Here is a 71,166-nt window from a genome sequence, read left to right as displayed (position 1 = left end):
TGCTACGATAGGTCTGGGTGGATACTAATATGACCTCCCTTTTAGAGGAGAGAAAAGATAGGATCAGAAAGGTTGAGCCACTTGTCCACAGTCACACAGCTAATAAGTGGTAAAGGGAGGGTTTGCACAGTGGTTTCTGACTCCTGGGACCCTGGAATCTTATCCCTGAGGGCCTATGGGGATAATTGCAAAAACAAGGCAGGAAAAAGGCTGCCCTTGACTTGAAAGTCCAGCCCAAACCTGATGAGGGGTACTTGTTACATAAATGCATAGGTTCCCTCTGTGAGTGCATCAGCCCCACCTGGCCCTTCCACCGATGGCTTTATGAGCTTAATTTATTCTTTTTAATATAAAATCTCATTACCTGAACATGATACCACCACTTCTACTTTATCTTTGATATAAGAACAGAGAGAAACCTAAATCAAACCTTTAAATAAAGTCTATAATCATGCTACACTTTCACTTGCTTTTCAAATTTCTAAACAAAATTAAGTGGAAATACCTTTGAGGAGAGTCGTGTGGAAGGAGAAGGGGGTGTATGAGGAGAGATGGCAGGGGGGACCCCTGAATGTGGCTTCCTGGGCAGACACGGGGGATGCGATTACTCAGAGTAGCAGAAAATCTCCTGCCTGATCCTTGGCTCCTGCTATTTTCTGGCTCCCTGACCCAGGTTTGGAGAGGGAATCAAATGAAGTCCGCCCCAAACCTGTGTGTGCTTGGAATTGATCTCAAAAAGCCATTTGCCTCACCTTGATGTATTTTTCAAGGCATTTCCTATCCAGCCTTAATTTTCATAAAGGGGAAATTGATGATCAGTTTAAAGAAACACAGTTAAGGGTTTGGAGTCCCCAGGAGCCTGAGGTGGGCAGCTCAAGGTCTAGGGGGTTCTTGGCAAGCAGAGGGTGGCAGGGGGCTTGTGGGAGAAGTGGTCCCTTCCTCGCCTTGGGTCATGGGTCTGTATGGGCAAAGATGGGGCTTGTTGCCCAACTGGGGAAGGTAATTCCTAAAAGAGCCATGGTCTAAGTTTCTGACAGTTGTGGAAGGAAAGGGGCAGTGAGTCCCACAGAGTTTATGAAAGCCACTTGGACAGACAAGGAGGATATTTGGGGATTATCTGGTCCTTGGAAGAGGAGGGGCTTTCTCTTCAGGAGACCACTTCGTCCAATAGACTCACTGTAGTGGGAAGTGAACTGAGCCCCCAAAACTTCAGCCGCTTACTTGTTTGAGGTTGCAGAAATTTCACCAGTGTTGGTCAGAAGAGTGGAAAAATGCCACAGAGAAGAATGCGGTGTGAATCAGGGCTTGCCTGAATGTCAACAGGCAGAGGTTGGAATTTCAGCTCTGCTCCTCACCAGTCAGGTAACCTTGGGCAAGGCATGTCAGTGCTTTGGGGCTCCCTCAGTTTCCCCATCTATGCAATGGGGATAAACACTCTCCACTTCACAGCGCCATACACAGAAAATTAAACTATGGGAAAGTGCCCAGCCCTATGCCTACTCACAGGGTAAATAATGAGTGTATCAAAGCTGCACACAAAGAGCTGGGTCCATCCTTTCCTTTCTTCAGCACATCACTTATTTCAGGAATTAGCTGGTCTCTCCTCTTCCAGGAAGCCTTCTGTGATTGTTGGTAATGGATCTGAAACATCCATGGTTTCACTCTCTTTAGCCCTTAGGTAAAAAGCACCATAGCATCATCACAGTGTGAATGGGGCAAGCAGATTATGGTGGCAGCCGGCCTGCGTCCAAGCCGTGACTCTGTATGTCCTCATGTATGACCTTGGAAAAGTCACGTAACCTCTGTTGCCCCGGCTGGTCTCATACTCCTGGCCTCAAGTGATCCTCCCACTTCAGCCTCCCAAAATGAGATTCCAGACATGAGCCACTGCACCTGGCAATATTTTCGGTATTACTACCACCACCTCTCAAAGCACCTATGATGTCTTTGGCTGTGTGTGTGTGCATGCGTGTATATGTGCTAGTTTTTTTTTATGGCAGATGTTTGCATTCAGGTACAACATACAGACAAAAATGGGAACATAGCAGAAACATACAGCTCCAAGAATTTTCACAAAGAGAACACACCTGTGTACCTACCTTCCAGACCAAGACATGGAGCACCTCAACCCCTCAGTAGATCCCCTTGTTCCCTTTGCCAGGAAGCAGCAGTTTCCTGCAGGACAAAACCAGAATAAATGGAACCCTGGAAGATACCAATAGGATGGCCAATGTTACAACAAATACTTGAGCACACGGGGTAGATGGCAAAGGCTGTGTGGGCTATAACGAAAGCCTTCACTGATATTCTATCGGGAACAGACCCCGCAGACCTAGGCTCTGTCATTAACTGGCTGTGAGGCTACAGATAAATCCCTTCTCCTCTCCGGGCCTCAGTTTCCACTTCTGCACAAAGAAGAAGTTGATGGGCTAAACTCACATAGCTCTAAGGATATATTTGCTTAAATATTTGTTGAACGCCTGCTATATGGTTGGTGCTATTCTAGACATTTGCAGTAAACAAAACAGGTACTCATCCTTGTCCTTGTGAATTCTATATTCCACCACGAGGCAATGGACAATAAATAGTAGGCATAATGAATAAGTAAATTACATCTGATTTCATGATTCTTGGGGAGTGTCCCAGCTAGAAGATGAATTGCAGCCACCTGACACAGTTGCCTTCCCTCTCCCGTCCCCCTTGGTCTGTGTCATGCCAGGCAACGTATGGCTTCAAAATTGATTTTCCTGAACCCCGTTCCTAGGAGTGTGAGTGTCAGAGTCTCTCCCTAAGGGGATGAAGGTGCCGGGAGAGATTTTCCCATCTACATCATTTTTTCCAATTTGTCCAAATGAGGATGAAATATTTCAGACACAAAAGGAAGAGTAATAGAAATGAACAATTCCTGGCTTATAAGATAGAGTTGAAGCTCTTTGTGCCCCTTCCTGACTGCATGGAGGGATGATTTCTCCTGATAAGGAGCTCTCCCCACTCCACTCCCTGTGCTGTGTGGATGTGGAAAACCAATTCCCCTATCCCCACACACCTGCCATTTCTCTGAAAATGAGCACTTTGCCTTAGGGGTCCCCAGCTTTCTGCCCAGAGAAAGATCTCATCAAATGCACAGAGGCCTCAGAGAACAATCTCTCCTACAGAATGAAAATCCCACCTCCTACTTCTCCCACAGGTAAGAGGCAGTGAAAACAGGCTGAGCTGGGCAGATGTGGGCCCTTGCTCTGGCCCAGTCTGCAGAAAAAAGCAGGTAAGTGGCTGGTGGGGTGGCGGAGGTGAGCTGGGGAGACTAGAGAAAGGCTGATCTTAAATACCTTAGAAAGGAGCCAGCTGAGGGAAAATGGTCCTTGAGTGATAGGATCGGAGTGATATTCCCAATATGTAGTGAGTGCTTTGCACAGGCCCCAGCAGGCTTTCTGGAGCGTGATCTGCGTGGCCCATGTTGGGTCAGACCTTCCCCGTTTCATGCTCAATTGTGGAAAATCTGAGGGTTCTAAAGAGAGCCTGGGGCCTCAGGATGGGAAAGTACTCAAGGGGGTCCAGATAGCAGCTATTTGCCAAGTGGTTGAATATATTTTAATACTTTAACAACCAATGGGACCTGGGTTAGGATGGCAGAACGAGACATGAGCCATAATGGCAAAGGGTTAACAATGCCTTTGGAGAAAAAACTTCAATGCAGGACACATACCTGAGTACAGAAACGTTTATCCATTCCTGAGTTTTGAGGATCCAGCTTTATTCAGAGAACAGGGAAAAGGCAATTTTCCGTGTATCAGAAGCCATTTCAGGTATGGAGAGAGCACTGGTTATACAAGGTCTGTCAGTGGGCTGCCTACAATCCACACAAACAGATTTGCTGGAGACATGGAATGTTTTCTTTTTAAAACTGTCAGTTAGTTGCAATATTTCCAAATGGGGAAATTTTACATAAAAAACCTGAACTCCCAGTTTCTCTTAGAAAATCAGCCAGGTCAAGTGGCTTACACCTGCAACCCCAGCGCTTGAGGAGGTCGAGGTGAAAGATTGCTTGAGGCTAGGAGTTCGAGACCAGCTTGAGCAACATAGCGAGACCCTGTGTCTACAAAAAAAATTGCTGGGTGTGGGGATGCGTGCCTGTAATCCTAGGTACTAACAAGGCTGGGGCAGGAGGATCACTTGAGCCCAGGAGTTCAAGGATGCAGTGAGCCATGATCATGCTACTGCACTCCAGCCTGGGCAACAGAGCAAGACCCTGCCTCTAAAAAAAAAAAGAAAATCAGAAGATAAGGCTCAGAGTGGGCCCTGCACCATGGATGGAGCATTGTGGGGGCTGCTTCCTCCAACAGTGTGTGCCCCCAGTCTCCCTCCACAGCCCGTGTCACTTGTTTGTGTTTCCTGCCCAGCCCTGAGCTCACTACCCCCCAAGAAAATGGCAAGAACAGAAGATCTGAATCCAGAAGACCTGGGTCAGTGACTTAATCCTGCTCTTTCCAAGCTCATATAACTTCTTGGAATTTCAGTTACTCCATCTGTAAAATGCCGGTCATCATAATGTCTTTTTTAAGAGTAGTTGTGGCCAGGCGTGGTGGCTCATGCCTGTAATCCCAGGACTTTGGGAGGCCAAGGCAGGCAGATCATTTGAGGTCAGGAGTTCGAGATCAGCCTGACCAACATGATGAAGCCCCGTCTCTACTAAAACCACATAAAATTAGCCAGGTGTGCTGGTGCACACCTATAGTCTCAGCTACTAGAGAAGCTGAGCCAGGAGAATCACTTGAACCCGGGAGGTGAAGGCTGCAGTGAGCCAAGATTGTACTACTGCACTCCAGCCTGGGTGACAAAGCGAGGCTTCATCTCAAAAAAAAAAAAAAAAAAAGTTGTGAGGATCAAGTAAAATTGTACAAATCAGCCAGGCATGGTGGCTTATGCTGTAATCCCAGCACTTTTGGAGGCCGAGACAGGAGAATTGCCTGAGGTCAGGAGTTCGAGACCAGCCTGGCCAACATGGTGAAACCCTGTGTCTACTAAAAATACAAAAAATTAGCCAGGCATGGTGGCGTGCACCTGTAATCCCAGCTACTCGAGAGACTGAGGCAGGAAAATTGCTTGAACCCAGGAGGCAGAGGCTTCAGTGAGCTGAGATCACACCACTGCACTTCAGCCTGGGTGACAGAGTGAGACTCCATCTCAAAAAAAATGTACAAATTATTGAACAGCAGGATCAAAAAGAACAGGATCATCAGAATCAGTTGCTTCTAAATCTAAATCTTGGATTTGCCACTGTCAGACTGCATGGCTTTGGATAAATCCCTTAACCTTGCCATGCCTCATTTTTCTCATCTGTAAAATGGGTGTGATAGAAAATCAACCAATAGGCTGTCCTGGGGAAAATGTGGGTTAACGCCTGTGAAGTGCTTACTGTGGTGCCATATTGTAGGTGCTCAATAAAGGTGCACTATTATTATTATTACTATTATTATTATATTACTGGCTCTTTTGTGCAGCCGAAGTTTATTCCCTAGAACTGAGCAGGAAATCTAGCTGCAGAATATCACAGTAACAATTTCTTTCTTTTTACCTAGAATATTATCCTGAAGGAGAATAAATCTTAAATTGGAAAAGTATGATGAAAAATAATTTTGGTGTCAGTGAAATAAAAGCCAGTCAATTAATGATAATTATCACATTCAATGAGACTCTCTGGGAGTACTCCTTATACAATTCCCAGAAATGCCTCAGGACTCAGAAAACCCACTGGTGTGTATCACTGGTGTAATCACTCTTCAGTCATCCATTAAGCATCTTTCTGGGACTCCTGCTATGAGCAGACTAGATTATGGAGCAATGATATTGAAGACAAAAACAAAGGAAGGTTAAATCATAAACCTTAGAAATCTTTAGCAAGTGCTAGAGTTGTGCTGGAAAGTTGCTTAGACTGTGCTTGGAACTGCTCTCTTATTTTGAACCAGGAACCTGAGGATGCTCCTCGAATTCTGCAACAAAAGCTGACTCTCTCCTGCCCAGAAGCAATCTGGGGCGCTTAATGGCTCACCTTGGATAGGAATAAAATGAACAGGATGACAAATGCAGGTCAGGCAGCCTTGGAACTTGCCAGGCACTGAAACCAATCAAATGCTTTACTCTGTGAAGAAAATTTCACTCCCTTGTGTACGATGCCTCCTCCCGCACTCGCGCCTGTGCACCCCATGGGCAGGACCCATGGTGGGTGCCTCTGAAGTCCAGCCAGTGGGCTCTCGGTCTTCACTTGTTTAGCACTCATTGCAAAAACCTGCCAGCCCGAGCAGCATGAAACATTATCATTTTTTGCCCTGGGAGAGAAAAGCACAGATTTGAAACAGCTCTAGGAGATCCAAATAGAGAGTATTTAAAATACCAAAGGAACGAGACATGGGGTCTGGGGCATCTGTTTAATTTGCCTTGTTGGTGGCAGCAACAGAAAGAATCTTCTGAGTGCTCTGGGCAGAAAAACCAGGAAGCAGAGGGTGGTTCAGGCAGCAACAGTGCCGTGGCATGAGGCAGGATTGAGAAGGTGGTAAAGAACGGTCAGCTCAGAGCTTTCTGAGGGAACCACATCCTAAGCCAAGTAGGTTCACAAACTCCGAAGTGCATGCACTCGGATTCTTGTTAAAAGGCATATTCTTGGCCAGGCACGGTGGTTCATGCCTGTAATCCCAACACTTTGGGAGGCTGAGACAGGCGGATCACTTGAAGCCAGGAATTCGAGACCAGCCTGGCCAACATGGCAAGACCCCATCTCTATAAAAAAATACAAAAAAATTAGCCAGATATGGTGGCATATGTCTGTAATTACAGCTACTCGACAGGCTGAGGCACAAGAATCACTTGAACACAGGAAGCGGAGGTTGCAGTGAGCTGAGATTACACCACTGCACTCCAGCCTGGACAACAGAGCAAGACCCTGTCTCAAAAAAAAAGAAAAAAGAAAAAGTCAGATTTTGGCTTCGCACAGTGGCTTATTCCAGTAATCCCAGCACTTTGGGAGGCCAAGGAAGGAGGATCACTTCGACTAGGAGTTCAAGACCAGCCTGGGCAACACAGTGAGATCAACACCTCTTTGGATGGTGAACTTCTCTGCTTCCAGGTTTTAATTAGGATGACTCTTCCTCCAGGGAGCCTTCCCTGAGTGTGATGGTTAATATTAAGCATTAATTTGACTGGGTCATCGAGTGCCCAGATAGTTGATCAATATTGCCATTATTCAGGTATGTCTGTGAAGGTGTTTTTGGATGAGCTTAACATTTGATCTGTTCACTGAATTGAGCAGAGTGCCCTTTCTAATATGGGTGGGCCTCATCCAATCAGTTGAAGGCTTGAATACAACGAAAGGGCCGACCTTCCTGAAAGTGAAAGGAAACTCCTCCTGCCTGACTGCCTTCAAGCTGGAACATTGCTTTTTTTTTCCCCACCTTTGGATTTGAACTGAAACACTGGCTCTCCTGGTTCTCAGGCCTTGGGACTCAGAGTGAAACTACTCCATGGCTCTCCTGGGACCCCAGGTTGCCAATTAAAGACCTTTAGACTTCTCAGCCTCCCTAATTGTGTGGACCAATTCCTTATAATAATATCTTTCTATATACATATATACCCTATTGATTCTGTTTCTCTGGAGACCCTGACTCACCTAAGAAGAGACTCTGACTCACCCAAGAATTTCTTTCTCATTTCTGTTGTTCTTATATTTTATCTTATACAGAGATTTCATCTTATTCCAGCAAAATACCTTATTTTTACTTAATAATGAACTGTCCAATAAGGTAGCTGCTAGCCACGTGTGGCTATTGAGTACCTGAAATAAGGTAAGTCTGGATTGAGATGTATTGTAAGGAGAAATATACATGGCATTTTCAATATTTGGTATAAAACAACGTAAAAAGTCTTTTAATAATGTATTATATTGATTATCTGTTGAAACCATAATAATTCTGAGCTATTTGGTTAAATCAAATACAATATTAAAATTATTGATTAAGATACAGTATTACAATTATTTAGCCAGGCATGATGGTGCGTGCCTGTAGTCCCAGTTACTCAGGAGGCTGAGGCAGGAGAATCACTTGAACCCAGGAGGTGGAGGTTGCACCAGGAGCTGAGATTGGACCACTGCACTCCAGCCTGGGCAACAGAGCAAGACTCCATCTCCAAAAAAATTAAAACAAATAAATTAAATTAAATGAATTTTACCTGTTTCTTTTTTCTTTCTAATGTAATTACTAAAATTATTAAATTATGTATGTGCCTTGCATGTATATTTCTACTAGCCAGTACTGCTCTTGAATAAGGCACATTTACCAAAGAGACTTCGAATCTCCAGAAATTAAATTCCTTCAAGATAGCTTCATAATAAAATATATCTTAGGGCACTAGAGTAGGGGTTGGTGAACTATACAGCCCATGGGCCAAATCCAGCCAGCCACTTGCTTTTGTAAATAAAGTTTTTATTGAAACAAAGCCACGCCTATTCATTAACATGTTGTCTATGGCTGCCTTGGTGCCACAACAGCAGAGACCATGTAGCCTGCAAAGCTTAAAATATTTACCATCGGGTCCTTTATTAAAAAGTTTGTCAATCCTTGGTCTGGGGTGTAAAGGTTAAGACTGCAGCTCTGGGAGGCAGAAAGGCTGGTGCTGGTTCCACGGCTCATGATAAGGTGGCTTTGGTTGGCCATGTTACTGTGGATCTCTGTGTCTCAGTCTCCTCATACGTAAAATGGGGTCATTATAATAATTACTTCATGGAGTTGCTTTAATCATTAAGTGAGATGATGTATTTCAAGTGCCGGTACCCAGCCTAAATGTCCATCAGTCAACGAGTGGATAAAAAAATTGTAATATATAAATACCATAGAATACTACTCAGCCCTAAAAAGGAAGAAAATAATGGCATTTGCAGCAACCTGGATGGAATTAGGGACCATTATTCTAAGTGAAGTAACTCAGGAATGGGAAATAAAACATCATATGTTCTCACTCATAAGTGGGAGCTAACCTATGAGGTTGCAAAGGTGAAAGAATGATATAATGAACTTTAGGGACTAGGGAAAAAGACTGGGAGGGGGATGAGGGATAAAAAAACTTCACATTGGGTATAGCGTACACTGCTCAGGTGATGGGTGCACCAAAATCTCAGAAATAACTCAATATCTCAGAAACCACTAAAGAACTTATTCATGCAACCAAACACCACCTGTGCCCCAAAACCCTATTGAAATTAAAAAAAAAAAAATATTGCAATGGATTTTTTAAAAACTGCCTGGTACCTAAGTAATAACAAATTACTACATGCATTTATTTGTCTGTTTGATGTTTGTTTGTTTTACTGATTCAGGGGCCCTGCCCTTGAGTCTCTGGTGGTCCCTGCAGGGCTCACTTTCTGTAAGGCATTTGTCGGTTTCTCCCACTGTCTCCTCACCAGACCTTGCACTCCCTAAGAGCAGAAGAATCTATGTCTTTTGCCCCGGCGTCTGCAGTGTGCAGCATCAGGGGCAGGCAGTGCCGTCCGGCTCCCTCTGGTCATTCCCTCACTGCTCTAGCTCTGTGGACAGCTGAGAGGGACCTTCTTCAAGGACAGGAGGTGAGAATGTGGGGAACATCAAGGCCACCCCTGCACTGATGTCTCCTCAGTGGTCTCCCCATTCAGATCTGGGGGTTCTGAGGCCCTGAGGAGGTGACAGAGGCAGCCTTTCTATGCAGTGCTTTACTGAACCTGTTGTATTGAGTGGTTTCTACTCCAGCTCCTTGCAGGGCGTCTCTGAGTCAGCGAGAGGCCCAGAGCGGGTGTCCAGATGTAACGGAAACATATTTTTATCCCCTATTGATCTCTCTTGCCCAGAAACCATCATTACGCCGGTGTAAAAAGGCAGCTCCCAATGGCAGGAGCCTCTTGGCCTCTCTGGCCGATGGGTGCCCAGCAAATTGCTCCAAGCCACCAGGCGGAGAAACCAAAATAACTTCACGAGACAGGCGTTCCGGGCCCGACCCTGCTGGGGCTCTTGGAAAAAGGCTAATTTTTACTCTTTCTAACATTATCCACAGCTTTTCTTGTCTTGGCTTTTTTGAAACAAAGATGAAGTTAGTCTCTAATTGATCTCTGTCTGCAGTTCTCGGCTCTGCCTGGCAGAGGGGCAGAGGTGAGGGGCCTTGGCCAAGGTCAGGCCTGGGGATGCTTATCCACATGGAGACGTGGCTGCCCGGGGCTCTGGGCTCACAAAAGAATAACAGGGACAGCCTTGCACCAAAGGAAACTTGGGCCAGGGGAAGGTGAAGTTTTATCCCCATCCAAGTTACAGCCATCCAGCCAAACTCCCTCTCACTTAATAGCCCAGAAATAAATCCCTGTTGTTTGGGGTGGACAGATGAACAAGCTCAACTCCTAAGCACCCAGCACTGTCTGTGCTGTGGAGGGCAGTGGCGAAGATGCCCAGACTCCCTAAGCTATAAGGCAGGGAACACCAGCTTATAACTGGACAGTACGGGTCCAGGCCCTAGTGTGCTGGTCAATGTGTAGCAACCGGCTTTCTGGGGAGAGGGGAGGAAGCTCTTACTGGGGCATTTGCTAATTCCCGTGGTGTAAATATCACCAGTGTGACCTGTTTCAAGGCACCAATGTGATTGCATTCAGAGCTGTGAAAAGATGGGAATGGCTGACCGATCAGCTCTCATCAGCCGTCCAGTGCCACCTCCAGCTCCCCAGTGGCTTCAGCTCTTCCACTTGCTGCTCTGTGACAAGTAACTTAACTTCTCTGTGCAGCAGTTCCTCAAGCATAAAATGGGGAAAATAATAGCACCTACCTCTTAAGATTATCATATGATTTAAGTGATATATACCTAGAAAACACCTAATGCTGTCCCTGGTTCATAACAGGCACTCAGTAAATGTTGAGTTCAGTTATTATTTCTATAATTATTGTTATAATTAAGCTCATAGCTGAGTTGGTAGAGCCACACTCATGTACACATAGGTACATACATACGTTCTCACTTAGAAGACAGTGAATCACTCACTTGTGAAAGGTCCGGCAAGGAGAGGTAAGCATTGAGTAGAGCAGTCCTGGGAGGCTTCCTGGAGGAGGTAGGGTCTGGCTCTGGGGCTTGGATGATGGGGCTGCACAGGCGTGAAGAAAGTGTCATAAAGGAGGAAGAATTAGAGAGCAAGGGCGGAGAGCTAGGAATGGATGTTGAACACTAGCACAGGCTAAGCAGGGCTGAGAGACTTCTTTGGCTTCTCAGATGCAAATGTAGGGGGATTTGGAGGAGGTGATAGAAGGGGAAAAGAAGTGGGCAAAAGGTTGGGGGCCAGGACGCAGATAGAGGGACACATGAAGGCTCAGAGATGGTCAGCAGGGGTTAGGGGATGAGAGTTCTGCACACAGAGCTGCACACAACCACCGTGGCTGTGGCCTTACTAATGCATGGGGCTGGAGAGTTTTGGGCTGAGATGTGGGCCGAGCCTCAATGGGGCTCCCAGCAGCGTATCTTAGAATAGAAGTCCAGGCCATGTGGAGTCCAGCATAGGACGCCCAGGCCTTTTGGGGTTCTTCTGGCCGGTGGCTGGCAGTTTAGTAACATCCTGGAGAATTGGCCCCAGCAGCAAGTACTGTGCCCCTAAAGATGCAGAGTTTTCAGCAGCGCCTCCCTCCACTCCTGCCACCCCAGCCCAGCCGGGCCGCCCTGACTCGGGTAATTGCAAGCAATAATTATTGAGTGTACACAAAGGCCTGGCTTGTTTTCTCGTGCGGGTGGGGGCCGGGGTAGCTTTGTTTGGGCCAGGAATTGTCGTGGGGCCTCTGTTTAGCCAGTGCTGTCTCCTCTTTGTTAACATTCCTCACTAACCGTGGCTCCTCCCGGGCTGGAGAAGAGGAAGAAAAGGCGGTACCCATGCCCACCAGCCATGGCGGCCCCCCTTCCCTCTCTGCAAGCCCCTGGGAACCTTTGGCCCTGCTCCCTTCTCCCCAGATCCACTGGGGACAGAAACATGGGGCAGGCAGCGGACAGGCCCAGAAATAAATAACCCAGCTCACCTGGCAGGTGCAAGACCCGCAGCTCAGGCAACTGCCTTAAACATGGGGCTTTTCCCGTTACCCACGTTGGGCTGAAAACAGTCATTAGGTGTCACCTTCTATGGCAGCCTTCTCTCTTTTTGGGAGCAGAGGGAATAATTACACACCTGGGCTTCTCACTACCTTGCATGGCTCCCAGGACAAATGCTACCTGGGTCCTCTTGGTACTGGGAGCCCATTCCCACCCGCCACTTACACGGCCTACAAATGAATGTTTTCGCCTGTCTTCGGTTCACATAAATAGCCACAAATTCCTATAATTAACTACAGTAAGCTAGGCTGGGATTAAAACAAAGACGGGCTTGTTTACTGGGATGTTCTGAAACAAGCAATTTTGAACATTACAGTGTGAACTGCTGTCTTTGTCTTTGTTAAGCAAGGCAGCAGGAGGGGGTGCGGAATGAATGGTGAGGGGCCTCAGCTGGGAGTTGGGAAGGGGTGGGAGACCGCTTCCAATGTTTCAGCCAAAAACCTTTTGTCTGTGGGTCATCAGGCCTCTTGAAGACCGCAAGATCTACTTAACCTCTCACAGGGGACAGTAAAACCAGGCAGAGCCAAGAAAGCACCCCTTTCTCTTCCCAGGTAAGAGATTTTAGGGCAACGGAAGGCTTCCTCCTTCATTCCCGGCAAAAGTGTCTCCTTCCACCCACTTTGCAAAATTCTGAAATTTCCACCATTAGGTGTTAAAGTGCAATAAGATTTCAGAGATCATTTGACCTTGGCCCTATTTTTTCTAGACAGGGAAACTGAGTCCCAAAGAGGCTAAAGTAGCTAAGCTCAAAGTCACTCAGTGAACTGACCACCAAGAAGGACTCAAATCCAGGTTTTCCGACTAAGACAGGGGTCAGAAAACTGGGGCCCACGGCCAGTCCTGCCTGCCGTCTGTTTATTTATAGCCAGTGGGCTGAGAATGGGTTTCAAATTCCTAAATGATTGGGGAAAAAATTAAAAGAAGAGTAATACTTCTGGCACGTGAAAACCACACGAAATTTAAGTATCCATAAAAAGCGTTTGGTTGGAACACAGCCACTCATATTTTGTCTAAGGTTGCCTTTGTGCCACAACAGCAGGTTGAGTAGTTACCAGAGACCGTCTAGCATGCAAAGCCCAAAATATCCACTGTCTGACCTTTTACAGAAGAGGTTTGCCAATCCCTATTCTAGTAGTATGCTGCTGTATTGCTCTATTTAAAAATAAAATATAAACAGTTTTTTTCCCCACAAGTTTGTTTTTTATTTACTGAGATTCTGTCTTCAAACAAAATCTTGGGGAGACCTTGTGTGTGAAACTCATCAAAGGGAAACTGTTCTACTGATTCAGAGTCAGAGTGGGGTGAGTGAGGACCCCGAGGAGACTGTGGATTCCCCAGATACGAGTGTCTGAAACCCCTGATGAAAGTAGTGTCTCCTGCCAAGGTGGTTCCTCTGCAGACACAGCCTTAAAACCCTGTGTCCCAGAACTTGTGACCCTAGCCAGACCAGTGCAGAAGATCACGGAAATACAGATGCATGTTCCCATTGGCAAGATCAGGAAGCCAAGGATCAAAGGCGTGGAAGGGATTCTAGAATCCAGGTCACTTGACACTCAGAGAAGCCCAGCAGGCCAGGGTGGGCCTTAGAGGCCGCAAGCTGAGGTTGCAGTTCTCACAGCCACAGCGTCCTATGTCTGCAGCCTGGGTCTTGAAGAAAACTCTCCACTGCCCAACCGCTTATACATGTATTTATTAATCTCGAAGATTCGCCTTAATAGCACTACCTTAAAGGCAAGTTGGCACGTGGTGGGGGGACAAAACTCATAAAAAGTCAAGAAGGCATTTAATGGCCACCGAGTGCTGGGTGAGGAGGGCTCCTGGCTGCAGCCTGCCAGCCCAGGCAGGGCCCAGGGTTCCAGCAGGCTGAGCCTGTGTCACAGCTGTGGAGAGGCAGGGAGTGGGAGAAAGAGAGGCCAAGAGGGGTGGGTGCACCGTGAAAGTGGAGGAAATCAGGAGACTCTACTCCAAATGACCCTAGGGGAGTCACTTATCCTCTCTGCACCTCTGTTGCTAGCTCTGAAAAATAAGGATGAGGTGGGATGATCACAGTACAACCAGGAAAAGCAAAGGAGGTGACAGGGGTAATGCACATATGTAGCAACCCTTCCAGAGATGTGGGGGCACTGCTGCTGGTAATGTGAACAGAAGTGGGAGGAGGAAATTCTCATCTGGCTAAGAGAAGGTCCACACAACTAAACTTCAGCGTTCTCCTTAGACAACAGGCTGTTCATGCAGACTTTAAGCAGGGCCTCTGGGGCCAGGCTGCCTAGGTTCAAATCCAAGCTCTCATCTTTAGGGGTCAGGGGATTAGACCAAGTCACTTTATTTCTCAGAGTGTCAGTTTCATCATCAATAAGATGGCAATAGTAACCAGAATTACCTGTTAGTTACATAAATCAAGCCATTAGAAAGTGCTTTGTTCATTGTTATTAAACAGGGACTATCCCTGCTGTCCCAGGCTGTCATGAGGCATGAGGACACAGGGTGGTCTCTGAAGTCGGTAGATAGAGGGGCACATGGGAAGGGCTGTTCTTCCTGGTGTTTGGGGGCTGGTTTGGGGAGCCTTGCGCTGTCAGGGACCTTGTTTCTTTCTTCTCCTTCTCTGCTTCTGGCTTTCCACTGCATGGCAGAAGCCGAGGAGACATTCCTTCCTTATATTGTGGAAAGAAGAGACAGACAGTACCGCAATAAATTAATGTGTTCAAAGGTGATGGATACCATGAAGAAGAATAAGGCAGGTTAGGGGAATAGTGGACTGGGCAGCATCGGGGGCAAAGGGGAGGCTGAGAATGGTGATCAGAAAGGTCATATTTGAATCTAGGTTCAGGACTGGCCAGATCTACTGGGCACTGTGGTTTTCTTCCTCACTGAATTATGTTGAATTTCCTGAGCTCCAGGCATTAGTCTAGGTGCTGAGGACAAGGCTGGGATCAAATAGACCAGCTCCCTGCCTGGCAGGAGAGACAAGAAATAAATGTGCAAACAGAGAAGTAATGTCACATTGAGCAGTGACCAGTGCTATGGAGGAAAAAGAAGCAGGTGACAGGCCAGTTGCCGGACACTGTTTTAGCCAGAGTGGTCAGTGACAGTCTCCCTGAGGAGGTGATGGTGAGCATAGGCTCTGACCCTCAGGCTCCCAATCTGTAGGACCCCTGTAACACTCTCTCTGATCACTCTGTCCACTTGGCCGCTGCCTTGTGGGGGAGTCCAAACTCCAAGGCATCCCTCGCAAGCGCAGGAACCTGGCTCCTCAGAACCAGCACTGCCATCAGCCTCAAGGAGTGCTATTTTTTTTTTAATTCAGGCCAAAGGTACAATTAACAGCCTCCGCCTGGGTCTCACCCAGCCCCAAGGTCTCTGCTCACGCCTGCCTGACTGGCAGGAGGGAAGGGGCCCTCCCAGTACCCCCTCAGTCAACTGCCAGGGCTATTTTGGTGACTGTTATTTGGGCAAGGAGTGGGCTAGTGGCTTGTGGGAGGGAGGGAAGGAGGGAAGATGCTAAAAATACTGAGGCCAGACTGAGGTAACTGGCCTCTACCCTCTCACGGGTCTGGCCTCCTCCGTGGGTAAGCAGAGCCTGTTCCTTGGTCTCTCCTGGGGACTGGCTGCTGAGGGTTCAAACGCACCCAGGAGCCCTTCTGTTCTGGCTAATTTGAGTCATGACCACCATTAGTCGGGAGGCCCCAGGGGCTAAGTGACCTGCACTGGTCACACAGCCATAAGTGGAGCAAAGACCAGCCTGGTCAGAGTGATGTCCTGCTGAGGATACAGCTTGGAAGAAATCAGCGTGATGTTGTCACTTCTCTAGGCCCCCTCCAGCCCTTCCCTTGCTGCAAGGGGACCCCAAGGGCCCTTCTCCACACATCTAAATCCCACAGCCCAAGGCCACCTCTCGCCAGGACTCTGAAGCAAGGACCCCAGTGGGCTGTGTGCTCCCTGCTCTGTTTTCTTATCTGCTAAGTGAGAATCCATGCTGGAGCTTGGCTCAGGGGACCAAGAGCAAGAGGGCTGCTGTGAACCTCAACTCAGTCACACCTTGATCTTGGGTGATCTATGACACATCACCCACTCCCGGGGCCTCAGAACTTTCACCCTGACCACTCTGCGGACAGCTGTCTGGGTGACTCCCTGACTTCTACCAGTGTGAGCTCTGAATGAACAGGATCTGTGGTTCACATGACCTGGAGGTCAAAGTTTACTGCATGAGGGACTCGCCTCTACCCTGGGAGATGGTACACCTTGTGGGAGGGAACCTAAGGGGCCCTTGATATTAAGGCTAAGTAATTCCCTCCATTCATTCATTCATTTGTTCTTTGGTTCATTCATTTCTTATCTCTTGAGTGAGCACCATTTATAAAGGCGTTGTTCTAGGCACTAGGATTACAATGATGTACAAGCCAAAGCCCCATGCCATCGTGGATCTTACATTGTAGAAGGAAGAGACAGACAGTACACCAATAAATTAATCAATATGTTAAAAGATGATGGATGTCATGAAGAAGAATAAGGTAGATTAGGGGAATAGTGGCCGGGGTGGTGGGCTGGGGGGTGGAGGGCGGGACTGAGAATGGTGATCAGAAAGGTCATATTTGAACCTAGGTTCAAAGTCCAGCTGTAATCTTAAGGGGTCAGGGGATTTGACCAAGTCACTTTACAACTAGTCCAAATGAAGAGAGAGTGTGAACCATTTAAATACTTGGGGAAGAGCATTTGGGGAGAGAGTGTGAAGGAGGCAGCAGGAAAGACCTCCCCACCTTTTCCAAATCTTCTCCTGTTTCTGCAGGTCCTGCAGGCAGAGGCAGACCCTGAAACCTCTCTTGCCCATTACAGCACCGCTGATGCCCTTGACTCCACAATGCCTACCCGCTAACTGGAGCTCACCGCACCTGCCCCCGGCTCTGGGGAAGGGGCTTCCTAGCCTCCTTGGGCTGGGCTGCTATTGCCCTGGACCAGTCCTCTCTCCCCTCAGAGCCCCTGGTGACCTTCACCCTACAATTACCATCCTCTGCCCAGGGCTATTTCCTGCAGACTTGTAAATAGAACCTCTTTCAGCTCCACACACATTATGGTTTGTCTAAAACGGTGTTAAAGGAGCCAATTTTCCTGAACGGAGACCATTGACGAGAGGTAAAGTTTACAGAGGATTCCCGCAGGACCTGGGCCTGCAGGAGTCAAAAACAAGGGTCTAGAGGTGACGTAACCGCCCAGAATAGCCAGCTTGAATAGTGGGGCAGGTCCTGGACTTTTCTAGGGGTAGATTTTCTCTGGGACATGGAAATAAATAAGATGGTTGAGCCACAACCTGACTGACCTCATCAGGGAAGGGTCACAGCCCAGGATCAGGAGTCCCAACTTGGGAGTGAGAGGGTCTGGATTTTAGGCCTGGCTCTGCTGTTCTCTGTTCCTCTGTCTGAGTCTGAATCACTCTGTGAGCAAATACTAATGCCACTTGATGTGTGGGCTATGGCAAGTCTCAGCTATCTTGCAGAAGTGAGTGGGGTTTCTTATCAGAGAAAGGAAAGAGGCACAGATGGTAAGATGGTTCTGAGACCTCTGCGCACTTTCCACGCCAACCACTGGTGACAGCCTAGGAGGCTGCGGGCCCATATGATGAGTGTGGCTGGCAAACACACCTCTTGTGGGCAGAAGCAGCCACAGGCATGGGGCCTGGTGGAAAGGGAGGGAGGCTGGACTGTGGCCCCCTGTGTGGTTAGGGTGATGATCTCCCCCTTACAGATGAAGAAACAGAGACCCAAAAAGATGTAGTGACATGGTCCAACATACATTTCATAAGCGGCCAAGGCAGGATTTGAACCCAGGCTGGCCTGACCCCAAAGCCCATGAGTCTTCCACAGTTCCAGACACCTCCACCTCCCCAGCCTGACCCTGCTCCACCTTAGCAAGTCCTGGGCAGATCCCTGTGAGCAGGAAACCTCTGCAGACCATGACCTTCCCATGACCACAGAAGAGCAGCTGTGCCAGCTCTACAGCCCCTGTCCATCTCCAGGGCCCAGCCTGAAATGAACAAGGCAGATACTGCCTGCTTTGGCCTGGGTTCCACCTCACTTATGTGTCTATGAATAAAGGCTCAGAGAGCATTTTAGGAACCAAAACTGCCCAGCAATCTTCACACACATACACACACACACACACACACACACACACCCCAAAACAAAAGCTAGACCAGATGTTCAAGAAACATACTAGCTAGAAAATTATACTCACTTGAGGCTGGGCGTGGTGGGTCACGCCTGTATAATCCCAGCACTTTGGGAGGCCAAGGCAGGCGGATCACTCGAGGTCAGGAGTAAGAGACCAGCCTGACCAACATGGAGAAACCCCATCTCTACTGAAAATACAAAAATTAGTAGGGCATGGTGGTGCCCCTGTAATCCCAGCTACTCGGGAGGCTGAGGCAGGAGAATCATTTGAACCTGGGAGGCAGGGGTTGCATCAAGCTGAGACTGTGACAGTGCATTCCAGCCTAGGTGACAGAGGGAGACTCCATTTCAAAAAAAAAAAAAGATACTCACTTGGATTACCTAAGGATACACCAGGAAACAGTGATTCAGGGACCAGATTCTGGACCCAGATTTATCTCTAAGTCATTTAACTTATCTGAGCCTCAGTTTCATCGTTTTCCAAATGGGAAAAGTATGGATATCTGCTGTGCTAGTATGCCATTTCCTCAAGGAAGAATTGGTTGGGAAACAAGGCACCGTGATTAAGAATGCAGGTTTTAGAATCAAACACACCCGGGTCTGAATTCTCGGTTCCACCATTTCTAACAGTGTTGTGTTTGGTATCTGGCAGTCCCCTCTCTGGGTCTCAGCTTTCTTCACTGCAAAATGGAATTAGCAGTCCTTGCCCTGCCTGTCTTCCAGAATGGGTGTGAGGCTCCTGAGAAGCAGGGAAGTATAATGTTTTATAGGTTTTCTTCCTGCCTCTAGGAATTGTTAGTTGTTAAAGGATTTTTAAGATGCATATAAAGAGTAAAATCATGACTCGCATACAAATATAAAATGAACAGGTGTCAAAGATTTTATTTAACTCATTAATTAATGAGGCAACAATAAGATGTTACAATCTCTTCAAAGGAGAATTCAAAGAACACACACATACAGGCAAATGAGAAAACTGAAATGAAGTTACAAATAGATGCAAAAATAACCTATCCACAGGGCATCAATCAGTTGCATTCTGACCTAACAAAATGTCTTTGCATTCCCATGGACAAGAATTGTTTGCATTTTGTTTTCCTACAATTTTCAGAGTTATAAAATAGCTCAAAGACTAGGAAATGTGGAGATAATCCAGAAAGGTGATCTAAACAGGACACCCAGCAACTTTTTTTTCTGCCCATTTCAAAGCCTTTCACAATGTTTCCTGACAGTTCTGGTGTCCTCTACCCACTCCCCCTGCTCCTCCCCCTCCCTGTGGTAAAACAAACTAGCCAGGAAATGTGTGTTGACTGAGACCATTCAAGTCAAGATGGCAATAAAGTTGGATCTTAGCTGTCAACTTCAGTTCATCTGTAGAGGCTTCCTGGAGCCTACTGAAAGGTTCTAAGGCCGCTCAGGAAGGAAGAGGGGTCTGATCTTAGAGGGAAAGTGCTAGGGGTGCGTATACACCTCCCCAAAACTCCTTCCCTGTGTGATCCTGTATGCTCTTCCCACTTCAGACTGGCTGGACCGGAAATGACCCTAGAGTGACATCAGGAATCAAGCGTTGCCAAGGACAGAGCCACAAGAGAGAAGGTGCCTGAGTCCCTGGACCATGACATACTGGACACTTTTTTTCTTTGTCAAACCACTGAGATTCTGAGGTTTATCTATTGGAACAATTGCTACTGCTCTACCTTATGCAGCATCCACATATTTGGTTTGAAATCTTGCTCCCAGCTTACTTGCTGGGTGATCTTGGAAAAGTTACTTCACTTCTGTGAGCCCTGGATTCCTCAAATGCACAAAATGGGTCTCACGGGATAGAAGGGAGAATAAAGTAAGAAAACATACATGGCAGAATGAACTGGTGTCTATCCCTATCAGGAGGGGTTGTTGACTCCAGCCTCAGGCAGGAGAAGAAAGAGCAGAAATGCTTCTTAGCACGATAAGAGTGGAGAATGGAGGTGGCAGTCGTTTCCCAGTGGGCAGCCGCAAAGCCAAACAAAGAGGAGAAATAGTCCCTCCTCTACATGGGGGTCACTGAGCTGTCTCCAAAGAAGCCAGATGCTCACTGCAGTGGGCTCTGCTGGCTTGGGAGGTGACCTAGTAAGAACTTTGGTGTGTGTCTCTTGAATGGGGAGATGGAAGCGGAATGGAGTGTCCACCTTCACCCTCACTCATGGGACTTGAGTCCATCCCAAGGCCCCTTTGGGGGCTTGCAATGGCTGAGCTGGGAGAGCTGAGGGTCTGGCCAGAGCTGGAGGCTCTATGAGAGACACAGGAAAACAGTTGTGGGTGGAACCCCTTTCTCTTGGCCTGTAGGAATCAGAGTTTCTTGAGGACCTGTTGTAGTCATCATTTTGAAGAGCTTGAAGATGCCTTGTACGGAGAAATGTGAAAAGGTGTAAAAAAGAGAGAGAGAGAATCAGGCAGAGAAAGATCATCCACAGTTTTGTGGGGTGGAAGGAAAAGCAAGGGCCACTCCTGCTAATATCTGAGTCTTCAGAGGCCTTCCTGGAACAAAGGAATGACCAGGCGAGGGATCCTACACAACCCTTATTTCTCCTTTTTTTGACCTTTCTGAGACGTAGCCGGCCCTTCATTAAAGAGCCGCACATGTTCGCCGTTCAGCAGGCCCTCAAATAACGGTCCATTCAATGTCATTTTTTTATAACGTTGATGAGAAAAAAAAATGGATTCCTGGCTGGGGCCTCTGTCTGTGTGGAGTCTGCACGTTCTCCCCGTGTCTGCCTGGGATTTCTCCAGGTACTCCGGTTTCCTCCCACACCCCAAAGCTGCGCATGTTCCATGAACTGGCGTGTCTGTGTGGTCCCAGTGTGAGCGAGTGTGGATGCGTGTAGCAGTCACCCTGGGATGAGATGGCATCCTGTCCGGGGTGGATTCCCACCTGGCACCCTGAGCTGCTGGGATAGGCTCTGGCCACCCTCTACCCTGAACTGAAATAAGAATAAGCGGATAAATTATGATCTCATGTGTTTGTATTAACCTTTCTTAAGTGTGTGTGTAGCTCACATGTATTTCAGCGTATAATGTTGGAATGTTTTGGTCTTTATTTAGAAGTCTGGTGATATTTCTGTGGCCAGAAATGTGCCAGGAACTTCACTCTTGATTACTCCAACTACCTATAATAAAATTGGTTTTGTTATATATGGTTTTGCTTAAAGTTGCAGTTTCCAAGAACCTATGAATGCTAAGTGAGGACTTACCATAGTCCCCAGCCTTTGGTCTGGCAGAGGCTGATAAGGTGGCAAGGCCAGAAGAAGCGGCCCCCACTTCTGCTTCTCTTTTAAGGGGGCTCTAGCACAGATGAGACTGGGTAAGAACCTACCTTTATGAGATGAATATATGTAGTCACTGCTCATTGTCACTCATGCCCCTATAACAAGCAGATAAGACCTTGAAGTGTGAGACCGAATCCCTGATTTCTACCCTGCTGTGGTATAGGGCCTCCCGTGCTCTGGGGTACACAGACATGGGAGTTCCCAGGGTGTAATGAGGATGATGGTGCCTGTTTACAGCTGTGTATGCTAACAGGTTGCCGGGGCCATGAAATTAACAAGGAGCAGGAAATCAGCTACCCTGACCATGAGCACAGGATGTATGTGTAGAAGAAGCATAATGTCTAGTGCAAGGGAGGTGTTAGTCTTGCACTGATCGGACCCCATCCAGGAGGCTGTACCGTCATCATCACCATTGCCACCACCTTTGCCTCATCATCATTACCAGTGGCAGCGGCGGCGGCATCACCGCCACCATTATCAACATTGTTATTCGTGATTACATCCTAACACTGGAATGAGTGGATACTGAACAAATGTTTTGAATGAGTAAGACGCTGCATAAATGACAAAAAGGAAGAGCTGACAGCTCTGGCAGATGCAGAGACAGGTGTTTTCTTCCCAGCGAAGAACTAAAATAACCCTGGTTGCATAGGGTCCTGGGGCCAAATGTACCCTAGACAGACAGAAAGAATCTGTTGGGCTACACAGTTCCAGATCATTGGTGTTTCTGGCTCCATGATGAAGAAAATGAAATGGCAACTCCCTCCGCAGTGAACTACAGAGGAAGTTTATGAGGGAAAGAATAGATGGTGAGAGGAATTTAGGTTCCAGTCCTTACTGCTCTAACTGCATCTCTCTCTCTCTGTCTCAGTTTTCATATCGTGAAATGGAATAGTAATAGTTCCCACTTCACAGGGATGTTCTGTTAGATGGAGGCATGTATGTAAAGCATAGGCCTTAATAAATTCTACCTGCTATCTTTATTATTACTTTTATCAAATGTTATCACTCATCAGAAGAGCCCCAAACTGGAGTTGGAGCTAGGAGTTTGGAGACATCAGAAGTGGAAATCTTCACTTGAGGCCAAGAGTTCGAGATCAGCCTAGGCAATATAGTGAGACCCCATCTCTATAAAAATAAAAATAAATACAAATATAAAATAGCCAGGAGTGCTGGCACACACCTGTAGTCCTAGCTACTCAGGAGGCTGAGGTGGGAGTTTTAAGACTACAGTGAGCTATGATTGCACCACTGCACTCCAGCCTGGGCAACAGAGCGACACCGTTTCTGGGTAGAAAAAAAAAGGAAAGCTGAGCACAGTAGCTCACACCTGTAATCCCAGCATTTTGGGAGGCCAAGGCAGGGGGATCATTTGAGCTCATGAGTTTAAGACCAGCCTGGGCAACATAGCAAGACCTTGTCTTTAGTAAAGAAAAAAAATAAAAATAATTTGATACTTTTTAAAGGAAGTGGAATTTCTTGTATATAGTTGTGGTCCATAAGGCCTTAGCTGGCCTCATTGTTCATATATAAGCCTCTCCCCAATGCACATTTTTAGGATTGATCCTGATATGATGGTTAATTTTACGTGTCAATTTGGCTAAACTGTGGTAACCTAGTCTTTGTATGGTCAAAGACTAGCCTAGATGTTGCTGTAAAGATATTCTTAAGATATGATCAACATTTACAATCAGTTGACTTTAACTAGAGCAGATGACCCTTTCAAATGTGGGTGGGTCTCATGGAATTTGTTGAAGGCCTGAAGAACAAAGCCTGCAATTCCCCCAAAGAAGGAATGCTGCAACATAGAAATCCCACCTGAGTTTCTAGCTGATATGGTTAGGCTTTTTGTCCCCACCCAAATCTCATCTTGAATTGTAATACCCAGATGTTGAGGGAGAGACCTGGTGGGAAGTGATTGGATCACGGGGGTGGTTTTCCCATGATGTTCCCGTGAGAGTGAGTGAGTTCTCATGAGATCTAACGGTTTTATAAGCATCTGGCATTTCTCCTGCTTGCATTTCTCTCTCCTGCTGCCATGTGAAGAGGGTCCTTGCTTCCCCTTCTTCGTCTTATGATTGTAAGTTTCCTGAGGCCTCCCCAGCCATGTGGAACTGTGAGTCAATTAAACCTCTTTCCTTTGCAAATTACCCAGTCTCAGGAAGTTCTTTACAGCAGTGTGAGAACAGACTAATATACTAGCCTTCTGACTCAAGATAGCAACAAAAACTTTTACCTGAATCTGCAGCCTGCCAACTTGCCCTACAGATAATTTGAGTCTTGCCAACCCTAATCTTGTGAGGTGTGAGCCTCACGATATTTCTGAAAGTAAATCTCTCTCTCTCTCTCTATCTCTATCTCTCTCTCTCTCTTTCTCTCTCTCTCCGTATATGTAGAAAACAGAAGCCAGATATATAGATGTAGATCTGGACATTGGTTCTGTTTTTCTGAAGATCTTTGACTAATATACCTGTTCTCAGCCCAGATGGCTTGGCAAGAAGCCTCAAGCTGGAAATGCTCAGGAACCCACAGGAAGCACTTGGTTCTCAAAACATGTGACTAGAATTGAGCTCTAAGTCCCCAATAAATGCTACTTCTCTTGGAGAAAATGTTGGTTAAAATATGCAACCTCTGCCTACTTCCCCCTAATATCATCCTGTGAGGAATGACTGGGAGCATTGCAATCAGCCCTAGTGTTTTCTTGAGCCACCTGTCCTATAAGCCACATTTTCTGCCTCCAGATGAGAGGCTTGTTTCTCAAGTGAAGGTGGGTGGAGCCCTCAAGGCAGAAAGTAGAGTCCTTCTCTCAAAAACTGCATGACCACCCACAGACCCAGGGACACACATCACTCTTGTGAACAGGTTTATGGCCTCAGAGTGCTTCTTGGAACGGAAGCTCAATCACTCCAAATGCATCTATCATCATGTCGACCTCCCCGGCAGTGGAGGGGAATTTGAGAACTATGACTTTTTAAATCCAAAGATTCAGAATGCCCCATTGTTAAAGTTGGGAAGCTCTGTAGTACAAATGTGTTTGGCACTCAAAATGATCGCTTACATTGGTGCCTCGAAATACATGGACTCCAGCCACTAAGACATGCCATGTTTTCTATCAGCCTTGCTGCTGGTTGCTGGAACTCTGTCTTCTCAGCTTTGGGAATTGCTAGGAGAAGCATGGGATTTGGAATGACTTGGACTGGGAATTGGAGTCCTGTATCTGAATTTTTCCAGTTGTCTGACTTTGAGCAAGGTTCTCAAACTCTCTGTGCTTATGAAGAAGTATTTGTTGTATAAAAAGGAGACAACAGCCAATTGTAATCCATGCCTTACTAAGTGTGTCAGTCAGGACAGGATAGGCCATGCCGTGCAACAAATAACTTTAAAAGCCTCAGCGGTTTAATATAAGAAAGATTTATTCACTCACTTATACTACATGTCATCACATGTTGGCAAGGGTTCTGTTCCATGTCATCTTCATTCACTTAGGATAGCAGAGGCACCACCTGGAATATCACTAGCCATCATGACAATGTGAAGGGGAAGTTGAAAATCATGAATTAACTCAGAAATGTTTCCATGCAAAAGTGACACAGTCATTGGTCTGGGCAAGTCACAAAACCACACCTAATGTTGAAGAGAGAAGGAAATGTAATTCTCCTGTGTATATGGAAGGGAAGAAGATCTGGAAATATTGTGAAGCAAGAATGATGTCTACCATTTCAGGAGGAACATATGAGAGAATTTCTTACATTGTAGGATACTTTGGAGACTGTAAAGAATGTTCACATTTATTACTATTTCAGAATATTCTAGGCCACTGGGATGACCACATAACTGAGAACTACCACACTTTCCAATGTCATATCTGCTTTTGTGCCTACAATCATATTGGTATCAAAAAGTACAATTGTCAAGGGCTAAGGAGAAAATAACAGAGATAAACTTAATATGGTAAGAAGTCTTAGTGCCAAATGAAGACCAATTGACAAATGTATTGCATAATATTTCCACAACTCAGAAGAGCATTGATGTAGCAGTCAGCATCATATTCTTATTTCAAGTAGTGATTTGGTTTCAGCAAAACAATGTTGTTCATCTTAAATGTTTTTAATAAGTGAATGTTACTTCTTCTTTAACTAAAATTTATATTTCATTCATCAATATGTTTGCATTTCATAGCATTATAAGGGCTATAAGCTAGTTTTATATTTGTAAGTTGTAGGGAACCCTTGCTGACCTCATGAACTTTGAACTCTCTTCCTCTAAGACTGTGGAATGCCCACCTAATGAATCAGGGTCCACTTCCTAATGGAAAAGCTGGAAATGCCAGGAATATGCTTTCGCATCTTCCCTTGCAGCTAGAAAACAATCACTTGACCTGGGTCCACCAATCAGATGTGCTCTCATCAGACTTTGACTGGAAGCTTGTGATAGAAAAAGGAGAGGCAGGGCTGTCAGTCCATGGAGCACACTTGGAGTTGCACTGTGGACTGTGGCCTTTCTAGGTATGGAGACTTTGATTCCTCAGCCCTGGGTCCCCAGCCCTTTGTTCAAGTATCTCTGGTGGTGGAACAGACCCAAGTGTGAGCTTTGAGGGAGCTAGAGGGCAGAATTGACTCAACATGATGAGGAGGAACATGGACTGATTGGGTAACTAGGGCAAGAGCAATGCCGTGACCCAAGACATAATGAGGAGGAGGGTATGGAGGCTCAGGGCAGAGGAGCCAGAGGAGGGGCAATCAGGAGCTGTCCTGGTAGACAACTGAGCTCCCCATACCCAGACTTGGGCCAAGGAGAGCACTGAGGTGGGAGGTGGAGCTCCAGAGAGGAGCTACCTCTGAGGGATACAACAAATGAGGTGGCCAGCAAAAGCAACACAGGCAGGGGCCAAGGAGGAACCCAGGAATGAGGGACACTGTTCCCTGCACACAGAAAGCAAGCAGGATGAGGACTGAAAACCATCAGAGTTGGCAACCAGGCCTTCAGCAAACTAAGAAAACCAGGCTGGACGTGGTGGCTCACGCCTCTAATCCCAGCACGTTGGGAGGCCAAGGAGGGTGAATCACTGGAGGTCAGGAATTTGAGACCAGCCTGGCCAACATGGTGAAAACACGTTTCTACTAAAAGTACAAAAATTAGCTGGACATGGTGGAAGGCACCTGTAATCCCAGCTACTCAGGAGGCTGAGGCAGGAGAATCACTTGAACCTGGGAGGTGGAGGTTGCAGTGAGCCAAGATCGCACCACTACACTCCAGCCTGGGTGACAGAGCAAGACTCCATCTCAAAAAAATAAAAAGAAAGGGAAGGGAAGGGAAGGGAAGGGAAGGGAAGGGAAGGGAGAAAGAAAAAGAAAAAGGAGGAAGGCTATGTGAAAACCTTTTAGGGAAGGTTGGCTGCCAGGGTAGCTGCTACCCCTAATCCAGCAGCAGTATCTAGGGGGCAGCCTGGGTGGTATCTGTAGAGATAGCGCTGGTATTGACACCAGCTGCAGCCCCACACCAGGCTCTGCAGGACCCATTCTGCCATGTGGTTTGATGTGCTGAAGCCTCCATTCTTTTTCTGTGATCTTCAGGGACCATCAATAATGTACCCTATATGCTTTCATTAATATGTTTTCTGCTTAAATTAGCCACCGTTGCTTTCTGTTGTTTGTGACATACGTATAAATATGGAAGTAACATTAAAATAAAAATAATCTGTGTCAAACCTTGGCATTCACAAGAAAGGCACGCACACACACACACACACACACACACACACACCCTCAAAGAGTTGGAAATATAATCTGAACTTGAAAAACGCTGATCTGCTGGGACTCTTTTATTTTAAAATGAGACTACTGAGGATGTGATAGGGAAGGACCCAGCCAGGGTCCCACAGTGGGTGAGCAGCGAGTTCAGACCAGAATTTGGATTTCTTGCCTTTAGGTCCTAAGTGCCTTCCAACTAAATATCCCGGCCGAGGCAGTGCTGGCTTTCTCTGGGCCTCTGGCAGGTGGACAAGACTTGAGGTATGGATGGGAGCTGATAATGCACCTGGTTAACCATCTGCACCCCAGCGGCTGCTCCCTTGAGCATCCTGGCAATGGGCACCCCAGGATTAAGCACTGAGGTTGATGGCCAGGCTTGGGCCCAACCAGGGGGTGTGGGGAGCAGCCTTTGCCTCCGGAGCCACCAGACAATCACTTTGCAGTCCACAGCCCTCCTGTAAACAAGCTGTTGTGCCTGAGAGAACATGATAATAGCAGGCCCTGCCATCCTGCCCTCTCTCTGTGTCGGGAAGGCCTGCAATTATTGTCTTAACTGACTCAGATATGGCTCGCCAAGGGTATACATTTCCTGAAGCTGTATACAATTTCTACAAACTTTCTCCTCCACTCCCTCTTCAAGCTCTGGGGTCTCGGGTTCCCTCCCCCAACCCCACCCCTCAAACTGCTCCTGGAACTCCAAGCAGCCAACACCTTAGAGGTTCTGCAAGGCCAATGGCACGGCACGCTCAGGAGAGCATAGCTGCAAAGTCTTCCTCATCCACAGCTAAAACCCATGGCTGCCAGCATAGTCAGGCTCGCAGGGTGGGTGCAGAAAGGTCCCTGTGGAATGTAGCTTCCCGCTTAGGCCTTCCCTGTGCCTGGAATTTCTCCATCAAAGAGACAGTCCTTTTGGTAAAGCATGGACTCGCATCTTTGAAGATGAGATGAGTTTATCTCTGAAGATATTAAAAGGACTTTTTTCAGAGCAGCCAGTGGTTCACATGCCTAAAAAAGAGCAGATTAAAAAGTACATCTGCCCAAACATGAGCTGAGTGGCAGGGGCAAGTGGTCTCAACACGCCTGACCTGTGTCTCTGAAAAGCAGCTCCCAGCACCCACTGCTCACTGTGACTCTGCAGGTCCAAAGAGACATCCGGGCTGTGGAGAAATTGACTGACAGGTCCTAATATGACCTAGCTCTAGCCACTTCATGTCTGTGTGCTTTTGTTTCCTCATGTGTAAAATGGGGGTGATGATTCCATCAGTCGGGACAAGCTGGGTTGTGCTGCAATAACAAACAATGCCAAAATCTCAGAGGCTTCCAAAAGCACAGGCTTACTTTTAATTCATGCTACGTCATCATTGTTGGTTAGCTAGGAGCTTCTGCTTACTGTATTCGGGGCAGCCACTGACTCAAATATTTCAACCTGATGAAGCAGAGGAAAAAAGAATGGTAGAGATCTTGAAACATAAATTAAATGCTCTTCCTGTAAATAACACACAGTCCTTCGATTCACAACTCTTTGGCTAGAACCAGCCACCTGGCCAATTTGACCCAAGGAAGCCAAGAAGTACAGACCTACCATGTATCCTGGAGCAGGAGAGCCAGACATATTTAGTAGACAGCATTAACACCTATCACAATAATCACAGAACATACCTCTAGGAATGTTGAGAGGATTAAATGAATTCTATTTCTAATAAGTTCTGTATAAGTATAGGCCATTGGTATTATAATGAAGATGGTGATGTTCATTATTAGTAAGATCATTAAAATGGGACTCATGTAAACTATCCATGAAAGAAAAATCACTGTTGTAATTTTCTGTTGCAATTATATTGGAAAGTCTGATGTGATGTCAAGAAGGGCCAAATCTTGGCCCTGCCACTCATTTGCTGTGTGATCTTGGGAAAGATGCTACCCAACTCGGAACCTCTCATTCTTCTTTTGTACAACAGAGTCTTGGGCTCAATATCTGGGAATGAGGTAGGGTGTGAATGATGGGAGTCAGAGGATGGCTTTAGCTTATCCTAATTAGCTGGGGTGATGTGTACCCCTTGGCCCTGTGCTCGGGAAAATCCTTGACATCGGAGCTGTCTGCATCAGGCTTATGAATCTCAATCCCTAAATTATAGGTGACAGTGGCTTCTTAAAGAGGAAATGAATTGTTGCAACACAATCCAGCCATGTTGTATCGATATGATTAGCTAGTTATCCATGGAGTGCAGTAATTTGCTTTGATTTTTAAGTATCCGTTAGCAGCCAAGTCCTAATGAGGCAGCTCTAAATTGATTAGATACTCCAAGATACAGCACGGTTCACAGATTGTTTCAGAAAACTGTCAGGATCCTGAGACTGGCATTTCATTGGATTTAATGATTGCTGGAGAAGGTGTGCATCCCAGCCAGATACAATCACATTTGTCAGCATGATCCTTTTAAGCACAATTCAATTAAAGTGTTATTCTCTAATTTTATTAGAATCGGAGCCCAGAGCTAATGCAAGCTCCCAATATTGCGTCAGGAAGGGAGTGTGCACAATTTAATTTCCCTAATTGGAATTTAGTGATCTAACATGCTTTTCATATCTTAATTCTTGGGATAATCTCCGGTTTTTGCACCTGCTACAATTCCTTTAATGGAAATGAGCAACCAGATGCAACGGTTACGCCTGGCATGGAATCATTGGGTCACATCTGCCTCATTGAAGGGAATTTGCACATCTGGATCCTTGGCTTTTACCTGATCCTTTCCCCCATTGATCTTGGCCTTGACTTTGACAAGAAGGCCCTCCTGCCTGGATATAATCTGATTTTTCAACCATGCTGGCAGCCTTGGAATTAAGATGGTGGGAAGATCATGGGCTTTTGAGTCAGCCTAGATTTGGATCTCAGCTTCACCATTCATTCATCCATCCATCCATTCATCCATCCATCCATCCATCCATCCATGCCAGCAATGCTTAGTGAGTGTCTACCGTGTGCCAGGCACTGTGTTAGGTTTTGGGAGTACAACCATGAGCAAATCAGGCATGGCCTCCAATGTCATGGCACTTAGAGACTGCTAGAATAGAGGGTCATAAAATAGTAACCACACCAGTAACAAAACAATCACCATTGTCATAAGAGACATAAACAGAAAGAACTATGCACTAGAGACTCCCTGGTTTTCTGGACTTAGACAGGGCCTCTCTGAGGATGCAATATTTCAGCCAAGACCCTAATTAGTTCCCACGGCCTGCAGATCCTGGATGAGAACCAAGGGAAGTGCTACAAAGCCCTGACCCTTGTCCCTCCCTCTGGCTGCAGTGCCCAGTCCCCTTCTCTGGACAAATGCCATCCTTTAGGTCTTGGGCAGAGCCCCAAGGTAAGGAGAAGTTGGAAATGAGTATAGAGTCAAAAGTGGGCCTTTTTGCTTAAATGAAGTAGAAGCTTTAAAGATATCAGGTTAAAGAGGTAGGCAGGGACCAGATTCCATAGGGCCTTACAGGTAGGGCCTTGGATGTCTCTGTTTATGCCTATTGTCTTGATGTAATTATTAGTAGTGACCAATTATATGGCCACCCACTTACAGGTCAAGCAGAGAGGAGTATGTTATTACTAACATTGTATAGAATTGCTGGTGCAGGATGATCATAAAGAAAGGTCAGTTTTTAGTTGGTTTTATTATTGTTTACATTCTCCAGAGAAAATCCCTTATTGCCTGACCCTAGGGCAGGATACTTCCATTGCCCCTACCGCAGTCAAGACACTTTGTATGTTGAATTTTATCCTGTGAGCAACAGGAAGCCAGAGTAGCATGAAGACAACTTGCACTGCTGTATCCCCAGCACCTAGGATAGAGCCTGGTACATACACGGTATGACGTTTCTATTAAAAAAAAAAAAATCAGTCTGTCTTTATTGTAGAAAATGGATTGGAGGGAGGCAGAGTGGAAGCCCAAAGGCCAGTGGGGAGGCTATCGATGTCTTCCAGATGAGAGACAGTGGTGGCTTTGGTTGGGAAGCAGTGAAGGCATAGAGAACAGGAAAGAGTTGAGATCCTGACATGCATTCACTGTGTGACCTTGGATAATCCATTTGACCTCCTAGATTCTTGGTTTTCTCATCTATAAAATGAAGAAATCTATTTCAAAGAGTTGTCAGAAAGTAATTTTGCACCATGCTGGGAACACAGTGTGCTAGAAGTTTGGGTTTTTTGCAGATGGATGGACGCTGGGTTGGCTGATTGAAATATAGTCTAAGCACAATGGGAACCATTATTTGCTCTTAACCAGCTTCTTCTCAGTTGGTTACCAAGGACCTTTATCTTAGCTGACTAGGAGTTGAGGATCCTACCTTGGATGACTTCAAGCCCACAGACGACCCTCAGCCAACCTTGAGCCTCAAGGGCTGAGTGACTTCCCCACAGTACAGGGCAGACTCAGTCCCACCTCTGGGAGTGGTCAGAGTTGAGCCTCGGAATGTCAGAGGGGAAGGTCAAAGAGGGTACTGAGCCCACTTCCCTCATGTTACAGATGAGGATCCCAAGGTTACACTCTAAGCTGGGGGCAGAGACAGCTGTCTCAGACAGTAGTTCTGCTCTAATAGAGCCCTGGACTAAAACAAATGGTACCCAGGATCCCCGCCCTGCCTCCTTCCACAAGAACCCAAACTCCGGAGAGTTCTGCTCCTGATATATTATGATGATGGGAAAAAATAACTAAAATATATTGAGCTCCATGTGCTCAGCTCTTCTGTACATTATCTCACTTAATCATTTCAACAGCCACAGGAGGGCATTGTGAATGTGTCCCTTTTACAGATGGGAAAACTGGGGCTCAAGGAGGTAGGTAACTTGTGCAAGGTCATCAGGTAGTAAGTAGCAGAGTCAGGACCTAACCCCAGCTTAGCCGACCCCTAGCCGCCAGCATGAATTGCCAGACCTCATGACTTTTCTCCCCACCTGAATCCTGAAGCACAGGCACAGCTGAGAGCACAGGTCTCAGAGCTTCATCCAGGCCAAGTGGGATGTCCAGCCTCCCACATTCATGACATAGGCTTACTTCTGGGACCTGGCCTAGCCACATCAGTTGCTTCTGGTCTCTGTAGGGATATAATACCCAAGCAGTGGTCACAGCTAGATGACAGGCAAAGGAGTTCCCCTGGTCAGAGATGGCTTCCCAGGTACTCAGAATCAAACTTCAAGTTCTTTCAATGGCTTACAAAGCTCTGGAAGATCTGGGCCCAGCTATATCTCCATCTTTATCTCCCATCACTCTATCCCTTGTGGATCCAACCACTCTGGTCTTCATTCTGCTCCTCCTTTCACTGTCAGTGTCTTTATACTCACTGATCCTCTATCTAGAATATTGTCTATCTACAATATTCTCTCCTCAGATCTACTTTCAAATCTGAACTCCAATGTCATCCTCAAACAGGCTTTTCCTAACCAGCCACCCTACAGTATCCCTTCACCCTTTGTCCTATTTTTCTGTTTGGTTTTTCTTTATTTTATAGCACTTATCACTCTCTAAAATTACCTGATATATGTATTTGTTTGCTTATTTATTGTCTCTTTCTTCTGACTAGAATGTAGTTCTATGGGGACAGTGCTGATCTGTGTCATTTACTACTTTATACAGCACAGTACAGTGCCTGGTATGGTGCATAGTAGATAATTAATAAATATTTGCTGGATGGATAGATAATGGATGGATGGATGGATGGATGGATGGATGAATGGATGGATGGATAGATGGATGAATGGATGAGTGCATGCATGGATGGATGGATGGGATAGTGGGTTGGACAGATGGGAAAAATGGATCAATGGATAGATGGATGGATAGATAGATAGATGGGATAAATGGATCAATGGATGGATGGATGGATGGATGGATGCTACAGAAAGGACATCTCTAGAACCGTAGACCACCAGGCCTAGAAGCATCATCAGAAAGAAGGCCTGAGCCTTTGGTCTTTTATAAAAATAAGCTGAAGTCCTAATAGATTTATCCAAATCTAGAGATCTAGGTTATAGTCCTGGCTTTGATTCTCAACAAAATAAAAAAGAGTACTGACTAACTAAAGGAAGCCTAAGAAGTAAGATGGAAAGAACACTGGATTAAAAGCCAAGCCATCTTGCCAAATAGACAGGCTTGATCAATGTGGTTTTGTGCCATGAGATCACCCCCTAACCTTAGGTGTTCAGCCAAGGGAGGGCACCCAGTTCAAAGGCAGAGAATCCATTGAATGGTCAGTGACTGACCTAGCATAAGGCATGAGCTGACTAAACCTACTCCCCTCCTTAGGACCTGACCCAAGTACTGAAAGAAGGAAACAGCGGCAAAAGACATTGAGTCACGATAAGGAGCACAGTTGCAAACTGGGACCCATGGACCGGTTGTATTCAGTCTTTGGAATGTTGTTTTAAAGCTTAAATTGGTGTTAACATGCAAAAATGAGGCATTGTATAAAAATCCAGACACTTGGCTTTGCTTGAGAATTAGAAGAGCAGGCCATGCTAGGCCCACGGGCCTGCTACTGATGAGCAATAGCTAGCTGGCACTGAGTAGTGGCTGCCCCTTGAATCTGTCACTCAAAATGCATCCAGGCAAACAAAACCCACTCCAGGAACTCAACAGAGGGAACTGAATTCAGAGAGCTGGCCACAAAGATGTTAGAGGAGCTGAAAAAGCAATGAGGAGGTGAGGCAAACCAGACATTAGTGACTGAGGTCACTAATGGGACAGAGGGTGCAAAGGCCATGGGGACAGATTCTAAGAGAACCAAAGAGGCAAAGAGCAGGGGTCTCAGAAACAACAAAAATAGTTAGCAAGGCAGAGCCACTAGGACCATGGCCTCTGGAGCCAGGTAGGCCTTGGTTCAAATCTTGCTCACTTCTAGCCACGCAACCTTGGGCAACCAATTTAACCTTTCTGGCCTCAGTTTGCTCATCTGTAAATTGGGATTGGGATTGCCCATGCCTAAAGATTGTTGTGGAGATGACCTAAGACAGTACATAACAAGTGCTCAATAATTGGCCACTGTTTTAAGTATCAGCTACTTTAATCTCCTGGTTATACATTTGAGGGAAGAGAACAAGCTTGATTCTCGTTACACAGTAACTGGGGCCAAGGGATTGGGCCTCCTGCATTCCTGCCTACTGTTCTTTTAACACGTCATTCAGGATGGGTGTTTGGGAGGCCCCTGAGTGAGGAAGCCCACTCTCCAGCACACCCACTGTTTCCACATTGATGGCTTGACCCAGCCTCAGCAAAGTTCCCTGTTGGCCCAACAGTCAGGGTAGAACACCCAGCAGGAGATGCTATTGTATGCCACCTTAATCTCTCCCTTTCCCCCCAGAAATATGTCTTCTTCCTAGGCTGAAACCTGGGGGGGTTCTGATCCAGCCCTGTCCCACTGAGAAGGTCCCAGGACCACAGGAAGCAGTTTAGCTCTCCTGAGCCCCAGAGGCTCAGAGCAAGCCCATTTTCATAGTCTGCAGCTAATGCCTTCTCCTCTTCCCCCACTGACCCCATGGCCCCTCTTCCTAAGCCTGCTGCCCCTTCTCCATGTCCTCACTAAAGTTCAACGGCACCCTGCCTCTGAGCCTGGGCAAAGTCAACCATCACAGAGCCATCAACAAACACAATAAAAATTAGAGCGAGAGCGAGAGGGCGAGAGAGAGAAAGATACATAATTTATTATATGTTGGAGTGTGAGTGACAAGCAGCCGCAGGAGGCCTCGGCACCTTATCGATTCTTTCAAAAAACCCAAGAAAGGGCACCGTGCTGAGGGCCAGGGGAGGCATTGAAGGTGCAGGCAGGGGCAAGGCCATTAAGGACGCAGAACGACAGGGCGGCCACCGGGGGGATGCGTGGGGGTCTTGGGCAGGTGGGGCACACACACGCGTGCCTCCGATCGATGACACCATGTCAAAACCTAAAATGCATGCTTTGGCTCTTAAGCCAAATGTGCGTGAGATTTTTTAAAAGCATTGATTCAGGATGGATCAATGAAAATCAAGGCATATATGTATTTTTTACCCCATGCAAAAAGAGGGTAAGAACACTCTACAGAGAGGCGCCTGGCAGGGGTGGCAAGGATAAACGTTCCAGGAGGGTGCCTTCTCTGCTGGCCACCAGAAAGCTCTGGAAGGAGGTCAACATGTTAGCTTCCCTGCCTTTGCTTCCAAAGCAGAGGCACGCATGGGAGCTGTAAAGGTCTCACCCCCAGGGGACAGCTGCAGACCATTCACTCATACTCACCTTGTCATCACCCAAGGATGACACTAACTTTCTCCAGTACCTAAGCAAATCCAGCTCTACCTTCAAAATACATCCAGGATCCCCCAGCCTTACTGTCTCCACTGCTTTCACTCTGTCAGTCTCCCACCCGGATCATTGCATCAGCCTTCCTGCCTCTGTCTTGGCCCCTCTACCCATGGCCACCACAGCTGGAGGGATCATGCCACTCCTCTGCCTTAGCTCCCAACTCACCTGAGGAAAATCTAAAATCATGTCCTGTAGGATCCCATGCCACTCCCCGTCCTCTGTCCTGACCTTTCCTTTTACTGCTTTTCCCCTCATTCACAGACAGCATCAGGGGCACATTTCCTCACTGTCCAACCTAGGATGGACACCCCCACCGCCACTTCTCCAGCCAACACCATGAAACTCCTGCCTCACCCTGTGACACTCCTGCATTTTTTCCTTCATAGCGCTTAACACTATTTAAAGTATTGTTAGTTGTGAGTCTGTAGTTGATTGTTGATTGTCTGTAGTTTCTTTACAGAATGTAAATCACATGAGGCCAGGGACCTTGTCTGCCTACCTTGCTGCTGTACTCCCAGAATGTAGAACAGAGTTTGACATAGAGTAGGTGCTCAGTGAATGTGTGTTGAAGAAAGGCAGGGAGGGAGGGGGGAAGGGAAGGAAGGAAGGAAGGAAAGAAGGAAGGAAGGAAGGAAGGAGAAGGGAGGGAGGGAAGGAAGGAAGGAGAAGGGAGGGAGGGAAGGATGGAAGGAAGGAAGGAAAAAAGGAAAGAAGAAAAGAATGGAAGTAAGAATGGATGGAAAGAAGGATGGAAGGAAGGAGGGAAGAAAGGAAGGAAGGAAAGAAGGATGGAAGGAAGGAGAGAAGAAGGGAAGGAAGGAAGGGAAAGAATGGAAGGTAGAAGAAAAGCAAGGAAGAAAGGAGGGAAAAAAGGGAGGGAGAGAGGGATGAAAGAAGAGAAGAACAAAAGTGTTACACATAAGTAGGAGACAACACCACACTGTGAAGCTACCATCAACACTGGAAAATATAAACAAAAAGAAAACCACCTGTTATGATCTGCAAAGACTTCCACAGAAGCTGTCCATCCTTAGCTAGGAGCTCTTACCAGGAGCTCTGAATGTAGGACTTGGAGTCATCAAGAGAAATGTACCTCTTCTTGGGAGGAACAAGTTTATCTTTCTGCCTGAGTCAAATGAAACACATTCCCCCTCCCAGCTCTTTTGGGGGTGGGGGTGGTATTTTGGGGGTGAGTTTTGCTTTTCCTGGAGTGCAAGAGGGTGGCAGGCTTTTCTGCCCTAAAACCGTGGGGCAGAGGACTGCAGATTTTGCTGGAGTCTCAGGGGAAGCCTGGGCTCCCTGTCATTCTGGGTGCTGGCATCTGGGTTCCACCTGGGTATGGAGGCTGCGGCCTGCTTTATGTCTCCAGTTTTCATTGTCTTGAGCACTTACCTGGCTGGGATAGTCAGACATGACGATGAAATGTATCTTCACTTGTGAAAGAGAGAGAGACAGAAACAGAGAGACAGAGCCACAGAGAAGCAATTCCACCCGCAGGCCTGTGACCTGCTCCCCGCCTCTCCCTCTCTAGCCCCATCTTTGAAAAAAAAAGGAACCAGAATCATTGTATTTGGCCAGTGCTCATGAAGACAATTATTTATTTCCTGAAATCATTTTTCAAGAAGCCACTTCCATTGTATTTGTTATTTGTATGATAACTTAATCGCCAACTTAGAGGCGGGAGGCAAAAGGGTGTGGGGGGTGGGAGATGAAAAAGAGCCTGCTGAAAATTATGCTGTCTTCTTTGACTTTTTTTCTGATTGCTTCAATATGTCTCCCTTCTCTTCCCCTTCTCTCTCAATCTCACTCTCACTCCCTCCCCATCCCATCTCCCCTCCTTTCTGTCTTATTAATAGCCCTCTCCTCTCATCTCCCCACTACCTCTGCCCTGGCTCCCAGACAAACCTGACCCCTAATAATTTCTGACACTGGGATCTCCTCTGTGCAAAGCAAGGGGCCGGCCTTCCCAATCAGCAACATCCTTTATTGGGCATATCCCCTGTGGGCTTCCATTAATGAGAACCCACTGAATTCCCCAGGCTGCCAAGCCTCTGGGGAGCATCTCATTGTCTCATTCTTGGGTTCTCAGCATCTCAGCTGAGGGTGCCTCCCAAACCCTGGTCTGGGCTGCACCAGAGAGCATCAGCTTTTATTCTGGTGCTTTTCAGAGTGGAGGAGGCTGATGTTTCCCTGGATACAACTCTCGCATAACCTAGATGCTATTTTTGCACAGTGTTTCATGTCCCTTAGGCTTAAAATGGGCCTTTGTCTAGCACACAAGGCAGAAAAGAAGAAGAGCTCTGGAGCCAGACTGTACCACCTACCAGCTGTGTGATGCTGGGCAAGCTACTTAACCTCCCCAGACCTCAGTTTCCTCATCTGTATAATGGGGGTAAGTTGTATGTACTTCATAAGGCCCATGTAAGGGTTGCATGTGTGAATACTCACAAAGCACTTAGAACAGTGGCTGACACATTATGCATACACATTCAGTGCTAGCTATGGTCAGCATCTATCATCACTCCTGGGGTATGCACGTGAAGGAGGTGCTGTCTGGCCTGGACTCAAACAGAACAAGGCTGTTAGCTTACCACTTGGGCAAATCACCTTTTCTCTTTGAATCTCTGTTTGACTATCTCTACAACACAGGTACTGATAGTACCCCTATCACAGAAGCATGGGGAAGATGAAATAAACTAATACATGTTAAGAGCAAAGACTCTAAATCCAGGCCTTGTGAGTTCAAATCCCAGCTCCGCCATTTGTTAGCTGTGTGACCTGGCACAAGTTGGTTAACTTCTCTGATATCACATGTTATAATCTTGTCTCTCTCCCATATGGCTATTAAGGGTATGAAATAAGTTAATTCATGTAAAGCCCTTAGCACACAGTGTCTGTCACAGGGTAATACCCTGTCGGGTATCAGTTACTACCATCATCCGAGTAACATAGTCCCTGAAAACTGTTTTCTCACCTGCTTTCTCTCTCTGAGGGATTTCTTTTCCGCTTACTCTCTTCCCATTGGGTGGTTTGGGGCAGAAATTCCTAGTTTTTAACTAAAACCCAAATCATTCTGGCAGATTCTGTCAAGCAAGTCTTACCTCTGGAGGCAGAAAGGGGAAGGTGAGCCATCAGGAGGGGAACTAATGTCAATAAAACCTGGAGAAGGTGACGAGAAACTGAAATTCCTAAAGCCAGGCCTTGGATGCTGGTCCTGGCTAAGCCAGTATCTCACAGTGTGACCTTGGATAAGCCACCGAACTCTTTTTGGCCTCAGTTTTTTCATCTGTCAAATGGGGAGGACTCCTTGCTTCCTCCCCACATGATCACAAAACTCAAATAAGATAACCAGCAAGATGGCCTGAGATGGGGAACAGTACCACAGAATCCAAGCTGCCTCTTCCATTTGGGTTCTATTGGTGGCAAGGCTACTCAGGGACCCCATGGAATGGAGGGCAGGGGACAGGACCTAGAGGAAGAAGGACAGCTGGCCTCAAGAGGGCAGGGATGGGAGGGTGGCTCTGGCCCTAAGGCAGGAGTGTGTGGATTACCTGTCTACATGGGCTTTACCAAGCTCAGGAGTTTGTGGGTGGTGGGGAGCAATCAGCTTCGTCAGCTGCCCCAGGAGTACCTTGTTCCTCTACTTTCACACCTCTTGCTTTCTTAGAGTTTGCTCCCTTAAAACATGAACTTGCATATGGCTTTGCTTGGGTTCTGGGTCCTCTGTCAACATCATGGATCAGAAATGTGCCTGCCCATGGGCCCAGGGAGCTAACACAAATGGGTCCAGTGGGTGTGCGAGAGTGCTATCACTCTCGCTTCCTCTGTCCCTGTCCCCAAGCACCTTCTCAACGTCTTCCCCAGCCACCTCCAATCAGGCCTCTCTTCCTGCACTTTCCCTCCCCCATCCTCAATCAACAGAACCACCATGTCCTCCTCTCTGTTGATATCACAATGGTGGCCAATGGATTGGGATGTTTTTCCACCTAAGTATTACACATTTTTGCAATGAAACAGAAGAAGAGTTGAGCCAGAAGTGCAAGTTAGAATCTCCACCTTGTAGTAAGACCTAGAGCAAATCCTTTTTCTCCATTTTGACCTCTGTTTCCTCATCTGTTAAATGAGTATAAAGTAATATGTGTTTTCCATACCTTATAATGGAGGTAGGGAAGAGGGAGAAATAAGTAACTCTTCAGGATCAAAGTAGATAATGAATTAAGAAATACTAAGCTCTAAAATGTCATATACATGAAACAGATTGATGCAAACATTTGTGCAAACACAAAGAATGTCCTACTCTCAGGGAATGAGACTGAACATTGAAAAGGAAACCAGGCTGGGAGCGGTGGCTCATGCCTGTAATTCCAGCACTTTGGGAGGCCGAGGTGGGCGGATCACAAGGTCAGGAGATCGAGACCATCCTGGCTAACACGGTGAAACCCTGTCTCTACTAAAAATACAAAAAATTAGCCGGGTGTGGTGGCGGGCGCCTGTAGTCCCAGCTACTCAGGAGGCTGAGGCAGGAGAATGGCGTGAACCCGGGAGGCGGAGCTTGCAATGAGCTGAGATCGCGCCACTGCGCTCCAGCCTGGGAGACAGAGTGGGACTCCGTCTCAAAAAAAAAAAAAAAAAAGGGAAACCAAGCAGGCAGTCTAGATTGCAGCTGTAGTGGCCTCTGTCTATTGTTTAGGGTTCCACCAGGGGATGGGGCAGCTCTTTGGATAATCAACAGCTTTATCAGGTTGGGACAATCACAATCTCCTCATCCCCATTCCACTGATGTGAGTAAAGCTTGTTGAAACCAAGGTCTAGAACATGGACACAGCTCCCAAGCCAACTGGAGCTCAGAACTGAGAATGTATGTTCATATCTCCCGGAGAAAAGATGTCATCAGCCTTAAGCCGAGAACCAAGCACAGGGACCCATTCATTCAATATTTACTCCTGTGTCCATTCATTTTATAATAAGTTAACGTCTGTAAAGTACTTAGTACAGTGCCTGGCACATAAAAGGTGCTATGTTAGTACACATCTTCATCATTCATTAACCTATTCACTCACTCACAAGCTCACTTGCTCACTTGGCTGGGTTGTTCAACTGCAGGGATTCCATTCACAGGCATGCAGGGCCCCTGCTCATCCCCTCTTTGCAGTTAGACTCTAGGCCAGGTCCTTTGGGCTTCACGAATGAATAACAGTCCAGTCCTCAAGAATCTCACAGGCCAGTAGAGAAGGTGAGGGTACCTACAAACATCAATAATTCCAACGTAAGCTGGGAGACAAGAAATAATTACCACCCTCCAACACACACACAAAGGAATAGGAGGACCAGACAAAGAAGAAAGAGGAGGTGGAGGAGGAGGAAGAGGAGGAAGCAGGGAGAGGGAGGGGGAGGAGGAGGAGGAAGAGGAGGAGAAGGGGGAGGGGGAGGAAAATTGCCTTCTAGGCCCGGGCAGAAAATCAGTCAATTAGGAAAACATCTGAGGTGAAAAAAATTCAGGAACACCTGCCCCACCTGTAGGGGGCAGCAGTTAGCCATCTCCAGACAACTGTCCAGTTCCCAGATTGCGAGGTCTTCTGACTTTTTTTTTTCTTTTCTTTTCTTTTCTTTTTTTTTTTTTGGAGACAGAGTTTCACTCTTATTGCCCAGGCTGCAGTGCAATTGTACTATCTTGGCTCACTGCAACCTCCGCCTCCTGGGTTCAAGCTATTCTCCTGCCTCAGCCTCCCGAGTAGCTGGGATTACACGCATGAACCACAATGACTGGCTAATTTTGTAATTTTAGTAGAGACGGGGTTTCACCATGTTGATCAGGCTGGTCTCGAACTCTTGACCTCGGGTGATCCAAAGTGCTGGAATTACAGACATGAGCCATCGTGTCCGGCCTGACTTTTTAAAAGAAGTTGCTGTTGGGTGTGGTGGCTCATGCCTATAATCCCAACACTTTGGAAGGCTGAGGTGGGAGGATCACTTGAGGCCAGGAGTTCAAGACCAGCCTGGGCAACATAGCAAGACACAGACTCTACCAAAAAATTAGCCGGTGTGGTGGTGCATGCCAGCTACTCAGGAGGCTGAGGCAGGAGGATCCCTTGAGCCTGGGAGTTTGAAGCTGCAGTGAGCCATGATGGTGCCACTGCACTGAAGCCTGGGGCAACAGAGCAAGCCTGTGTCTCAAAATAATAATAGTAAAATAAAAATAAAAGAAGTTGAAAATAAAAAAAAAATGTAATATTTTCTGCTTTTAAAAAATATAGCACAGGGCCGGGCGTGGTGGCTCATGCCTATAATCCCTGCACTTTGGGAGGCTGAGGTGGATGGATCACCTGAGTTCAGGAGTTCGAGACCAGCCTAGTGAAACCTCATTTCTACTAAAAATACAAAAAAATTAGCTGAGTGTGGTGTTGGGCACCTGTAATCCCAGCCACTTGGGAGGATGAGGCAGGGAGAATTGCATGAACCCAGGAGGTGCAGGTTGCAGTGAATCAAGATTGCACCACTGCACTCCAACCTGGATGACAGAGAAAGACTCCATCTCAAAAAAAAAAAAAAAAAGAAAAAAAAATACAGTACAGGACTAACAAAATGGCACCAATTGACAACTTTGATTTGAGCTGATTTACAAGAAGAAATAAATCCCTTCCCTGGGAAGGTTTTTTGAAGGCTTGGTAAGACTGACAAATGAAGATGAGAAGAAAGAGTCCTAGGCAGAGAGAATGGTGTGGTCAAAGGTATGGGGTGGGGCTTTCCCAAGTCCTAGAAGAGTAGGATTGGTAGGAACCTTAGAGACAATCCAATTCATTGATCTCATCTCACAGAAGAGGAAACTAAAGCCTGGTGGGTTGGTTCTTTTTGGCTAGATAATAGAGGACATGAGGTGGGGCAGAGTTAGGAAGAGTTGATTGGAGATAAACTGCAGAAGACCTTGAATACCAGGCTAAAGAATTTGGGTTTGAATATGCCTGTATGCCTATGAGCTGACACCTCTGAGTACTGACTCTGTGCCAGGCACCATCTCATTTAATCTTCATAGTACAATTACTATCATGCCCATTTTACAGATGAAAAAAATGAGGCTTAGAGAGTTTAAGCAACTTGCCCAAGTTCCCACAGCTCATAAGTGGCAGAGTACGTCCTCAAACGTAGGCCTTTCTAACCCCCGAGTTTGTGCTCTTGGCCACTATGTTGTACTGCAAGAGAAAAATGGAGCAATAGGTCTTAGAAAGATGTTCTATTGCCTGGACATAGTTCTAAATTCTCTAACTCATTGATTCCCAGAGCTCTGTTATGTTTTTATTGACTTGAAGATTAGGTTTCCTGAGAAGTCTCTCCCCTTCCCTTTTTAAACACAGCTGTCTTTAAGGATGGGGAGGAGGAATGTTTTAAACAGGAGTTGTTTAACTAATTGCCAATTATCTCTGAATAGGGTATGGTTTCCAACAGCTGTAAGGGATTTAGGTCCCCCATCTATTGCCTACTGTTGCCAGCGCTTGGAGCGTGTTGGGATATTCTTTCCCTTCTGCTTCAAAGAGGCAAACCAGTGCCTCATCCCTCCTCCGGCCACACAGCCCACCTCAGTCCCTTTGTACTGACTGGCTGGCTTAGGAGGGTACTGACTTTCTGGGTAAAAACTCTCTCCCTTTGACTGCCAGTGCACAGTAGTTAGTGGGGCAGAATTCTCCCATGGGACTTCACACCTATACTGTCATGCCCAGCATGTTTTAACATCTCTTTTGAGTGCAGAGGGTTCTTGCTCAGATATGAGACTAGACTTTGCCTCCTCCATCCCAGATCTAGCAGAAAGCTCAAAAGAAAATCTTCTGAGATGCCAGAAGACCCCAGTGTGGATGGGCGATGTTAATTGTCCCTCCTGGCTCTGTCTGCTGGATTCCTGGGACTAGGCCGAGGGGCAAACCTTTGTAAATGTTAATCTCCTTATGCTTAAGATACCACACTGTCTTTGATGTTCCCAAACATGTTGACTCCTATCTTGGTTGAGGGTGTGCGGCCCAGACAGGCCGAATGCTTGTTTTGTCTGTTGCCTTCCTCCAGAAGACAGCAATGATAATATGTTCACCCCAGGCTGAAGCATGAATGAGGCCTCCTTTAATGCCAGGTTGGGAAGGGGGCAGAGGGTCAAGAGGCAGTGACACTGGGACACTGAGGGCCACTACACTCCCATCCCTAGAAACCAAACCTAATTTGAGTCATTTTCTCATCTAAGACCTGCTGGATTCAAGTGGATAACCCTGTCCATTATGAACTCCTCCTGTTACTATGGAAGGGAAAAAGGAAAAATGTTTTAAAGTCCATTCATATTTGTATCAGTTAAGGTAATGCTAATTGCTATAACAAAACAAAAAATATATAATGACTTAAAGACAATGAAAGTTTATTTATCAAGTCCAAAATGAGCACTACGCATTGGAGTTGGCTTTCCTCCAAATGACATATTTGGAGGAAAATACATCAGGAACCTGGAGGTATTCCATCTTGTGGTCCTTTCATCTTCAACACATGGCTTCCAAGGTCGCTGGGTTCCTCTGCAGCAAGCTGTGGGAGGGGAAAGAGAGGGTGGAGAAGACGCACCCATTTCTTAATTGCTGTTGCCTGGAAACAACACATATCACTTCCTGTCATGTTCCATTCATTGGCAAGAACTTGTCACATGACTTGATCTAGAAGAGAGGCTGCAGAAAAAAATAAAAAATAAAAGAAAACAATAAAAAATAAAACAAGAAGAGAGGCTGGAAATTGCAGTCCCTAGCTCATAGCCACTTCCCACTCACCACGTGTGCTATGGAAATGGAAGCATGAATCTTTGGTGTACTATCAGTCTCTCCATTACATATTCAGCCATGAGGAGACAGCTATGATAGAGGAGGAAGAGAAAGCAGTTGACGTGGAGCCAAATGGTGTAGGTTCAAGTTTCAGAACCTGGCTATGTCCATCTGGGGGAGTCACTGCACCTTCCTGAGCCTTGGTTTCCTAATCTGTAGAATGGACACAATGTAGAATGGCAAGACATAATAAGGGTGACCATGTGTTATACACTATCAAACATTCTACCCGTGGTCACCAACGAAGTTTGAACTTTACAGTATTTTAGAAAAAAATCTGGTTAACAAGCAGATGGATTTCAAGTCTCCTGAAGAAAAAAAAAAAAAGAAAGAACTAGCAACATTGGGCCTACATTCCTACATGGGGACAATCAGCCAGAGCTGAATGTAGAAGAAGTATCCCTGTGAAGGTCCCCACGATCCCCACCACTCCCACTAGCCTGCTCTAATAACTGCCATGGTCTGTCTGGCTCCTATTAGCAGATGCATCTGAGACTCCTGAGCTATACAGTGTCTCATATGTTAATGATAATGATCGCACTCAAGCTTCAGGAATGATTTACTTCTACTTTTTCATTCAACAGAACTTAGTCATTCCCAAATATCCACCCCAGATGCAGAATCTTGTGCATTGGCTTAATTAGCTGATCAGCCCTAAAAATTGCTTATTAACAACTAAAGCTGATGCATATAATTTTTTTAATTGTACATTTTGTTGTTGTTGCTGTTGTTTGAGACAGAGTTTTACTCTGTCGCCCAGGCTGGAGTGCAGTGGTAAACTCACAGCTCACTGTAGCCTCAACTATAAAGGTCCAAGTGATCCTCCTACCTCAGCCTCCCAAGTAGCTGGGACTACAGATGTGCACCACCATGCCCAACTAATTTTTAAATTTTATGTAGAGATGAGGTTTCCCTGTGTTGCCCAGGCTGGTCTTGAAGTCCTGGGCTCAGTCGGTCCTCCCACCTTGGCCTCCCAAAGAACGGGGATTACAGGCGTGAGCCACTGTGCCTGCCTGTCCATTTTTTATCTTGGCAGAGCACTATGTTATGAATACCATGCCACAAACTTCAGAATCTTTTTAATTGTCATAAGATAATGAATGGAAATTTCTGGAGAAAGTTTTATTCTAGAACTCAGAGCCGTGTGTGTCCAACAATATGATCAGGAAGTTGGCCCCTACTGAGACCAGTACTAGGAAGAATGAATGACTGACAGCTGTAATTGATTGGCACCAGTGGGGATACCACCAGCATGACTTTGTTGAGGTAGACTGATTATCTCCTGCCAGTGTCCACTTGGATGTCACTGGGAAGGCTGGAGAAGAGCAATCATGGAACCCTTTTAATGGTCTGTTGACAGAAGGTAAGTAAAGAAATAGAGTTACAAGACTGCTGGCCAGAGCAAGGCTGCAAGAAGAAAGAGATGGAGTAAGGGAGGAGAGAGGAAGAGAAGAGGAAAAAGAGGAGGAGGAAGAGAAGAAGGAGAAGAACAGAAGGAGTAGGAAGTAAAGAAGAATTATTCATTTATCATTCAGGGTAGGCTAAGGTATGCTACTCTAGCAACTGATCCAATATTTCAATGGCTTAAAATAAAAAGAGTTTATTTCTTGCTCACAGTACAAATCCATCAAGGGTCAGCAGAGATCTGTGCTCCTCGTTGTCTTCAATCTGGGACCCAGGCTGATGGAGCTTCCAACATCTGGAACATTATTATGGGAAAGAAAGAGAGGAGTGAATCATGCGCTGACTTTAAAGAGCCCACCTGGAAGTGACACATATCACGTCTACTCACATTTTGTTGACAAAGAAAGTCATACACCATAGTCATATGTCATGCCCCACTCAGAATGAGTGAGGAAGTGCAATCCTACCATGTGCTCAGAAGAAGAAAAAGTGGAAAGTTGGTGAACAGCCCCAAAATCTACCTCCCTGAGGATCCTGGGATTCTGGACCTGGAAGGAATCCATACTAGTTGGGACTCTAGGTTGCAAATAATAGAAGGTGAAACTCCAGCTACTTAAATTAAAAAATAAAAAAATTGACTCACAAAACCAAAGGTCCAGTGGCAGATCTGTCTGTCTTCAGGCAAATCTTAATCCAATGGCTTAACACCTCTGAGATCTGGTCTCTTTCCATCTTTCAGCTCTGTTTACTTCCATGTAGACTTTATTTTCAGGTTTCATAGTCCCAGAGTTCAAGTTTAATAGGGAAAAAAAATTCCACCTCTCTTCAATTTTAATAAAAATCCTATATCTAATCTCACTGGGCTAAATTGGGTCACGTGCACATTCCTGAACCAATCACTGAGTCCAGTGGGATGAAATGTTGGGCATGCCAAAATCATATGCCTAGCCCTGGAACCGAATTGAATTAACTTCATCAAAAGCATATGGACCTGGGGAAATGGAATGGTGGTTCTCAGGGAGAAATTCAGGGTGCAGGAATGGAATCTGGTTGTCCCAAAAATTAAATAAGACAACACATATCCACTACAGAATACAGATATTCTCCAACCCAGAGGATTTCCAAGTATTGTTTTGCAGATATCTACAGGGACTGCCCAGAAAGGCTGGGAGAGGACTCCTGCAGTCTCCAATCTCCATTTCAATTACAGCAATCGTGCTTTGTTTGTTATATATTAGGATTCCAGGTAAGATTTCTTTGGAACAAAAAAAAGAGGATCTTCTGCTTTAAAAAGAAAAAAAAAAAGCCTGGGCACGGTAGCTCACACCTGTAATCTCAGCGTTTTGGGAGGCCGAAGTGGGTGGATCACTTGAGGTCAGGAGTTTGAGATGAGCCTGGCCAACATGGTGAAACCTCGTCTTTACTAAAAATACAAAAATTAGCTGAGCATGGTGGTGCATGCCTGTAATCCCAGCTACTCAGGAGGCTGAGGTGGGAGAATCACTTGAACCTGGGAGGCGGAGGTTGCAGTGAGCCAAGATCGTGCCATTGCACTCCAGCCTGGGCAACAGAGCAAGACTGCATCTCAAAAAAAAAAGAAAGAAAGAAAAGAAAAAAAGAAAAGGGGAGATTAAACATCACTGCACTTTGATTTTATAAAATAAGAGGCTGAGATTCAGAAAGGTTAGTACATTTTTTTAATCTCATTGGCCAGAATTGGTCACATGACCACCTAGCTGCAAGGAAGGCTGGAAAAGACAGCATCATGCAAAAGGGAAATGGAATTCTTACAACAGAATATAATCGGTTCCTCCCCTAGGGCAGGGCACATTGCCTCCCCAAACAAGACTGGGGTTCCCTTGGGGAACAAAAAGAAAAAATGATTCTCAAGAAGTTGTTAACCATTGTGCTGTGAGTCCGATCTCAATGAAAGCTCCTTTGGGTAGGTTTGAGCCTTATGCATCTGTTTAGAAAGTTTTCCTGCAACAATCCACAGGCCTAGAAAGATTGCCTGCAGCAATCTCCTTTAATTCTCACAACAATCCTACAAACCAGGAAAGCAGACACTGACTTTTAAAGTGTCTGCCTGAAATGGACTCCTAACATTATGATTGTGTCCCATTTTAACAGATGGAGAAACTGAATCTCAGAGGTGAATTAAGTATCCAAGAGCACGCAACTAGTCAAGGGTAGAAGTGAGGTTTTAACTCATGCTTATCCTTTATTTCATATGTTTAGCATAGAGAAAGGCAGGACACTAAGGGAGGGGAGGCTTCAAGTACAGATATTTCACTATGCAGGAGCTGACTGTAGGAAGTTGGCAGGAGAGGGGGAAAGACAGAGCTTGCCAAGCAAAGGGAACAGAGTGTGCAAAGGCTCAGAGGCAAGGTAGAGCACAGATATGACAAACTGTCTTACAGGTTCAGAGTTTAAAGTTTGAAGCACCATCATACTTAGAAGCCTCTGGGCCTCATATGAGGGCAATAGGGAGCCATTGACTATTCTAGGCAGGGGAATCATATCACTACATCTGCAGCTCATCCTCGGTGGGGAATTTCAGCTGCATGGAGCAGTACTGGAGCTGGGAGGCCACTGAGGAAGTGAGAGGTGACCATGGCCTGGATTAGTGAATGGAGAACAAGAGAGATTTAAGCAAAAAGTCAAGGATGTTGAATCAACCAGGTTTGGTAACTAGATGTGACAATTTGGAGAAAATAAGAAAAGCTGGCTGACTTCCAGGTTTTTAGATGGCAGTGCTGCCACTTGCTAAGAGTGGGGGTGAGTTGGACAGATAGGCAGAGGAGGGATCCATCATAGAGGGACAGGAACCCAGATAGCCTGACTCTGGGGCCCATGCTATTAGTCACCATATGACCTGGATCGCTCGTACTTGTCATTTGATAGGAAAGAGTCAGGACTGGGCCAAGGTATCTAAGGGAAACCTGACTGAAATAAGGAAACCTCCTTCACTGGGTATGGATGCACCAGAAGCCCCAAGTCCTCAGGCAGCCAGCTCTGCACCCTGCCCAGAGCAGCAGGCACAGGAGAGTGCTGCCTTCCAGGACCAGGGCATGCACTCCTCTGTCACACTACCTCAGAGCCACAAAGGGCCTTTGCTTTTTCCCTTCCACCCACCCAAGGCAAGGCACCTGGGTCCTCGGATTCACCTAAGAACCATCAGGGTGCACGAGACAGGTCCTGTCAGAACACTGGCATGCACTTTATTACTTTCTCACTCTGTGTCCTCAGAGAATCACCTGGATATTCTCACCCCCATAGTCTTGAAGCTAAAACTTTGTGTCAGGCACAGAAAGGGTACAAATATAATGATTTAAACAGTTAATAAACTCATCTTGAAATTTGTGTGGAAGAATAAATGCCCCCAAATAGTCAAGTCAAATAGTTTTGACCAAGAAAAACAAGATATAAGGACTGCCCTACCAGATATTAAAGCATATTACAAAGCCATAGTAAGACAAACAGTATGGTACTGGCTCAGGACAAACAGAGCAGGAAAGCCCAGAGCCAGATCTATGTGTTCAAGGGAACATACATGAAAAGATCACAGTAGTCAGCCAGCCCAGAGCTCACCGGAGTGTGTGCATTTTGGAATCATCTTGTTTCCAGTCTTCTACCTGGGCACTCAGTATGTGGCCAACGAACATACCTGGCTCTGTAGGCAGTGCTAAACTTAGTGAGTTCATAAGACATTCCCCAGAAATGCCCACACTCATCCTAACAGCTTCAGGACACAGAGATCACGTCTTTACTGTTGTGGAATTGAGGCTTTGAGAGGTTGAGCCCTTACCTAAGGTCACAGAGCTGATACGTGGCAGAGGTGAGATGCAAACCCAGATTACCCTGACCCCAGAGCCTGTAAACTACATCGCCTCTGGCTCAGCAGAAGCACTATGGGCTAGAACTATTGGGGAAGACCTCTAGAAGGGCTTCAGATGAGTCTCAAAAGGGCAGGTGGATTTAGACATGTGACCTGGATGAAGGGCATTGAAGCAGAGGAAGAGCCTGGGAAAAGTGTGTGGGCAGGGACTGTTCAGCACAAGATACCCATGAAGAGTCTTGGCACATGAGGCTACAAGGAGAGTGGGGTCAGATGGAAGAAGAACTTTGAATGACAGATACAGGAGCTGCGCTTTATTCCTTTGTTTTTTTTTGTTTGTTTGTTTTGGCTTTTGTTTTTTGAGACAAGGTCTCACTCTGTCGCCCAGGCTGGAGTGCAGTGGTGTGATCTCGGCTCACTACAACCTCCACCTCCCAGGTTCAAGCGATTCTCCCACCTCAGTCTCCCGAGTAGCTGGGATTACAGGCGCCTGCCACCACGCCCGGCTAACTTTTGTATTTTTTTAATAGAGACAGGGTTTCACCATGTTGGCCAGGCTAGTCTTGAACTCCTGACTTCAAGTGATCTGCACACCTCAACCACCCAAAGTGCTGGGATTAGAGGTGTGAGCCACCATGGCTGGCCAGACTTTACTCTTTTTGAAGTGCAGCTTTGATTTAGTCACTCTCCTGCTCCACATCCTTCCATAGCTCCATTGTCTCCTGGCTAATAAGGGAAGAGTATGCAGATGAAAAGATGCAGGGAGAGTCTGGAATCAGAGAGACTTAGTGGGAGTCCGATGTCACAGTCCAGGAGCCAGGGTACAAGGGCTTGGAAAGGAGGAAGGAAGACTGTGTGCTCTGGGGCAGGGTTTTGAGAGATGCCCAGCCTAGGCATCTACCTACTCCTCTCACCACATTGCGGATTACCGCTTCCCTGCAGTCTGATAGCATTTCAAGCTCAGCAAATAGCAGGTACCTTATTCACCTCACAGTAGAACTGAGCCATGAATAGCCAGAAAAGCATTTAATGCCTATAGCAGCAAAGAACAGCCAGCAGCTCTCTCCTGGTTGCATCTAGGCACAGAAAGAGAGACAGACATTCCTACGCACATCTCTTACTTTGACACCTACTTAGGCAAGTTAATCTTGCAATGTTTTAGTTTCTTCAGCTGTAAAATGGGGATAATAATTGCACCTACTCTGTAGGGTTTGATGAGATTCTGCTGAGATCATGTACATAAAAGCTTCAATGCAATAACTGGCATATACTAAGAGCTTAATAAGGTAGCTATTGTTATTAATGACAAGATAATTGTTTAGGTAATATGTTAAATCATAAACTATGTAATTAGCAGCTTTTAGCAAAGGAATTGGTGCTAGAATTATCAAACATTTATTTTACCCCAGAGGCAGAGACTTGGGCCTTATGACTCAGAAATGTCAGAAGATGAAACAAATTCAATTCAGTTCAAGAAGTTATGAATTGTCATTTTCCCCTGCTATGAAGATTGCTAATTATAGATAGATAGACAGAAAGTAAATAATGAAGACTGAATGTATTTTCCCTGTTTGAAGTACTGAATGCTATTAAAAAAGAAAAGAAAAACCTGTTCTCCTTCCACAAGTCCCTGCTTGTGTGACAGAAGTCCATGGTGTCACCTCTAGGAGTTCTCATTATTCAGCAGTTTTTGAAATGAGTGATTGATGTAATTAAAGTTATTGGTAAAGACTCAGTTACCAAGGGACAGATGAGTCAGCAACAAGTTTAAGTAATGAAATAATGTTCTGAGGCGTGATTCTTAAAATAAGCTTTTTTTTTTTTTTAACTCTAGACACCTTAAACATTGCTGGTCAGCAAAAACATGTGAAGCAGTTAAGAACTGAAGAAAACACACTACGCAATTTTAGAAATTCTCAGATGAAGTAATCTTCAATAACATGAAGCAGTATTTATCAAGTAATAATGGTTACAGCTTCCATTTATTTTGTTTTTGTGTTTTGTTTTGAGACAGTCTTGCTCTGTCACCTAGGCTGGCAATGGTGCGGTCTTGGCTTACTGCAACCTCCGCCTCCCTGGTTCAAGTGATTCTCGTGCCTCAGCCTCCTCAGTGGCTGGAATTACAGGCGTGTGCCACCATGCCTGGCTAATTCTTGTATTTTTAGTAGAGATGGGGTTTTATCATGTTGCCCAGGCTGATCTCAAATTCCTGAGCTCAAGCCATCCACCCACCTCGACCTTTCAAAGTGCTTGGATTACAGGTGTGAGCCACCATGCCTGGCCCAGCTTCCATTTATTGATTGTCGACCATGTGCTTTGGTGGGCTTGGCAGACATTATCTCATTTGCCCTCTGAGCCGGATACTGTTATTATCTCCATCTTACAGATGAGAACACTGAGGCTCAGAGGGATGAAACAACTTACCTGGGATTCCACAGCTAGCACATGTCACAAACTGGAATGGAACACAGGCAGGCACACTCTGGAGCTCACCTTCTCACTCTCCGCATGTGCTGGGCATCTCTGTCTAGATTCCATGAGCATTTAATCTAGCTCACTAATACACTCCAAATAACAGAGGGCCGTCAGGATTTGAACCCACATCTGTCTGACACCAGCTTGCTTTCAAAATTCATAGGGAAATTGTATAGGAAAGTTCAAATATATTGGCTTAGGATTCATTCATTTGTTTTCATTTCCATCTGCATTTATTGAATACCCAGGACACACCAGGCTTTAGGCTTCGTGTAAGTGATACAAAGCTGATAAGGGCAGGTAGACACTCCAGAGATATGTGACAGTCCATGCAACAGAGGACAAAGGCTCCAATTAGAGTATGGAAGGGAGGGAAAGAGAGGTGCCAGGAGGTTTCTACATTCCCTCCACTGGGTGACTGGGTGCAGGACGTGGGGAGAAGCTGATATGAACCTAGGGCTAAGGGGAGGAATGGAGAGGGCTTAACTTCAATTTGGGGCATTTTGAAATTTAGTTGCATGTGGTCCTTCTAGTTGCAGATACAGGTTGAGTATCCCTTATCCAAAATGCTTGAGACCAGAAGTGTTTTGTATTTTTCATTTTGGGGGGATTTTGGAATATTGGAAAATATATAATTATATATCTTGGGGACCCACATCTAAACATGTAATTTACTTATATTTAATATACACTTTATATACATATCCTGAAGATAATTTTATTTTTCCCTTGGGGACACTGAATACACCATGTGTTGTTTACCCACATTTTGACTGTGACCTGTCTCATGAGGTCAGGTGTGAAATATTTCACTCCCAGTATCATGTCAGCACTCAAAAAGTTTTGAAATTTGGAGCATTTTGGATTTTGGATTTTCAGGTTAAGGATGCCCAACCTGTATATATTCAGCTAGTCGATGTGTGGCTTAGAGCAAGGGTGAGAGGCAGGGCTGGGTGCTAAGCTAGGTGGGCGGTAGCAGCACTGAGGGTCATGGCTGACCTTCCAGGGCAGGTAGGGGAGGGCCTATCTGATCCCCAACCCGAGGAGAAAAGAAGGGAAAAGGGACAAGCTAGGGGGAGTTGACTTTGAGTGACATTACAGCTGGGAGCCCAAAGCCCCCACTTGTTGACACTCAAAAATTACCACGTCACTGTGGTTGGCTTTAGGAAGGAGGGGACTGGGATGGGAAACCCCATTTGTGAGTAACTGGAGAAAGAGGACACAAGGGGCTCCTGGGGCAGAAACTTCTGGATGGAAGATGACATCTACCCCTTCATTGCGACGTTACCTGAGAACCCCAACTCCCCGCCCCGCTGTGCTTTCTCACAGGTGCAAACTCTGGCCACCTCTCCTGTCCCTGCAGAAGAAAAGAAGGGCCAGGGATTTTTATGATGTCAAAGAGCATATTTGGTTGTTGGACTTGGCCTTTTACCCCCAAAGAGTGACCCACAGACAGGAAAAAAGGGTTCAGGTATGGCAGGACCAGTGGGACAGAAGCATTGAAATCTCAGGGGTTTGCAAGGGCCCTCCCGTTTGAGTCCCGCACCCTAGAACCACATTTGAGATGAGGATTCCAGTGCAAGGGGTTTGATAAGAAAGAGCTCCCAGAGGGAACCGGTGAGGAAGTCAGGGGAGCAGGGTGGGGAAGGGAAGGCAGACACCCCTGGCTCTGTCCCCAACCAGCTGACTGGTCTTGAGTAAGTTGCTTTACCTCTCAGGACTTCAGTTTCCATATCTGTAAAATAAGCAGTTGCTATTTTCCAAAGTGTGGTAAGCACATCTCTGGAAAGACATGACATGATTTTAGGTGGGGATTAAGAGATACTCATGCAGCCCATATAACTTTGAGGGCAGCCTGCAAAGAAGAAAGAACAGGGTCAGGTGAAGCCTCTAGAAGCAATCAGAGACCCTGAGAAACTTCAGTCACTTTCAAACCCATGGGGCCAATAATTTCATTGAATTAATTTTTTTTATAAGTGTCTTCTGTTTCAGTTTCAGTAGCATTATAAATATTCCTAAATAAGTAAATCATGAAAAAATTGGAAGGAAATTATTTTCTAAATAGTAATCAAAATAGAAATTGCACTCATTCCAGCCCTGGAATGAGTGAATTTGAAGAGCATGGAGTACAGGGCTCTGGTTCCTTCTAGTCTCCAGCCCTATGGGGCCCCAGATGTTCCTCCTACATTCTCTAGAACTCGTCAGGCCTTAGCCAGATTGAAAGGGAAAATTAAAAAGAAAAAAAAAAACCCAGAAAGAAAAATAACTCCACCAACCAAAATAAACCAGGCCAATGACTTTTCTGCCACACTCTTCATGAGAGCAAAGAGGTGGTATTTATTCCAAATGAGCCCTTTTCTCCACGTTGCCACTAATCTTCTCTTTTATGTGATCCAGGAAAATTGGTCCTCAGCGACCAATGAATATCTTGCATAGATGAGTATTTGGAAAAAAAGACACCTATTACACAGGGTTTGGACTTAGATACTGGATACAAATAGAGGGCAAACAAAACAAACAAACAAACAGAAAATCTTGTGGTTTGGATCGAAAAAAAAGTCTCAGAAACAACTATGTGGTGTCTGATGTCAAACCATGTTAGTTGGGAAGGTGTCCGGAACATTCTGGAACGGTGAGGGGATTTGGAATCTAGGGATAACAGATGTCTCACTCTGCTTGAAAGATGTTGAGATGCTGTTTCTAAGGGCCTGTGGATTCCCTTGGGGACAAAGCTACCGATCATTTACAGAAAAAAAATAAAACAAAACAAAATCCCCAAGTCAAGTAAAGGATTGAAAAAAAAACAGTGAAGCTGAAATGTCAGAAAAAAAAATTCAAAATAAATGCATGCAGGACCCATGATGGGGGGCCTTGCCCCCAACTCCAATCTGTCTTTGATAGGAGTTGCTGTGAAATGATGGGCAAAGGAACATTAATTTTTGCTGGCATCACATGGGATAATTGTGGGCGGGCAGATGTCACTTCAAACAGAAGAAATGAGTAAATCCTTTCAAACAGCAATTGTTTAGGAAAGAAAACACTCCCTGGTAGGCGAAACGGCCCCAGTTCCTCCTTGTTGTTGAGTCTCTGGGAGAGACGGCACATTCCGAGCTTTTTCTTCATCTGTACTTCACACACGGAGTCCTGAGGAGGCAGGCATCCTCCAGCAGTGTCTGAGGAGGGCTAAGATGTTTCCCGGCCCAGCCTAAATATATCTCGCTTGACAGCCTGTCACGGTGTCTGAGATTCTGCCATTATAAATTCATTCCTCTCTGTTAAAGCATTTTGTTTCCAGGAGTTCTCTGTTAAAATACAGATATCCCAGAGAACTTAGCTAGGATGAGGCAGGGAAAAACGCAGGCCTAGGAGTTAGGAGACTTGGGTTTTGGATCCATCCCTGTCTCTAAACCCATGGCATGAGCTTGGAGAAATCATTTTCATTTCCTCAGCCTCAGTTTCTCCACTGGTAAGGAGAAAAGAAATAGGGAGGCCAGGGTGCGGTGTCTCACACCTGGAATCCTAGCACTTTGAGAGGCTGAGGCAGGAGGGTTGCTTGAGTCCAGGAGTTCAAGACCAGTCTGGGCAACATAGTGAAACCCCATCTTTACGAGAGAGAGAGAGAGAGGATGGATAGATAGGTTATTTTTTAAAGGAAAAAAAAAGAAAAGAAATGGGAGATGTGGTCAAAGAACTGTAAGGTCTATGGTTTCAGGAGAGAGGATATGTTGAGTTTTCCCTGGACTTGTGAGTCTGCCTTGGGCATTTGAGTGCTTTGCCACTAGATGCCTCATGTGTCCACAAAAGCAGCTCCTTTTGGCCCAATGGCTTGAGGGTCAGGGCAAAGAGTATTTTACTTACCCTCTTTCCGGGAAAAAAAAAATCCCTGCACCTCCCTTAATGTTAGGCATCTCAGCAAATGACACCCCCTATTATCCTGGGGACTCAGGCCCAAATCCTTAGAGGCATCCAGCATTCTCCGCTCTTCTCTCTTCGCCCATATACAATCCGTCACCAGTAAAGCCTGTTGACTCTGCCTTCAAAATATAGCCCAAACCTGAGCACTTCTCCCCGCCTCTCTGGGTACTACCAAGTAGAGGTTGGTGCAAAGCAACATTCCCTCCCCCTGAATTCTCCATTGGCCTCCTAACTGTTTCCTACTTGCACTCTTGTCCTACCAGACTTTCAGTTCTCACACCCTGAGGATGCATTTAAAACGTAAATTAGATCTTGTCGGGCCAGGCACAGTGGTTCAGGCCTGTAATTCCAGCACTCTGCAAGGCTGAGACGGGGAGATCGTGAGGTCAGGAGACCAACCTGGGTAACATGGTGAAACCCCATCTCTACTAAAAATAAAAAAATCAGCCAGGCATGGTGGCATGTGCCTATAGTCTCAGCTTCTCAGGAGGCTGAGGCAGGAGAATCGCTTAAACCTGGGAGGCAGAGGTTGCAGTGACCAAGATCGCATCACTGCGCTCCAGCCTGGGCGACAGAGTGAGACTCTGTCAAAAAAAAAAAAAAAAAAAAAAAAAAAAAAAAAAAAAAACCCACAAAAAACACCAAAAACAAAACAAAACAAAACAAAAAACCCATAAGTTAGATCTTGTTACTCCCCTCAAAATCCTCCCACACTTCCTCCTTTTCTCCCTCTCTCATAAATCCCAAATATCCCACCAGGACCTACAAGGTCCCATATAACCTGACCCTGGCTTTACCTAGGCTTCTTTCCCTTCCACAAAGATCTCTTTGCTGTTCAAACCTGCTCCCACTGCAGGATCCTCGCATTTGCCCTTCCTTCTGCCTGGCACTCTCTTCCTGCAAATATCTGCATGGCCTGTTCCCTAACTTCTTCCAGGTCTTTGTGCAAACACCTAAGAGAGCTTCCTAAGAGAGGGTTCCCAGACTGCCCTCACTAACCCCTTACCCTACTAAATTTTTCTCATAACTCTCATCACCTGGACATGGCAATAAGTCATTATCTCACTCATTTGTTTATTTTCTGTCGTATTCTCTAAAGTGTAGGAAGGCAGGGACTTTGTCTTGTTCATGGCTGCATCACCAATGACTAGAACAGTACATCTGGTATATTACAGGTGCTTAATTGACAGTGGTTAGAGTAAGGGAAGGGAACAGTTTAAGTGGGGCTGTACTAACACAGAGACTAGGATAGGCATTCCACTAGAGAGGTCAATGTCAGGGTCTTTCCTGTCTTCTGTTGCAGGAACACAGGATGTCATGGGAAGGCAAGGGAGAAGTCCACTGCTGGGAGATCTGGGACGGACAGAGTGAGGTGGTGTGAGGTAGGCAGGGGAGGTGATTCAATCAGAGAAAATAATCCAAGTTGAAATTATAAGTTCATGGGCTGCAGGTTCTTGATTAAAACCAGCAGAAATAGCCAAAAGGTCCTTGTGGACAGATTCCAAAAGACAGGAGCCTACAGACAAAGGGTGGGTTATGAGAAGAAGAAGTTCTGAACTGTCCAGCAGACTAACCTGAATGTAGATCCTGCCATGTAAACAAGCCACGTAGCAGCTCCAGTCAGCTCCAGAAAGCTCAACTCTGAGCAGGTCACTCCCTGGTCGAACTGCCTTCCAGTCTCCCTCACTGTCCCGACTATCAAGCCCCAGCCAGGAAAGCTGGGAAGGTGGAGGCAAGTGCTGAGAAAGATCAGCCATTCAGGCAGGATTGTCTCTCCCTCAAGTCACAACCCAAGACTCTGTCTCCCACCCTCTGTTTATTCCCAGGCCTTAGCTAGCGTCTCCAGTGAACTGAAGTCTTAAAATAGCATGACTTTATTAACTATATTGAAGGATAGCCATGTGCCGTGCACTTGAATCCTCACAAAGCCAGGAGTGGTAAAGCCCCATTTCACAGATGAGGACACTGAGGCTCAGATTGGGTATTGGATCTGTCCAAAGACACATAGCTAGTAAGTTGCAGAGGCAGGGCTGAGCCACCAAGGCCCAAGTACCAACCTGGTAAACCATAACATTTTTGGAAGACAACTCCAGTCCCCCAGCTCCAGGCTGCCTCGGGTGCCACAGTCACACTCAGTCCTGGAGAAGCCATTGTCCCCGTGGGCCTGCAGCCGACCTCCCCCCAGGCCTGGGCAGCTGGTTCGCAGGGGGCGATGGCCGCAGCTAGAGCCTGTGCCCCGAATTAGGATGGGGTTGTGGGGGAGACCGCCAGCAGGAAGCAGCTAAGAAAAGCACTCAGGACCGGGCACTTGGGGAAACTCAAGCAGGCACTGAGCCTCTGGAGGCTGAACCCCAGTTGTGTTGAGCGCCGCCACCAGGCCGCGGGTGCAGACGCGAACTCTCCAGTCCTTGTTTGATGAGCAGCGGCCAATAAATTCATTAATCATCATTTTATGCCTCATCAAACCCCCTCCAAGCCCCTCCATGGGAGTTACACAAATTAGCCCCTGAAAAGACAGTAATTTCAGTTTAGCGAGGTAAGTGCTTTCTGATGGGCTCCGCGCACAGAGCTCTTCTGACAAGCCGATCCATCAGCACGTTGGGGACCGGGCGTGGCCGGGACGCCCTGCCCGGCCCGGCCTCCTCCCACACAGCCCTTCCCAACCTCGCCAGTCCAGCCCTCCAGCCCACAGTGTCTCAGCCTAGGGCGCCCCTCACCACCGACTGCTGTGTACCCATTCTCGGCAGGTTTTTTCATCAGGTCTCTCTCCCTAGCCCATCCCGACTTCCTCCGTAGCCCTTCTGAACATGAGAGAAACTGCGGGAACGAAAAACCAAGACCCCAAATCGGAAAACAAACTTGCCGGGAAGGAGGATGCTCTGGCCTTGAGGTTCGAACTCCCGCCCCGGGGAGGCAAGAGCCAGGCACCCCTTTCTCATAATGTTTGGCTTTCGGGGTTCCGCCACCCCTTGCAACGACTTAAGTGCTCTGTGTATTGTGTTCCTACATTATTTGGGAGAAAAGAGGTTAATCCATGTCTTCCAGCTGATTCTGAAAGAAATCTCATGCTCCAAAAGAGGGCCTTGTGGGAACAGAGGAGGGGGTTTTTCCTTCTCGAGGGCCGCTCCGCAGGACCCTGGGGGCTGGAGGGTCGCACCTGGTCTTTTTCATGGCCCTCGCGTCTTTTTCTGAAACCTCCAATTGGGGTGGAAGACGACGCCTGGGGAATTAAGAAGATGCCTGGGAAAGAAGATAGGAAGGATTTTCTATGGAATGGGCCCAGCCAGTATGATCCAAGCATGGAGACTTGGGTAAGAAAGGGGAGGGGGACAAACCGAGGTAGAGAAAAGAGAAAGTTGTGGCGAGGGTAGGGTATTTGCAAGCGCGATGCCCACACCACGCCTTCTCACTTTCCCAGCCTGGCGCACAGAATGTCCCGGGGGGACCCTATCTAGCGGGCAGGGCCAGTGCAAAGCAGGTCGACAAGGAGTTGCAGCCCACGCGGGGCCGGCTGGCCAGCGTGCCACGGCTGCGGAGAGCTCGAGTGCCAAGCTCCGCGCTGCTCCTTCATTAGCTTCCCCTCCACGCGGCGCTGCATGCCTCAGAAAATAAGTTAGCAAACGGGGAGCCGTTTATCTCTTTTATCTTGGGGCCTGATCCAATTAAATAAGTGCACATTTACATTTGCATCCATCAGGCGGGAGCGCTGAGAGCCCGGGGTTTGCTCGGAGCAAATAAAAGCAGATTTCACTGGGAAAGTGGTGTCTGGGCGCGCTGGGCTCGTCCCCGTGCCGGAAACGAGCGCTGCCCGGCGAGCGGCCTTGGGGACCCAGGCCTGGGGCCCGCGGCCTACAGGAGGCCAGAGATCCCCACTGGCGCCGAGAGGCCGCCCAGCGCTGGAGGTGCGGCCAGAGCTGCAGCCAAGCCCCCGAGGCGATCTGCTGTTAGGCCACAACCTGGGCTCGCCTAGTGCCCGAGGCCCAAGTCGTAGTTCTCGTGAAAACGAAAAGGAGATTGGCTATGCCCTGGACACAAAGGAAGACCCGCGGGGTGGGTCTAGGGACAGTCCTGAAGCTTTAGCCAGTTTAAGGGGAAGGCGGGCAGCAAGGTCCCAGTCGGGCCCGATTTCCCTCCTGTTCGATGACCGGGCGACGAGGGAAACAAAGATCCAGCCCGAGGGCGCGTCCCGCTTTCCCCTAATAACCCTGCACCTGGGGGACACCAGTGAACACAACCTATGAGGGCTTCTGGCGGGGTAGGGCGAAGCCGAGGTGAGCACCACAGGCCTTGCCACGCCGACCTCATGAAAGTTCTTTTCGAAATAGGAGGGTTCGACGCAATGGGAGGGTACTTTTGTTTTGTTTTTCCTTTTTCTACAGATGTTCACCCCACAGGCCAAAAGCTCTTAAGACCAAAACGGTCTTTGAGGGCGCGGTTGCACGGTAGCACCCCCATTTTCCAAACCGCAAATTAAAACTGCGCGGGGTCCAGAGTTGGAGCGTGGAAGGGCCCGCAGGAGTGGAAGTGCGTACACCTGATGCGGGGCGAGAACTGCCGGGGGCGCACGGCTGCAGCCCCCACCCGCAGGCTGTTTCAGCCCGCAGCGTATTTCTCAATTGCCTGCGCCGGGTTTTTTGAAACGTGCCGAAGCTGTGGCGGGAACCGGTAGGGTTAACACTGTTCTAGTTGTGGGCCCTGCTCCCCAAATCCCCAATGCTAACTGGGTCTTAGTTAGGTCCAGGGCTGTGGCGCGTTGGGTTGGCGAAGCAGTTTAAGTTTGTCCGGGCCGGAGTTCAAAGCTAAGGCCCCACGGTGGGTGGAGGGATAGCGGGGGTCTCCTCTAGGTCCCCCTCCCTTCGAATCGCATGGCTCCCAGGGGCCGGTAGGCGGCGCCCTTCCTAAACTGCATCCGCGTCTGGCTCTGTCATGGGAGCGCAATTACATTCCTTTCACTTTGGGCGGTTTGCATTGCGCTGTTCCGCGCTTCCGTCCGAGTCGGCAGCTAGCTGTGGAGGACAGGTGGACTAGGAGGCACGGTCGGTGCCAAAACCGCACGTGCGACCTTCCCTCCCCCACAATCTTCTAGGTCCCAAGGGCTGCGCATGGCACCGGGAATAAGCAGCCCGGAGGGGTTTGCAAATCAGGAGGCCTTGCTGCAGACCCCGCACCCGGGCTGGGGGAACGGCATTTCGGGCCTTGGTACCCGGAGTGTAGGAGCCGGGAGGAGAAAGACGTCTCTCCTGACTCCCACATCCCATGAACTGATTCGGCCCCGCACAGAGCAGGTTCCCGGTTTTGCACTGCCTCAGGGGACTGCTTACAGAGACCCCAAGCAGTGATCCCGTGACCCCTGTTGCTAGACATCCAGAGGCTTCTGGTCCCTAAGTGCCAAGATAGGCGTTTCTTGGGGCCCAGAAACGGCCTAGTCAGGCGCAGGTGGCAAACGCCAGCACAGTCTCAACACCTCGGGACCTTAGGCGCTGCCTCGCGCAACTTCTGCGCCCCAATCCATGCCTGAGAAGAAACCCTGAGCCCCGAACACGCCGGAAGTTTCCCCAGCGCGTCTAAGAGGCTTCGCCTGCTGGAGGGCCCGGGACGCAGCAAAGAGGAGGCTCCGGGAGGAACTTGGGATCGTACGGACACGCAACCGCTTCTGGGATTCAGCGCGGAAGACGTTTCCTAAATGCCCTGAACCCCCGTTTGCCTGGTAGGCTACCTCCAAACTCAAAGTCACTAAACACCAGAAAAGCTGGTGGCCACCGAAACCCAGCTCTGTAAATAAGAAAAACCCAGATGTAATTGGGTGCTAGTACCGAAGACCAAGTGCGCACAGAAAACTGCAGACCGTGCAGAGGCCCAGGGCGGCAGGGATGCGGGCAGGGGACAGCGACTCAGGCAGCAGCTGCGGAGCCCCCAGCGGTTTAGCTCCCCAGCCGGAGGCTCCCCGCGCCGTCCCTGGATGAAGAGAAACGCCTGGCGTTCCCGGGTGCGCGGTTCCCGTTCCCAGGCAGCTCGGCGGGCATTCGGCTCCCAGCCCAGAGCCTTCGCGGTCTGATTTGGGAGGCCTGCGCCCTGCCATTTGCATATTCCCGGGAACACTGGGAGGCCTGTAATTTTCTTTTTAAAATCGTTGGGCAGGGTTTAGGGCCAATGCTTCCAAAACCCCGCCGAGTTGATGTCGTCCTTAAACTCTCCCTTAAGAGAAGGGGACTGGCCTATTCTTCTGACTTTTTTAGAAAAGGTGACTCCTGGGGCTGCATATTCAACAGGGGGGGAAGCTGATTGTGAACCAGGCTGTGGGGGGAGAGAGGGGAGGGTGGAGGGGGATGAGGCGCGGGATGGGGGGGAAAGGAGGGAGAGCAAGTCATCTCTGGAATTCAATTGTTTAAAAAAATCATTTATAATTAAAGGGACAAAATAAAATACGATCGTCTCATGCATATTTAATCTTTCACACTTCCAGCTTTGAAACCATTTTCCCTGCGTGAATTTTCTCACTAATTTAAACCCTGAAGTCGACTGCTGTTTGCTAAAACATCTGGACAATGCAGCTTTCAAACTTGTTTAAATTCGAATAAGCTTATAAAGGAGCCCCGTGGCAGGTTAAAAAAAAGAAATAGCAAAAGCAACTCCAGTGAAACTTCGGGGTGGGTTTAAAACACCGAGTTAAGGTTAAAGTCATCTTCAGTAGAAATGCAAATATGTGCATTTTGATTTAGCCTAATTAAGCCGGTGTTATGTGCAAACACATTCCCTCTCTACACTCAGGCTTGGGTTTAATAGAGCAAATTAATTCCTGTCGCTGGGGTATGTTTTTGCTATAACACCCCCCCCCCAAGTCCGTCCCCCAGCCACTGAAAATTTCCCACGAAGTAAAACGCGTCCGGGCTCCAGATCTCGGGTGCAAAATGGAGCCGCCAGCACCGCAGCCAAGCCCGAACCCACATCTCTGGCCGGCCTCGGGGACAGGGCGTGGATTCTTCCTCATTAGGGATTCAAATGCATCCTGACTTTTCATGTTGAGATGAAGTATGCGGGATTAAAACGAGAAAATAAAACCCCAAAAATATTTTTGTAGCTACTCGGACTCTTGCATCTGAGCTGGGAAAAGCGCTAAAGCGACGACAACCCTGATGGAGTCCACAACGGCCTCGTTATCTAGGCAAATGGCCTCGAACTTTTGAAGGCCACTTGTCCAAAAAGAGGCCCGTTGTGAGAGGGAGGGATCCTTTCAGGGGCTCCCCTCTCTTCCCCCAAGTGGCTGTGGCGCTCCCCCCTCCCCTTCGGCCCACTCTGCAATCTCCGACTCTGCAAAGTGCAGGCTTGAAATTCAGGACAAGTGTGACACCTACCTGTGAAAGGGGGAAACCGTCCCCTTGCCTGTCCCGCTCGACCCCAGCCCCGCAGCTGAGCGGGCACTTCTGGGCCACCCGCCACCCGCACGGTCTGAGATGGAACGTTCATAATTTAATCAAATCCAAAGAAGAGATCAATGCCCAAATTTGAAGGGGCAGAGAAGACGGTGACTTGGGAAAGTCTTCCCCTTGGCATCCCTGAATGCTCCCGCCTGCACTAGCCCGAAGCACCCTTGAAATAGTAATAAGGGCTAAATCCAGCATAAAATCGAACTCATTAGCAAAGTTCACCAGCTGATTGCTTTGCATAAAACACGACACTGATTGGAAGTAATTAGGTTAAGCGATGGCGCTCGGGTGGTGCGTGTCCCTAGCTGGCTTTGCCATCTTTTCTCCCTTCTGGGCACACACTTGGGTCTCTCTTCTCCTTCCTCCAGGGTCCAATCTCTCCCAAACAGCCCGCATCAGTGATCCAGATCTGCATTCTGGGCAGGGCCAGGTTCCCTGGGGCTTGCAGCCTAATTATGGTTTTCCCCTGGCACACTTGAAGGTCTGTGGAACCTTCCAGTCCCCACTTTGAAAAAAGTTGCAGTTTGCACCTTTTGACCAAGGCAATGGACAGTTTATTGAGGCTTCTAAAAAGTAATGAGTGGCTCTCATTATGTTAAAATCTCTTTTAATTAAATATTTTGCATTTTACAAAGGCGCCTGCAGTTTCTTTCACTTTTTAAATCTAAGAGTATAACCTGTTTCCTTTCTGTAATACTTTAGCTCATACCCAGCAGAATCAATAGGTGTAAAAAATTAAATTAAACTTGTATTTTTAAACTATGAAACAGTTTTGGGGGAAACACAAGTGTATATATTTATATTACAAAAAAACATTAAATGCCTGTACAGGTGTCTTGATTTTATAATTTACTTCAAAGATATTGAATTATCAATTTAAATACAAAAATGCTACATTAAATATACAGAATAAGATTTAATACAAATCCTTTTTTTTCTTTTCGGTTGGTTAAGACTTTTTTTGTGTGTGGAGATGTTTACATTTTTATGTCATCCATCTCCATAAACTATAAACTTCTGAATAGGAGGGGTAGTTTATTTTCTCTCTCTGTCTCTCTCTCTCGGTGATGGAAAAATAACTGCCAAGGCCATGTTTTTAATAAATTAGAAAAGTCCGGGACCGACGCAGCCCGCGTTAAATGTCGGACATACCTTTCTTCAATTCATAGGGAGAGTCTTTGCACAGGTCTAGCTGAGACTGGCTCCGCAACATTTTCGGGTCTTTAGCCAAAGCGTCCGCTCGGTTCAACACGGTCTGGTTTAATCCATTGAAATGAGACCCCGGACCGGTTGTGGGGCCTGGCCCGGGCCCCGGGTGGCCATGAAGGTGTCCGAAAGAGCCATAGTTCGTGTAGCCGGGATAGAAGGGCGCGGTGTAGTAGAGAGGCCGGGACAGCACCGTTCCGCCTGGAAAAGGACACTGCGCCGACGGCGAGCGCGACGGCGCCGGGGCCGGCGACGCACGGCTGCCTCCTAGGGCTTGCCCGGCTATGGGCCCGGGACACGGTGGGCATGGAGAGCCCTCGCTCCCGCCGCCCCCGTCCTTGACCTTGTCCGAGGATGTGGCGATCTCTGCCAAAGACCACAGTTTGGGCTTGGCGAGCACCGCAGGAGGCGGCGGCGGAGGCGGCGAATGGATAACCGAGGGCCCGCTGGGACCCGGGGGCAGCTCTCCCGCGGCTGGATGCGGGCCGGGCGCCGGCGCTCCGGCGGGGTAGTGAGGGGCCGGGTCCTCCGCCAGCCGCGCCGCCGCTGGCCCAGCCGGGGAGGGCCCGCCGGTGCGGGGGGGGCCCTGCAGCGCTTCGAGGAGGCCCTCCGAGGGCGGCTCCTTAAAATCCGAGTCGCTGAGGCTGCCCTCCGTCTCCTTGCCTGCAGGGGTGGGTGGTCCCTGAAGCCGTTCGCAGCCCGAAGCCGCCTTCTGCTCAGCTCCTCCTGCGGGCGAAATCCAGGCTGTCAGGGGCGCAGAGGCCGCGCGGCGGGACCCGGTTCCCGCCCGCAAAGGCAGAGACCCCTGCCCCCAACCTCCAGGCCCCGTGCGCGCCCCCTCCAGGCCTCTCTTTTCCTTTTTACTCCCGCCCAACACGCCCTTTCCCGTGTCCACCAACCTGCTTCGGGGCCCTCGGGGTCGCCCTTGTCCTCGGGCTTCTGGGGCTCGTCCTCGTCGTTCTTCTCCAGGTCTATGTTCTCCTCCTCTTCCTCGTCCTCGCTGCGGTTCCGCGGCGTCCATGTCATTTTATTCTCTTTCTTGAGGCGCCGGCGCGCGTTGGCGAACCAGGTGGACACCTGGGTGAGGGTCATCTTGGTGATGATGGCCAGCATGATCTTCTCGCCCTTGGTGGGGTAGGGGTTCTTGCGGTGCTCGTTGAGCCAGGCCTTGAGCGTAGCCGTGGCGTCCCTTGTGGCGTTCTTCCGGTACGCTGGGTCCCCGTAAGGGTACGATCCCAGGGGCGCCGCGTAAGGATGGTACCCCAAGGAGCCCGCCATGCCGGGTGTGTGGTCGTAGGGAGAGCCCTGCAGTGAAGACGCAGAGAGGTGAGTGTGGACCGTGGTCTCCACTGCCATCGGAACGACCGAAGCACCCTTTTCCCTGCGCTCCCCGGGGTCTGTGGGTGGACGAGGCCCGCACTCCAGCTTCCTACGGGGCAAGGCTGGCGGGGTTCAGACCTAGGAGCAACTCCTCCCCCTCCTCAGAAAGCAGCGAGGACCTCAATTCCTGGGTCAGGTCCTCCTGGGGCCCCTGAAGCTGTCCCGGCCTCGGTGTCACCCCGTAGGCCCCCATCTGCCCGGGCACGTCCGTACTCCGTGCGCAGATTTGGCCACGGCGGCCCGGCCCTCCATGCAGATAGAGAGGCCTGGGCAAATGAGGCGACTCCGCGCTCGGCGCAGGAGCGGCCGCACGTTGGGCGCAAGGAGGGAATACAAGGGAAGTCAAGGCTCTTTTTTTCTTTTTTTCAACACGCTAAGAAATGCAAACAAAAAGCTGAGCCATGCCCAGGCACTCCCACCCTCCAAAAATGCTACCCCAGACCGAAGTTACAACCTGGCCGAAAAATCCCGGATGCACCGCAGCTCGACCGACTTTTCAGAAATTTAATACCCCCAAATCGGATTGCGAAGATAGGATTACGGATTTGCAACATTTTGGAGGACTAATTAAAGGCTAGGCCAAACACATTTACATAGACTTAGCACGCTTCTGCTCAAATTTCGGGTCTATTTCTTTTGAACTACTTTTCCAAAATACAAAACCAAAAATATAAAATTTGCAGGGCAGCCCGGAGCTTACGTTTACACCAAGTGCTGCTCTTTAATTCCAGCTACCTCTCCCCACAAAACCCCTTCCCGCCAGCTCAGCGATCCGAGCAAGACGCGGCTCTCTTTTCCGAGCAACTCTTGAGTCCAAGGCCTGGGAGAAGCTGGCGGAGACAATCACCCAAGTTTGAAGGGGCCGCGAAGCTTGGCGGGGGAGGTCGGTGTTGGCGCCTAGGCCCGTGTCCCCCTCCGCCCCCGTCCTCCCGCCCAGCTCCTGCTGCCCCTCGCCCGCCACGGATCCCGCTCACTTACCACGTACGAGGAGAAAGCGGCGGCGGCGGCCGCCGCGGGGTCAGCGCCGTACTGGAGGTGCGAGTTGTAGCCCGGCGAGGGCGCCGTGAAGGCAGTCGAGCCAGCGTAAGGCGAGAACGCGGAGCCCGAAGAAGAGCGGCCGAGCTCATCCGTGCGGGGCCCCGAAATGACGCTGGTGCTGTACGCCGGGCACGAGTAGAGCGCCAGCGAGGCGGACGGCTGGTACAAGTAGCCCTGCGGATAGGACATGGCCACACACGGGCATGGGGCGCGCCGCGCCGCGGCCGCCAACGAGCCGGGCGGCGCCCTGCGAGGGCGAGCGGGCGGGCACCTGGCCTCTGGCTGCCCTGGGCCGCCGCTCCTCTGGCCCCGGCTCCGGGGCTCCGGCCCGCGGCGCCTCCTCGCTGGCTTCCCGCGCGCCTCCGGCTGCGACCGCCGCGCCCGCTCCTCTGCGCGCCTCGCTCGCCCCAACTGGGCTTTTTTTCCCCTCCCCTCCCTTGCTGCTTTCTCTTTTTTCCCCTCGCTCTTTGCACCGGGGGGCTCTGCTTTTGGCTTTGCAAAGGTCCTGCCAAGATGCTAAGTTGGAAATTGAGGATTCTGACGCCTTGTGCGCGCCCGAAGCTCCTCCTTCCCGGGGTGTAGTCGGTGGGAGGACTGGCAGGAGCTTTTGGGCGGCCGCAGCCAACCCGGCCGCCAGGCGCGCCTCGCCCTCTCCCTCTTCCTCCCCGGCTCCCTCTCCCGCTCGCTGGCGCTCCTCTCGCCCCTCCCTAGCGCCCGCCTCCCCTCCGCGGCCCCCCTCTCACCCCTCCTCTTTGCCTCCCCTTTTCCCCTCCCCGGTCTCTCCCTCTCTCTCGCTTTCTCTCAGACTCTCGAGCGCCGGCCCCAGGATGACAATCACATCCCAGGAGCGCCGATCTCTTCCAACTTTCCTCTTCTGCTAACTCGGGGCGGAGTGGCAGTTCCGACGCACGGCCGGCCCTGCAGCGGGTCCCGCCGCGCCGAAGCACAAAGGGAACAAGGCCGCGGACTGTGCGCCGGCGAACGCTCTGCGCTCTCCTAGCCACAGTAGATCGCGGACTTAGCGGATTTCTTGTTCTCCGGCAGGCTGGGCTCCGAGGCCATTCGTTGCCCACCCCGCTCTGGCGCCTTCCCCAAGCCAGGGGGCCCGAGAGCCAGCTGGAGATCCGGAATGAAAGTCTCTGGGAGAGCCGATGGATGGCCCGCGCCCAGGGCGCAGAAAGTCCGGGATGACTGCCCCTCTGCGCCGGCAGCAGCAGGTGGGCGAGAGACAGGCCTCAGACGTCTGCACGTCTCCGCCTCGCCTTCCTTCTACCGACCCCCCGCCGGACGGCGAGGGAGAAGACACTGGTTCCTGGAACTACCGGGGTAGCCTTTTTCTAGAGTGGGGTGGTGGGCAAGAACTGCCAGAGAACCAGCTACACCCGAGGAGGTCTCGGAACCGTCCCCAGCTCCACTCCCACGCCTCGCAGCCTCTTTCTCCCGGCTTTCCCACCGCACGCAGCTCGCACCGCCAAGTCGTTGGTGGTGGAGGGTGCGGGTCCCCTTCCCTTTTGTTTAACTAAGTCGCCTTCCCCTTCGCACGCACTCTCGCATCCGCCCACGCTCCACTGCAAACACTGGGCAGAGCAGTGCCCAACCCAACCACTGTTTGTTCAGCGAGGCGCTGGCGAGGCAAACACACACAACTGAGTCAGAGGCAGAGCCCTTGCCCACGACGGCCACACAGTTAGAATACAAAACAGACCCTCTCCTCTTCTCTCCACCTCCCGCCACCACAAGCCACGGACGCACTAGAACTCTGGGACAGACAGGGGCGCTGGTGAACCAGGACAGAAGATGGCACAGGTTTGGGCACGCCGCGGAAGCTCGGGATATCGGGAACTTCGCATAATGGGGCCACACGCAAGCCGAAGCATAACTATATACAAAGTTTCTCGCATTGACTTTGACGGGCGAGATGTACTTTATTTCGCGAGCTCACACTAACCCACCGCTGCACCGGCACCCGCTCGGTGGTGCGCTCCCATGCACGCGAGTTGGCTCCTCCCCTCCACTGCTCCCCTCCCCCCAGATACCGCCCACCGAGAGGACCGACCGGTTCAGACTACATTCTCCGAGAGCCCCTGGGTCCGCCCAGCCCAGTGCCTGACACCTCCTTCACCTATGATTGGGCGCTGGCCTCTCTGGGCTCCGCCCCCTGGTGACGTAACCCCGCTTTCCTCCAAGTCTCGGCGCCAAAGGGGCGGGGCGGGGCGGGGCCTCGATCGCGCTATTGTCATGGAGACGGGAAGCTGGCTGCAGCGGCGGCGGGCACTGTGAGGCCGAGGTGGCTGCCAGCCGGCCAATGTCTAAGCGAGGCCAGCGGCCCAGGCGGCCCGAGCCTGAGGGGAGCGCGCAGCCGGCCAGTGGCGGCCTCGCCGGCGGCCTCTTCTCGGGCTCGCAGTGGGCCCGAGTCGTCGCCGGGAGCTCCCGGGAGCAGCGTCCCCGCCCTGCTCCCCTCGCTCCCGCCTCTTGCGGCCCCACGGCCCCTCAGCGCCCGCCCCCGGCTCCGCCCGCCGCAGCCGCAGCCCCTGGCGCTAACGGTCGGTAACGGCCCGCGCGCGCCGCCCGCCGGGGGCTCGCGCCAGCCACGAGGGAGCGTCCGCGGCCCGCGCGCCCGCGCGGCGGAGGAGAGGTGAGCCCCGGCCCGGGCCAGGCCCCCTGGCCGCGCCGTCCGCCCCTCGAGTCGTGTCCCCTCGTGGGCCGGACGGATGCGGCGGTGCCCCGCGCGCGGCCAGACGTCCCGTGGGCTAGGGCCTGGGCCTCGGGCCGCGTCGGCGCCGGACGAGCCTCTCCGGGTGTCGGGGTTTCGGGGCGGGCGCGCGTGGGCATGGCCCCTCCGTCCACGCCGGTTCCCTCTGTCGCCGCGGCTCTCGTCCGGGACACGGCTTTCCGGAGTAGAGCCCTGGAGGTTTGTGCCACCGAGAACCCGAGTCTGTCACACAGACATCCTCATTACATCATCCTGCCACTCCGGCAGTCCCGCGCTTTCTCCCCCCACCCCCGCCCCGTGGCTTGTTTGTTGGTTGTTTTTTTAATTTTTTTAACCCCTTTTCTTGTACTGTCTTCTTTTTGGTGTCAAGGGCTGGAGAGACTCCTGCAAGATGTTGAGGCATTTAGAATGTATGGTTCTGTTGCCGTGGTTGTCACCTCCGCTCTACGTCAAATTTAAGACTCATTTCTTAAGGATGTCTCTATTTTCTGCTTTATTTGCACATTGATGGCTCTGCTGCTCAGCTGGCCACGGCCGCCCGGCGTCTGATTTAGAATTGTGTTAATATGAGAAAGGGAACGGCCGATCATGATTAGCAGGCAGACGGCATGCAGATAGCATCTGGCGGGTTTTCTCCGTTTTTATATGAAAGCGTTCACTTTTTTGCTGGTAAACACGAGGTTTTAACTTTTTATCTGGATAGTGGTGACCATTTGTTTCACTCTCCCCTCCTTCTTAGTTCCTATTCATCAGCTTTTCAGTTTGGAAAGCTGCATACTTGTTAGCGGTAGTTTGATTGGTGTGTTGATTCTGAAGCTTTCTCTTCCAGCAGAGGTGGGATCTGTATCCCTCCCATCCTAGGTTACCAAGAAGACTTTTTCTCCTCTTACTTTCTATTGAATTTGTATCTTTCCAAACATTTAAACTTACACTAGGGATAAGTTTTCTCGGGTTGTTTTTGACGTAGGACTATTAAATATTCTCATTTTAAAACTTCCTAAAGGTTTATTGGTTTGTCATGTCTGCACGGATCCAGTTTCGCATAACTCTTAAAATTTAAAGCTTTAAAGTACGATTCGCAATTGTATTGTCAAGACATGGCCCTAGAGCTTGTTCTTCAAGTTTTGGCTGTACAGTTGTCATTGTTTCAGTCAAGTGCAAAAGAGGTTATTCCTGTTTATTTAGTGTTAATAGCTATTTACAGTTAAAACTTTAAAGACTCATAAAAGTAGGTCTGCTGTATTTTAAAGATCTCATCATTCTTGTGGGAGAGACACAACA

The 71,166-nt window shown here is 48.2% G+C and overlaps 1 protein-coding gene across 3 annotated transcripts; it reads right to left on the bottom strand.

Moving 5' to 3' along the window:
* Positions 1-44,074: 44,074 nt before the first annotated feature.
* IRX5 (iroquois homeobox 5) lies at positions 44,075-67,361 on the bottom strand. Of its 3 annotated transcripts, XM_054455185.2 has the most exons (5): positions 67,113-67,361; positions 65,654-66,059; positions 64,701-65,480; positions 46,108-46,191; positions 44,075-44,342 (listed from the first exon to the last, which is right to left on the bottom strand). In XM_054455185.2, exons 1-4 carry the CDS (start codon positions 67,359-67,361, stop codon positions 46,127-46,129), a joined length of 1,500 nt encoding a protein of 499 aa, XP_054311160.2. In that variant the 3' UTR covers positions 44,075-44,342; positions 46,108-46,126. The 3 variants fall into 3 exon arrangements, with proteins under 3 accessions (XP_054311160.2, XP_054311161.2, XP_054311162.2); XM_054455186.2 differs by lacking the exon at positions 46,108-46,191; XM_054455187.2 differs by lacking the exons at positions 44,075-44,342; positions 46,108-46,191 and having other exon boundaries at positions 64,139-65,480.
* Between the last annotated feature and the right edge of the window lie 3,805 nt (positions 67,362-71,166).

Source organism: Pongo pygmaeus, chromosome 18 (assembly GCF_028885625.2).
Source record: "Pongo pygmaeus isolate AG05252 chromosome 18, NHGRI_mPonPyg2-v2.0_pri, whole genome shotgun sequence".
Taxonomy (NCBI): Eukaryota; Metazoa; Chordata; class Mammalia; order Primates; family Hominidae; genus Pongo; species Pongo pygmaeus.
The sequence above is the reverse complement of the archived record's forward strand: the minus strand, read 5'-3'. Positions and strand labels throughout refer to the sequence as shown.

What these genes read in the sequence shown, in the direction of transcription:
- IRX5 (XM_054455185.2), bottom strand. Translation starts at nt 67,361, where the DNA reads ATGTCCTATCCGCAGGGCTACTTGTACCAGCCGTCCGCCTCGCTGGCG. An exon ending in CCGCTTTCTCCTCGTACGTG is followed by an intron (nt 66,060 to 67,112) that starts GTAAGTGAGCGG and finishes TCTTCACTGCAG; the next exon opens with GGCTCTCCCTACGACCACAC. An exon ending in CCCCGAGGGCCCCGAAGCAG is followed by an intron (nt 65,481 to 65,653) that starts GTTGGTGGACAC and finishes TTTCGCCCGCAG; the next exon opens with GAGGAGCTGAGCAGAAGGCG.